The sequence below is a fragment of the Delphinapterus leucas genome, unplaced genomic scaffold (genome assembly GCF_059928025.1).
Source record: "Delphinapterus leucas isolate spDelLeu-1000000601 "Yukka" unplaced genomic scaffold, BTC_Dleu_Yukka2 spDelLeu_asBTCV2_sq31, whole genome shotgun sequence".
In the NCBI taxonomy this organism is placed as follows: domain Eukaryota; kingdom Metazoa; phylum Chordata; class Mammalia; order Artiodactyla; family Monodontidae; genus Delphinapterus; species Delphinapterus leucas.
This window is the reverse complement of record NW_028322240.1, coordinates 7690253-7762341: the sequence shown is the minus strand read 5'-3', so window position 1 is coordinate 7762341 and position 72089 is coordinate 7690253.

Sequence of the window (72089 nt, the reverse complement as noted above, 5' to 3'; positions counted from 1 at the left end):
GAAATTCTGCCCCGCTTTCAAGTCCTCTTTGAAGACTTCTCAGATTCATTTTTGGACGATAGCTGTCATTCATAACTCTGCAGGTTTGTGAATTACAGTGCCCCTGAGCTCCTTTCTTCAACTCGCTTTCTTGTGAGCTGGCCGCAAAACCGCAGGATTGCTTCAGGCCCTAATCTGTTTCCGGCCGGGCACGCTGAGCCTTTGGTTAATTCCTCTTCCTGGTGGGAGATGAGCGTTCCATTTGCCCGTGCAGACACCTACAGCTAGTCTCTCATTGCTTCTCCCTATGCCTGTTCATCTTGCGCAGAAATTGCCAAGTGTGCCAAACAGGAGGTTAAATGCACTGACTCTCCAAGTGGGGAGAGTGTTAGTAAAGCGTCTGGAATGGTGAACCCCAGTACCAGGGGACGAAAACTGAGATGCATTTGAAAACGTTTCCCAATCACATGGTGGACCATACTATGGGTTTCCCATGCATGTTTTAGCTGAAGGAAGAATCCCTTAAACCTGGAAATTTGGAACCCATGGAATGGGTGCCCTTTAGTATGCCATACAATTTTTCAAAGGGTCTGCGTTTGCTCACCGAACCTCACCAATGCTATCAGCCCGAAGTGTCCATCCTTATGTCTCACCCAGCTCTGGGTGTAGATGTGGGAAATCCAGGTTGCATCACAAGCCCTGAATGAATTATTTAAGAATTGCTCTCTATTTCACTGGCATTGTGTTTTGTTTTGAAATTTATTTTGATAATGGGATTTATCGGATTTTCACTGCTGCGTTTAGGCCGCTGTACACACGCTTGATTTCCTTATGGAGACATATAAATCCATGGGTTTTAAGATTCTTTCTTGTTAGGTATCTTGCCAGGCGTTGAATATGGCGTGTTGAGTCCATTTCGTTGAGCAAGGAGTAGGGCTTGTCTATTATATATTTGTCTTATGGATAGGTATCTGTGCTAATTTCAAACTCTGGTTTCATGCAGCACCCCAACTCACCCTTCCCCTTAAGCAAGCATAAGTTGGTTTTCTAAATTTGAGACCCTGTTCTGTTTTGGAATTCAGTTTATGTGTAGCCAGAGTTTACATTCCGTGTATTACTGATATATTATGATGTTTCTTTTTCTGTGTGACTTATTTCTCGTAGAATCATCGTACCTGAATCCACTCATTATGCCGCTACGGGCCTGAAGACGTAGATTTCATTGCTGAATGATATTCCATTGTACGTGCTTACCAGATATTCTTTATCTATTTTTTCCTTTCTCGGATATTTAATTTGTACCGTAGAAAAGGTTCTTGTAAACCGAGCCATCCCAAACTTTGGGGTGGCTGTGTGTTTGTGATTTTAATTACCCTAAGCTATAGGACCATAGTGGAAGTGACATAGGCTGTGTTGCTTTGTTTCCTACGTGTTTCAGGATACACCATACATTTCTCCAGAGTGGCTGTTGGCAATTTACATCCTGCCCATCAGCATAACAAAGCTCCCTGTTCTCCAAGACCTGTCCTGCCTTCTTGGATTTTACACTTTTCAGATGGCCCTTTTGACCGGGGGGCAGTGAGACTTCATTGTAGTGCAGATTTCCTTTACACGCTTGCTTCGTTGGCCAAAAAGGGCGTATGCGTTTTATCCTGAATATATTCAGGAAAAATCGCATTCATTGTCGATAGTCTGTCCTCTTTTCCTATGCTTTAAGTGCAATTCCAGTCTACCCCCTGAAATCGTTTTCCTGAAATTCTGCCCCGCTTTCAAGTCCTCTTTGAAGACTTACTTCAGTACATTTTTGGACGATAACTCTGCATGTTTGTGAATTACAGTGCCCCTGAGCTCCTTTCTCAACTCCTTTTCTTGTGAGCTGGCCGCAAAACCGCAGGATTGCTTCAGGCCCTAATATGTTTCCGGCAGGGCACGCTGAGCCTTTGGTTAATTCCTCTTCCTGGTGGGAAATGAGCGTTCAATTTGCCCGTGCAGACACCAACAGCTAGTCTCTCATTGGTTCTCCCTATGCCTGTTCATCTTGCGCAGAAATTGCAAACTGTACGAAACAGGAGGTTAAAGGCACTGACTCTCCACGTGGGGAGAGTGTTAGTAAAGCGTCTGGAATGGTGAACCCGAGTACCAGAGGACGAAAACTGAGATGCATTTGAAAACGTTTCCCAATCACACGAGGAACGATGGTCTCGGGTCTCCCATTCATGTTTTAGCTGAAGGAAGAATCCCTTAAACCTGGAGAGTTGGGACCCATGGAATGGGTACCATGCAGTATGGTTTCAAAAGGTATGTATTTGCTCACCGAACCTCACCAATGCTATCAGCCTGAAGTGTCCAGCCTTATGTCTCACCCAGCTCTGGGTGTAGATGTGGTAAATCCAGGTTGCATCACAAGCCCTGAATGAATTATTTAAGAATTGCTCTCTATTTCACTGTCATTGTGTTTTGTTTTTTGAAATTTATTTTGATAATGGGATTTATCGGATTTTCACTGCTGCGTTTAGGCCGCTGTACACACGCTTGATTTCCTTATGGAGACATATAAATCCATGGGTTTTAAGATTCTTACTTGTCAGGTATCTTGCCAGGCGTTGAATATGGGGTGTTGAGTCCATTTCGTTGAGCAAGGAGTAGGGCTTGTCTATTATATATATTTGGCTTATGGAATGGTATCTGTGCTAATTTCAATCTCTGGTTTTATGCAGCACCCCAACTCACCTTTCCCCATAAGCAAGCATAAGTTGGTTTTCTAAATTTGAGACCCTGTTCTGTTTTGTATTTCAGTTCATGTGTAGCCAACTTTACATTCCGTGTATTAGTGATATCTTATGATGTTTCTTTTTCTGTGTGACTTAATTCTCGTAGAATCATCGTACCTGAATCCACTCATTATGCTGCTACGGGCCTGATGACGTAGATTTCATAAAAAGTGAAATCCCACTGTACGTGCATACCACAACTTCTTTATCCATTTTTTGCTTTCTGGGATATTTTACTTGTACCGTAGACGAGGTTCTTGTAAACAGAGCCGTCCCAAACTCTGGGGTGGCTGTGTCTTTTCAATTTAATTTCCCTAAGCTATAGGACCATAAGTGGAAGTGCCATAGGCAGTGTTGCTTTGTTTCCTACGTGTTTCTGGAAAAACCATACACTTCTCCAGAGTGGTTGTTGGCAATTTACATCCCGCCCATCAGCATGACAAGGCTCCCTGTTGTCCATGACCTGTCCTGTCTTTCTGGATTTTACACATTTTTCAGATGGCCCTTTTGACCAGGGGGCAGTGAGACTTCATTGTAGTGCAGTTTCCTTACACGCTTGCTTGGTTGGCCAAAAAGTGCGTATGCGTTTTTCCCTGAATATATCTAGGGGAGAAGAACAGTCAGCCCTTTTGGCCAAGTGCATCATTGTTGTCATTTAGCCTGCCTCTTTCCTACGCTTTAAGTGCAATTCCAGTCTACCCCCTGAAATCGTTTTCCTGAAATTCTGCCCCGCTTTCAAGTCCTCTTTGAAGACTTACTTCAGTACATTTTTGGACGATAGCTGTCATTCATAACTCTGCAGGTTTGTGAATTACAGTGCCCCTGAGCTCATTTCTTCAACTTCGTTTATTTGTCTCATAGCAGCAAAACAGGAGGATTGCTTCAGGCCCTAATATGTTTCCGGCCGGGCACGCTGAGCCTTTGGTTAATTCCTCTTCCTGGTGGGAAATGAGCGTTTGGATTTTCCCGTGCAGACACCAACAGCTAGTCTCTCATTGCTTCTCCTTCCATATTCTTGTTCATCTTTCGCAGAAATTGCAAACTGTGCCAAACAGGAGGTTAATGGCACTGACTCTCCAAGTGGGGAGAGTGTTAGTAAAGCGTTCAAATGTTGAACCCGAGTACCAGGGGACGAAAACTGATTACATTGAAAACGTTTCCCAATCACATGTTGGACCATACTCTGGGTTTCCCATGCATGTTTTAGCTGAAGGAAGAATCCCTTAAACCTGGACAGTTGGGACCCATGGAATGGGTACCATGCAGTATGACTTCAAAGGGTCTGCGTTTGCTCACCGAACCTCACCAATGCTATCAGCCCGAAGTGTCCAGCCTTATGTCTCATCCAGCTCTGGGTGTAGATGTGGTAAATACAGGTTGCATCACAAGCCCTGAATGAATTATTTAAGAATTGCTCTCTATTTCACTGTCATTGTGTTTTGTTTTGAAATTCATTTTGATAATGGGATTTATCGGATTTTTACTGCTGCTTTTAGGCCACTGTACACACGCTTGATTTCCTTATGGAGACATATAAATCCATGGGTTTTAAGATTCTTACTTGTCAGGTATCTTCCCAGGCGTTGAATATAGGGTGTTGAGTCCATTTCGTTGAGCATGGAGTAGGTTTTGTCTATTATATATTTGGCTTATGGAACGGTATCTGTGCTAATTTCAATCTCTGGTTTTATGCAGCATCCCAACTGACCTTTCCCCATAAGCAAGCATAACTCAATTTTGTAAACTTGAGACCCTGTTCTGTTTTGTAATTCAGTTCATGGGTAGCCAAGTTTACATTCCGTGTATTAGTGATAACTTATGATGTTTCTTTTTCTGTCTGACTTATTTCTCATAGAATCATCGTACCTGAATCCACTCATCTGACTGCAGTCCTGATGATGTAGATTTCATTGCTGAGAGATATTCCATTGTACGTGCGTACCACAACTTCTTTATCCATTTTATGCTTTCTGGGATATTTAACTGCTACCATAGATGAGGTTTTTGTAAACAGAGCCATCCCAAACTTTGGGGTGGCTGTGTGTTTTTGATTTTAATTTCCCTAAGCTATAGGACCATAAGTGGAAGTGCCATAGGCTGTGTTGCTTTGTTCCTACGTGTTTCAGGAAACACCATACACTTTTCCCAGAGTGGCTGTTGGCAATTTAAATCCGCCCATCAGCATAACAAGGCTCCCTGTTCTCCATGACCTGTCCTGCCTTTCTGGATTTTACACTTTTTTCAGATGGCCCTTTTGACCGGGGGGCAGTAGATTTCATTTTAGTGCAGATTTCCTTTACACGCTTGCTTGGTTGGCCAAAAAGGGCGTATGCGTTTTTTCCTGAATATATTCAGGAAAAAACGCATACGTCCTTTATGGCCAAGTGCATCATTGTCAACATTCTGCCTCTTTTCCTATGCTTTAAGTGCAATTCCAGTCTACCCCCTGAAATCGTTTTCCTGAAATTCTGCCCCGCTTTCAAGTCCTCTTCGAAGACTTACTTCTATACATTTTTGGACGATAGGTGTCATTCATAACTCTGCAGATTTGTGAATTACAGTGCCCCTGAGATCCTTTCTTCAACTAGCTTTCTTGTGAGCTGGCCGCAAAACCGCAAGATTGCTTCAGGCCCTGAAATTTCCGGCAGGGCACGCTGAGCCTTTGGTTAATTCCTCTTCCTGGTGGGAAATAAGCAGTTCCATTTGCCCGTGCAGACACCTACAGCTAGTCTCATTTGTTCTCCCTATGCCTGTTCATCTTGCGCAGAAATTGCCAAGTGTGCCAAACAGGAGTTTAAATGCACTGACTCTCCAAGTGGGGAGAGTGTTAGTAAAGCGTCTGGAATGGTGAACCCGAGTACCAGGGGACGAAAACTTAGATGAATTTGAAAACGTTTCCCAATCACACGGTGGACCACACTATGTGTTTCCCATGCATGTTTTAGCTGAAGGAAGAATCCCTTAAACCTGGAAATTTGGGACGCATGGAATGGGTACCATGCAGTATGACTTCAAAGGGTCTGCGTTTGCTCACCGAACCTCACCAATGCTATCAGCCCGAAGTGTCCAGCCTTATGTCTCACCCAGCTCTGGGTGTAGATGTGGGAAATCCAGGTTGCATCACAAGCCCTGAATGAATTATTTAAGAATTGCTCTCTATTTCACTGTCATTTTGTTTTGTTTTTGAAATTTATTTTGATAATGGGATTTATCGGATGTTCACTGCTGCGTTTAGGCCGCTGTACACACGCTTGATTTCCTTATGGAGACATATAAATCCATGGGTTTTAAGATTCTTACTTGTCAGGTATCTTGCCAGGCGTTGAATATGGGGTGTTGAGTCCATGTCGTTGAGCAAGGAGTAGGTCTTGTCTATTATATATTTGGCTTATGGAACGGTATCTGTGCTAATTTCAATCTCTGGTTTTATGCAGCACACCCAACTCACCTTTCCCCATAAGCAAGCATAAGTTGGTTTTCTAAATTTGAGACCCTGTTCTGTTTTGTAATTCAGTTCATGTGTAGTCAAGTTTACATTCCGTGTATTAGTGATATCTTATGATGTTTCTTTTTCTGTGTGACTTCTTCGTAGAATCATCGTACCTGAATCCACTCAGTTATGCCGCTACGGGACTGATGACGTAGATTTCATTGCTGAGTGATATTCCATTGTACGTGCGTACCACAACTTCTTTATCCATTTTTTACTTTCTGGGATATTTTACTTGTAACGTAGACGAGGTTCTTGTAAACAAGGACCGTCCCAAACTCTGGGGTGGCTGTGTGTTTGATTCTAATTTCCCTAAGCTATAGGACCATAAGTGGAAGTGCCATAGGCTGTGTTGCTTTGTTTCCTACGTGTTTCTGGAAACACCATACACTTCTCCAGAGTGGTTGTTGGCTATTTACATCCCGCCCATCAGGATGACAAGGCTCCCTGTTCTCCATGACCTGTCCTGTCTTTCTGGATTTTACACTTTTTCAGATGGCCCTTTTGACCGGGGGGGCAGTGAGACTTCCTTGTAGTGCAGAGTTCCTTTACACGCTTGCTTGGTTGGCCAAAAAGGGCGTATGCGTTTTTTCCTGAATATATTCAGGAAAAAACGCATACGCCCTTTTTGGCCAAGTGCATCGTTGTCGACATTCTGCCTCTTTTCCTATGCTTTAAGTGCAATTCCAGTCTACCCCCTGAAATCGTTTTCCTGAAATTCTGCCCCGCTTTCAAGTCCTCTTCGAAGACTTACTTCAATACATTTTTGGACGATGACTGTCATTCATAACTCTGCAGGTTTGTGAATTACAGTGCCCCTGAGCTCATGTCTTCAACTCGCTTTCTTGTGAGCTGGCCAGAAAACCGCAGGATTGCTTCAGGCCAAAGTCTCTTTCCAGCAGGGCACGCTGAGCCTTTGTTTAATTCCTCTTCCTGGTCGGAAATGAGCGTTCCATTTGCCCGTGCAGACACCTACAGCTAGTCTCTCATTGCTTCTCCCTATTCCTGTTCATCTTGCACAGAAATTGCAAACTGTGCCAAACAGGAGGTTAAATGCACTGACTCTCCAAGTGGGGAGAGTGTTAGTAAAGCGTCTGGAATGGTGAAACCCGGTGTACCAGGGGCGAAAACTGAGATGCATTTGAAAACGTTTCCCAATCACACGGTGGACCATACTATGGGTTTCCCATGCATGTTTTAGCTGAAGGAAGAATCCCTTAAACCTGGAAATTTGGAGCCCATGGAATGGGTACCATGCAGTATGACTTCAAAGGGTCTGCGTTTGCTCACCGAACCTCACCAATGCTATCAGCCCGAAGTGTCCAGCCTTATGTCTCACCCAGCTCTGGGTGTAGATGTGGTAAATCCAGGTTGCATCACAAGCCCTGAATGAATTATTTAAGAATTGCTCTCTATTTCACTGTCATTGTGTTTTGTTTTTGAAATTTATTTTGATAATGGGATTTATCGGATTTTCACTTCTGCCTTTAGGCCGCTGTACACACGCTTGATTTCCTTATGGAGACATATAAATCCATGGGTTTTAAGATTCTTACTTGTGAGGTATCTTGCCAGGCGTTGAATATGTGGTGTTGAGTCGATTTCGTTGAGCAAGGAGTAGGTCTTGTCTATTATATATTTGGCTTATGGAACGGTATCTGTGCTAATTTCAATCTCTGGTTTTATGCAGCACCCCAACTCACTTTTCCCCATAAGCAAACATAAGTTGGTTTTCTAAATTTGAGACCTGTTCTGTTTTGTAATTCAGTTTATGTGTAGCCAAGTTTATATTCCGTGTATTACTGATATATTATGATGTTTCTTTTTTCTGTGTGACTTATTTCTCGTAGAATCATCGTACCTGAATCCACTCATTATGCCGCTATGGGCCTGAAGACGTAGATTTCATTGCTGAATGATATTCCATTGTACGTGAACGTACGGGAACTTCTTTATCCAATTTTTTCTTTCTCGGATATTTAACTTGTACCGTAGACAAGGTTCTTGTAAACAGAGCCATCCCAAACTTTGGGGTGAGTTGTATTTTGATTTTAATTTCCCTAAGCTATAGGACCATAAGTGGAAGTGACATAGGCTGTGTTGCTTTGTTTCCTACGTGTATCAGGATACACCATACATTCTTCTAGAGTGGCTGTTGGCAATTTACATCCCGCCCATCAGCATAACAAGGCTCCCTGTTCTCCATGACCTGTCCTGTCTTTCTGGATTTTACTCTTTTTTCAGATGGCCCTTTTGACCGGGGGGCAGTGAGACTTCATTGTAGTGCAGATTTCCTTTACACGCTTGCTTGGTTGGCCAAAAAGTGCGTATGCGTTTTTCCTGAATATATTCAGCAAATAACGCATACGCACTTTTTTGGCCAAGTGCATCATTGTCGACATTCTGCCTCTTTTCCTATGCTTTAAGTGCAATTCCAGTCTACCCCCTGAAATCGTTTTCCTGAAATTCTGCCCCGCTTTCAAGTCCTCTTTGAAGACTTACTTCAGTACATTTTTGGACGATAGCTGTCATTCATAACTCTGCAGGCTTGTGAATTTCAGTGGCCCTGAGCTTCTTTCTTCAACTCACTTTCTTGTGAGCTGGCTGCAAAACCGCAGGATGGCTTCAGGCCCTAATCTGTTTCCGGCAGGGCACGCTGAGCCTTTGGTTAATTCCTCTTCCTGGTGGGAAATGAGCGTTCCATTTGCCCGTGCAGACACCTACAGCTAGTCTCTCATTGGTTCTCCCTATTCCTGTTCATCTTGCGCAGAAATTGCAAACTGTGCCAAACAGGAGGTTAAAGGCAATAATTATCCAAGTGGGGAGAATGTTAGTAAAGCCTCTGGAATGGTGAACCCGAGTACCAGGGTTCGAAAACTGAGATGTATTTGAAAACGTTTCCCAATCACACGGTGGACCATACTCTGGGTTTCCCATGCATGATTTAGTTGAAGGAAGAATCCCTTAAACCTGGATATTTGGGACCCATGGAATGCGTACCAGGCAGTATGACTTCAAAGGGTCTGCGTTTGCTCAACGAACCTCACCAATGCTATCAGCCTGAAGTGTCCAGCCTTATGTCTCACACAGCTCTGGGTGTAGATGTGGTAAATCCAGGTTGCATCACAAGCCCTGAATGAATTATTTAAGAATTGCTCTCTATTTCACTCTCATTGTGTTTTGTTTTCGAAATTTATCTTGATAATGGGATTTATCTGATTTTCACTGCTGCGTTTAGGCCGATGTACAGACATTTGATTTCCTTATGGAGACATATAAATCCATGGGTTTTAAGATTCTTCTTGTTAGGTGTGTTCCAGGCGTTGAATATGAGCTGTTGAGTCCATTTCGCTGAGCAAGGAGTAGGTTTTGTCTATTATATATTTGTCTTATGGAATGGTATCTGTGCTAATTTCAATCTCTGGTTTTATACAGCACCCAAATTCACCTTTCCCCATAAGCAAGCATAAGTTGGTTTGCTCATAAATTTGAGACCCTGTTCTGTTTTGTAATTCAGTTCATGTGTAGTCAAGTTTACATTCCGTGTATTAGTGATATCTTATGATGTTTCTTATTCTGTGTGACTTATTTCCCGTAGAATCATCGTACTTGGATCCACTCATTATGCCGCTACGGGCCTGATGACGGAGATTTCATTGCTGAGTGATATTCCATTGTACGTGCGTACCACAACTTCTTTATCCATTTTTTGCTTTCTCGGATATTTAACTTGTACCGTAGATGAGGTTCTTGTAAACAGAGCCGTCCCAAACTTTGGGGTGGCTGTGTGTTTTTGATTTTAATTTCCCTAAGCTATAGGACCATAAGTGGAAGTGCAATAGGCTGTGTTGCTTTGTTTCCTACGTGTTTCAGGAAACACCATACACTTTCTCCAGAGTGGCTGTTGGCAATTTACATCCTGCCCAGCAGCATAACAAGGCTCCCTGTTCTCCCATGACCTGTCCTGCCTTTCTGGATTTTACACTTTTTTCAGATGGCCCTTTTGACCGGGGGGCAGTGAGACTCCATTGTTGTGCAGATTTCCTTTACACGCATGCTTGGTTGACCAAAAAGTGCCTATGCGTTTTTTCCTGAATATATTCAGGAAAAAACACATACGCCTTTTTGGCCAAGTGCATCATTGTCGACATTCTGCCTCTTTTTCCTATGCTTTAAGTGCAATTCCAGTCTACCGCCTGAAATCGTTTTCCTGAAATTCTGCCCCGCATTCAAGTCCTCTTTGAAGAATTACTTCAATACATTTTTGGACGATTGCTGTCATTCATAACTCTGCAGGTTTGTGAATTACAGTGCCCCAGAACTCCTTTCCTCAACTCGCTTTCATGTGAACTGGCCGCAAACCGCAGGATTGTTTCAGGCCCTAATCTGTTTCCGGCATGGCACGCTGAGCCTTTGGTTAATTCCTCTTCCTGGTGGGAAATGAGCATTCCATTTGCCCGTCCAGACACCTACAGGTAGTATCTCATTGGTTCTCCCTATGCCTGTTCATCTTGCGCAGAAATTGCAAACTGTGTCAAACAGGAGGTTAAATGCACTGACTCTCCAAGTGGGGAGAGTTTTAGTAAAGCGTCTGGAATGGTGAACCACGGACCAGGGGTTCGAAAACTGAGATGCATTTGGAAACGTTTCCAATCACACGGTGGACCATACTCTGGGTTTCCCATGCATGTTTTAGCTGAAGGAAGAATCCTTTAACCTGGAGAGCTCAGTTCATGGAATGTGTACCATGCAGTATGACTTCAAAGGGTCTGCGTTTGCTCACCGAACCTCACCAATGCTATCAGCCCGAAGTGCCCAGCCTTATGTCTCATCCAGCTCTGGGTGTAGATGTGAGAAGTCCAGGTTTCATCAGTAGACCTCTTATAAATAGACCTTGAATATGATTTTTATTTCACTGTCATTGTGTTTTGTTTTGAAATTTATCTTGATAATGGGATTTATTGGATTTTCACTGCTGCGTTTGGGCCGATATACAGACATTTGATTTCCTTATGGAGACATATAAATCCATGGGTTTTAAGATTCTTACTTGTCAGGCATATTCCCAGGACTTAAATATGGGGTGTTGAGTCTATTTCGCTGAGCAAGGGGTAGGTCTTGTCTATTATATATTTGGCTTATGGAACGGTATCAGTGGTAATTTCAATCTCTGTTTTTATGCAGCACCCCAACTCACCTTTCCCCATAAGCAAGCATAAGTTGGTTGTCTCAATTTGAGACCCTTTTCTGTTTTGTAATTCAGTTCATGTGTAGCCAAGTTTACATTCCGTGTATTAGTCATATCTTATGATGTTTCTTTTTCTGTGTGACTTATTTCTCGTAGAATCATCGTACCTGAATCCACTCATTATGGTGCTACGGGCCTGATGACGTAGATTTCATTGCTGTGTGATATTCCATTGTACGTACGTAGCACTATTTCTTTATCCATTTTTTTCTTTCTCGGATATTTAACTCTTACCGTAGACGAGGTTCCTGTAAACGGAGCCGTCCCAAACTTTGGGGTGGCTGTGTGTTTTTGATTTTAATTTCCCTAAGCTATAGATCCATAAGTGGAAGTGCCATAGGCTGTGTTGTTTTGTTTCCTACGTGTTTAGGAAACACCATTCACTTCTCCAGAGTGGCTGTTGGCAATTTACATCCTGCCAATCAGCATAACAAGGCTCCCTGTTCTCCATGACCTGTCCTGCCTTTCTTGGATTTTACACTTTTTTCAGATGGCCCTTTTGACCGGGGGGCAGTGAGACTTCATTGTAGTGCAGATTTCCTTTACACGCTTGCTTGGTTGACCAAAAAGGGCGTATGCGTTTTTCCTGAATATATTCAGGAAAAAGAGCATACGCCCTTTTTGGCCAAGTGCATCATTGTCGAAATTCTCCCTCATTTCCTATGCTTTAAGTGCAATTCCAGTCTACCCCCTGAAATCATTCTCCAGAAATTCTGCCCCGATTTCAAGTCCTCTTCGAAGACTTACTTCAATACATTTCGACGAATGCTGTCATTTATAACTCTGCAGGTTTGTGAATTTCAGTGGCCCTGAGCTCCTTTCTTCAACTCACTTTCTTGTGAGCTGGCTGCAAAACCGCAGGATTGCTCAGGCCCTCATCTGGTTCCGGCATGGCATGCTGAGCCTTTGGTTAATTCCTCTTCCTGGTGGGAAATGAGCGTTCCATTTGCCCGTGCAGACACCTACATCTAGACTCTCATTGGTTCTCCCTATTCCTGTTCAACTTGCGCAGAAATTGCAAACTGTGCCAAACAGGAGGTTAAAGGCACTGACTCTCCAAGTGGGGAGAATGGTAGTAAAGCGTCTGGAATGGTGAACCCGAGTAACAGGGGCCAAAACTGAGATGCATTTGAAAACGTTTCCCAATCACACGGTGGCCCATACTCTGGGTTTCCCATGCATGTTTTAGCTGAAGGAAGAAAGGGTGCTTCCCTTAAACCTGGAAAAACCTGTATATAAAACACATATATAAAACATGGGTACAGTGCAAAATAACCTTAAAAGGTATGCAAAAAATTCATTATCACCAATGCTATTAACCAGAAGTGTGGGCCCCCTTTATTGTCTCACCCAGCTCTGAGTGTAGATGTGGTAAATCCAGGTTGCATCACAAGACCTGAATGAATTATTTAAGAATTGCTCTCTATTTCACTGTCATTGTGTTTTGTTTTTGAAATTTATTTTGATAATGGGATTTATCGGATTTTCACTGCTATGTTTAGGCCGCTGTACACACGCTTGATTTCCTTAAGGAGACATATAAATCCATGGGTTTTAAGATTCTTACTTGTAGGTATCTTCCCAGGCGTTGAATATGGGGTGTTGAGTCCATTTCGTTGAGCAAGGAGTAGGTCTATTATGTATTTGGCTTATGAGACGGTTCCCTGTTGCTAATTTCAATCTCTGGTTTTATGCAGCACCCCAACTCACCTTTCCCCATAAGCAAGCATAAGTTGGTTTTCTAAATTTGAGACCCTGTTCTGTTTTGTAATTCAGTTTATGTGTAGCCAAGTTTACATTCCGTGTATTACTGATATATTATGATGTTTCTTTTTCTGTGTGACTTATTTCTCGTAGAATCATCGTACCTGAATCCACTCATTATACCGCTATGGGCCTGAAGACGTAGATTTAATTGCTGAATGATATTCCATTGTACGTGCGTACCAGAACTTCTTTCATTTTTTCCTTTCTCGGATATTTAACTTGTACCGTAGACAAGGTTCTTGTAAACAGAGCCATCCCAAATTTTGGGGTGGCTGTGTGTTTTTGATTTTAATTTCCCTAAGCTTATGGACCATAAGTGGAATTGACATAGGCTGTGTTGCTTTGTTTCCTACGTGTTTCAGATACACCATACATTTCTCCAGAGTGGCTGTTGGCAATTTACATCCCGCCCATCAGCATAACAAGGCTCCCTGTTCTCCAAGACCTGTCCTGCCTTTCTGGATTTTACACATTTTTCAGATGGCCCTTTTGACCGGGGGGCAGTGAGACTTCATTGTAGTGCAGATTTCCTTTATACGCTTGCTTGGTTGTCCAAAAAGGGCGTATGCGTTTTTTCCTGAATATATACAGGAAAAAACGCATACGCCCTTTTTGGCCAAGTGCATCATTGTCGACATTCTGCCTCTTTTCGTATGCTTTAAGTGGTATTCCAGTTTACCCCCTGAAATCGTTTTCCTGAAATTCTGCCCCGCTTTCAAGTCCTCGAAGACTACTTCAATACATTTTTGGACGATAGCTGTCATTCATAACTCTGCAGGTTTGTGAATTGCAGTGCCCCTGAGCTCCTTTCTTCAACTCTCTTTCTTGTGGGGCTGGCCGCAAAACCGCAGGATTGCTTCAGGCCATAATCTCTTTCCGGGGGGGAACGCTGAGCCTTTGTTTAATTCCTCTTCCTGGTCGGAAATGAGCGTTCCTTTGCCCGTGCAGTCACCTACAGCTAGTCTCTCATTGGTTCTCCCTATTCCTGTATATCTTGCGCAGAAATTGCAAACTGTGCCCAACAGGAGGTTAATGGCAGTGACTCTCCAAGTGGGGAGAGTGTTAGTAAAGAGTCTGGAATGATGAACCCAGGTACCCAGGGGACGAAAACTGAGATGCATTTGAAAACGTTTCCCGGTCACACGTGCACAGTACTGTGGGTTTCCCATGCATGTTTTAGCTGAAGGAAGAATCCCTTAAACCTGGAGAGTTGGGACCCATGGAATGGGTACCATGCAGTATGACTTCAAAGGGTCTGCGTTTGCTCACCGAACCTCACCAATGCTATCTAGGCGAATGTCCAGCCTTATGTCTCACCCAGCTCTGGATGTAGATGTGGTAAATCCAGGTTACATCACATGCCCTGAATGAATTATTTAAGAATTGCTCTCTATTTCACTGTCATTGTGTTTTGTTTTTGTAATTCATTTTGATAATGGGATTTATTGAATTATGTATACGTTGTGTGGGTGCAGGTATACACACGCTTGATTGTCTTAAGGAGACATATAAATCCATGGGTTTGAGAAGATCTTTACTAGTCAGGTGTATTCCTAGGCGTTGAATATGAGGTGTTTAGTCAGTTCATTAGAGCAAGGGGTAGGTCTTGACTCTAGATATTTGGCTTATGGAAAGGTATCTGTGCTAATTTCTATCTCTGCTTTTATGCAGCACCCCAACTCATTTTTCCCCTTAAGCAAGCATAAGTTGGTTTTCTAAATTTGAGACCCTGTTCTGTTTTGTAATTCAGTTCATGTGTCATCATGAAGTTTACATTCCGTGTATTAGTGATATCTTATGATGTTTCATTTTATGTGTGACTTATTTCACTTAGAATCATCGTACCTGAATCCACTCATTATGCCGCGACTGGCCTGATGAAATAGATTTCATTGGTGAGTGAGTGTTCTTTTGTAGTTATTTATCATACATTTTTTTTTGACTTTTATCATTTCTGAGATGTACTGACCTTGTTCCAATCAGTTGTTTGTGTGTGTGAACACAAGCAATCCAGACACTATTTGGGTGGCTGTCTGTGTTTGATTTTAATTTCAGTGATCTATAAGACCATAAGTGGAAGTGCCGTAGGCTCCGTTGCTTTGTTTCTTAGGTGTTTCAGGAAACACCATACACTTACTCCAGAGTGGCTGTTGGCATTTACATCCCGCCCATGAGCATAACAAGGCTCCCTGTTCTCCATGGCCTGTCCTGTGTTTCTGGTTTTTACACTTTTTTCAGATGGCCCTTTTGACCAATGGGAAATGAGACTTCATTGTAGTGCGGATTTCCATTGCTCGAGTGCTTGGTTGGCCAAAAAGGGGAGAAGTCTCCCCTTTGAATACCTCCAGCAGAAAATATAACACCCTCAGTCTCCAAGTTCATCAGTGAAAGATTTCTCCAATTTTACATGCTTTAAATGCAATTCCAATCTACCTCCTGAAATATGATTCCTGCAATTCTGCCTCGTTTTCAAGTCCTCTTTGCAGACTTGCTTCCATATATTTTTGCCAATAGCTGTCATTTATAACTCTGCAGGTTTGTGAATTACAGTGCCCGTGATTTCCTTTCTTAACTCGTTTCCTGGAAAACTGGCCACAGAACCGCAGGTTTGCTTCAGGCCGTAATCAGGGTCCGGCACGGCACTCTGAGACTTTGGTTCATTCCACTTCCTGGTGGGAAATTAGATTTAAATGTGCCCCTCCAGACACCTGCCTCACTCCTAGCCCCTTGGTGATGTGTGTCCTCTGGTTTGAAGCCACATGTGCTGGGTTCCTCACCTTTGGCTGATGTGGCCCCACTGGTGTGAGGACACTCCTGCCTGGTTCCACCATCCCCTTGGTGATGTGGGCCCTCCGGTGAGAGTCTGATCCTGGTTGGGTTCCTCACACTTCTGTGAGGTGGGCCCTCTTCTCTGAGGTCACTCCTGCCTGGCTGGCACACCCCGCCTTGGCGACGTCGGCCCTCTGGTGGGATTTGGTGCCTACTGGGTGTCTCCTCCCCTCGGTAATGAGGGCCCTCTGGCGTCAGGCCCTAACTCCTGGGCTCCCAATATTTTCTGATATGCGCCCTGTGGTTCGAGTACACTCCTGCCAGGTTCCCAACCCCATGGGAATGTGGGCCTTCTGCTCTGAGGTCCCAACTGTGGGTTACTGGGTTCATCTGATGAGGGCCCTCTGCTGCGAGTTCTCTCCGGCCTGGATACCATAGCCTCGCTGCTCTTGGCCACCTGCTGGGAGGTTACAACTGCGGGATTCCTCACCTTTTTCTTCTATGGGCCCTCTGTTTTGAGACTCCTCCTGCCTGCCTCACTCCCAGCCCCTTGGTGATGTGTGTCCTCTGGTTTGAGGCCACGTATGCTGGGTCCCTCGCCTTTCGCTGATGTGGCCCCACTGATGTGAGGACACTCCTGCCTGGTTCCTATCCCCTTGATGATGTGGGCCCTCTGGTGAGAGTCTGATCCTGGCTGGGTTCCTCACCCTTCTGTGAGGGGGGCCCTCTGCTGTGAGGTCACTCCTGCCTGGCTGGCACACCCCACCTGGGCAACATCGGCCCTCTTGTGCAGTTGGAGCCTGCTGGGAACCTCCCCTCGGTGATGGGGGCCCTCTTGCCTCAGGCCCTAACTGCTTGGGTACCCACATTTTCTGATATGTGCTAAGTGGTGCGAGGACACTCCTGTGAGGTTCCCATCCCCATGGGCATGTGGGCCTTCTGCTCTAAGGTCCCAACACCTGTGTTGTTTACCGTTTCATGAAGTTGGCTCTCTGGTGTTAGTTCACCCAGGCCTAGATATCCCATAGACTCTGTGCTCTGAGCGGCCTGCTGGGAGGTTCCTACTGCTGGATTCCTTACCTCTTTTATTCTTTGGGTCCTGTGTTTTCATGCTCCTACTTCCTGACTCACTTCCAGCCCATTTGTGATGTAGGTCCTCTGGTTTAAAGCCACATGTACCGGTTTCCTCACCTTTATTGATGTGGCCCCACTGGTGTGAGGACACTCCTGCCTGGTTCCCATCCCCTTGGTGATGGGGGCCCTCTGGTGAGAGTCTGATCCTGTCTGGATTCCTCACACTTCTGGGAGGTGGGCCCTCTGCTGTGAGGTCACTCCTGCCTGGCTGGCACACGTCACCTTGGCGATGTGGGCCCTCAGTTGGGAGTTGGTGGCTGCTGGGAGTCTCCTCCCCTGGGCAATGAGGGCCCTCTGGCTCAGGCCCTAACTCATGGGCTCCCAAAATTTTCTGATGTGCGCCCTGTCGTGCGAGTACACTCCAGCCAGGATCCCATCCCCATGGGGATGTGGGCTTTCTGCTCTGAGGTCCCAAAGGCTGGGTTGCTCACAGTGTCAGAATGTGGGCCCTCTGCTGTGAGTTCACTCTGGCATGGATCCCATAGCCTCGGTGCTCTGGGCCACCTGCTTGGAGCTTCCAACTGCGGGGTTCCTCACCTTTTTTATTCTATGGGCGCTCTGTTGTGAGTTTCCTCCTGCATGCCTCACTCCCAGCCCTTTCGTGGTGTGTGTCCCCTTGTTTGAGGCCACATGTGCTGTGTTCCTCACCTTTCGCTGATGTGGCCCCACTGGTGTGAGGACACTCCTGCCTGAGTTCCATCCCATTGGTGATGTGGGCGCTCTGGTCAGAGTCTGACCCTGTTTGGGCTCCTCACACTTCTGTGAGTTGGGCCCTCTGCTGTGAGGTAACTCCTGCCTGGCTTGCTCCCATTGCCTTGGTGACCTGAGCCCTGGTGGCATTTGGAGCCTGCTGGTAGCCTCCTCTCTCCTCAGTGATGAGGGCCCTCTGGCGTCAGGCCATAACTGCTGGGTTCCCACATTTTCTGATACGTGCTAAGTTGTGCGAGGACACTCCTGCGAGGTTCCCATCCCCATGGGATCTGGGCCTTCTGCTCTGAGGTCCCACTGGCTGGGTTGCTCACAGGTCTCATGATGTGGGCCCTCTGCTGTGAGTTCACTGTGGCCTGGATCCCATAGACTCCATGCTCTGGGCCACCTGCTGGGAGGTTCAAACTGCTGGATTCCTCTCACATTTTTTATTCTGTGGGCCCTGTGTTGTTAGGCTACTCCTGCCTGCCTCACTCGGAGCACCTTGGAAATGTGGGTCCTCTGGTTTAGGCCACATGTGCTGGGTTCCTCACCTTTCTATAATGTGGCCCCACTGGTGTGAGGACACTCCTGCCTTGTTCCGATCCCCTTGGTGATGTGGGCCCTCTGGTGAGAGTCTTATCCTGGCTGGGCTCCTCACCCTTCTGTGAGGTAGGCCCTCTGCTGTGAGGTCACTCCTGCCTGGCTGGCACACGTCAACTTGGCGACGTGGGCCCTCAGTTGGGAGTTGGTGCCTGCTGGGAGTCTCCTCCCTCGGTAATGAGGGCCCTCTGGGTTCAGACCCTAACTCCTGGGCTCCCAAAATTTTCTGATGTGCGCCCTGTGGTGCGAGTACACTCCTGCCAGGATCCCAACCCCATGGGAATGTGGGTCTTCTGCTCTGAGGTCCCAATGGTACGTTGCTCAGTTTCATGATGAGGGCCCTCTGGTGTGAGTTCACTCCGGCATGGACCCCATAGCCTCGCTGCTCCTGGCCTCCTGCGGGGAGGTTCCAACTGCGGGATTCCTCACCTTTTTCCTTCTATGGGCCCTCTGTTTTGAGACTCCTCCTGCCTGCCTCACTCCCAGTCCCTTGGTGATGTGTGTCCTCTGGTTTGAGGCCACGTGTGCTGGGTCCCTCACCTTTCGATGATGTGGCCCCACTGGTGTGAGGACACTCCTGCCTGATTCCTATCCCCTTGGTGATGTGGGCCCTCTGGTGAGAGTCTGATCCTGGCTGGGTTCCTCCCACTTCTGTGAGGTGGGCCCTCTGCTGTGAGGTCACTCCTGCCTGGCTGGCACACCCCGCCTTGGCAATGTCGGCCCTCTTGTGGCAGTTGGAGCCTGCTCGGAGCCTTCCTCCCCTCGGTGATGAGGGTCCTCTGGTGTCAGGCCCTAACTCCTGGGTACCCACATTTTCTGATACGTGCCAAGTGGTGCGAGGACACTGGTGCCATGTTCCGAACCCCATGGGGATGTGGGCCTTCTGCTGGAGGAGTACCAACAGCTTGGGCTGCTCACAGTTTCATGATGTGGGCCCTCTGCTATGAATTAACTGCGGCCTGGATCGCATAGACTCGGTGCTCTGGGCCGCCTGCTAGGAGGTTCCCACTGCACGATTCCTAGCTTTTTTATTCTATTGGCCCTGTGTTGTGAGTCTACTCCTGCCTGCCTCACTCCGAGCCCCTTGGAGATCTGGATCCTCTGGTTTAGGCCACATGTGCTGGGTTCCTCACCTTTCTATGATGTGGCCACCCTGGTGTGAAGACAGTCCTGCCTGGTTCTGATGCCCTTGGTGATGTGGGCCCTCTGGTGAGAGTCTTACCCTGGCTGGGTTCCTCACCATTCTGTGAGGTAGGCCCTCATCTGTGAGGTCACTCCTGCCTGTCTGTTGCACGTCACCTTGGCGACATGGGCCCTCAGTTGGGAGTTGGTGCCTGCTTGGGGTCTCCTCCCCTCAGTAATGAGGGCCCTCTAGCATCAGGCCCTCATTTCTGGGCTCCCAAAATTCTCTGATGTGCGCCCTGTGGTGCGAGTACACTTCTGCCAGGTTCCCAACCACATGGGAATGTGGGCCTTCTGCTCTAAGGTCCCAACGCCTGGGTTGCTCACAGTTTCATGATGAGGCCCCTTTGTTTTGAGTTCAGTCAGGCCTGGATCCCATAGCCTCGCTGCTCCTGGCCACCTGCTGGGAGGTTCCAACTGCGGGATTCTTCACCTTTTTACGTTATGGGCCCTATGTTTTGGAGGCTCCTCCTGCCTGCCTCACTCCCAGCCCCTTGGTGATGTGTGTCCTGTAGTTTGAGGCCACGTGTGCTGGGTCCGTCACATTTCGGTGATGTGGCCACACTGGTGTGAGGACACTCCTGCCTGGTTTCCATTCCCTTGGTGACGTGGGCCCTCCGGTGAGAGTCTGATCCTCTTTGGGTTCCTCACACTTTTGTGTGGTTGGCCCTCTGCTCTGAGGTCACTCCTGCCTGGCTGGCACACCCCGCATTGGCGACGTCGGCCTTCTGGTAGCAGTTGGAGCTTGCTGGGAGACTCCTCTCCTCAGTGATGAGGGCCCTCTGGCGTCCGGCCCTAACTGCTGGGCTCCCCACCTTTTCTGATGTGTGCCCACTGGTGCGATGACTCTCCTGCTTGGTTCCCTTCCCCATGGGGATGTGGGCCTTGTGCTCTGAGGTTACAACGGCTGGGTTGCTTACAGTATCATGATGAGGGCCCTCTGTTGTGAGTTCATCACTGCCTGGATCCCATAGCCTCGGTGCTCTGGGCCGCCTGCTGGCGGTTCCAACTGCTGGATTCCTCACCTTTTTTATACAATGGGCCATGTGTTTTGAGGTTAATCCTGCCTGCCTCGCTCCAAGACCCATGGTGATGTGGGTCCTCTGGTTTGAGGCCACATGTGCTGGGTACCTCAACTTTCGATGATGTGGCCCCACGGGTGTGAGGACACTCCTGCCTGGTTCCCAGCCCCTTGCTTATGTGGGCACTCTGGTGAGAGTCTGATCCTGCCTGGGTTCCTTACCCTTCTGTGAGGTGGGCCCTCTGATGTGAGGTCACTCCTGCTTGGATGTCTCATGTCACCTTGGCGACGTAGGCCCTCTGTTGGCCACTGAAGCATGCTAGGAGCCTCCTACCCTATTTAATAAGGGCCCTGGAAGAAACGCATATGCCCTTTTTGACCAAGTGCATCATTGTCGAGGTTCTGCCTCTTCTCTCCTATACTTTCAGAGGACTTCCCGTCTACCTCCTGAAATCGTATTCCTGGAATTCTGCCCCGCGTTCAATTCCTCTTTGCAGCCTTACTTCAATATATTTTTGGACGATAGCTGTCATTTATAACTCTGCAGGTTTGTGAATTACAGTGCCCCTGAGCTCCTTTCTTCAACTCGCTTTCTTGTGAGCTGGCCGCAAAACCGCAGGATTGCTTCAGGCCCTAATCTGGTTCCAGCACGGCATGCTGAGCCTTTGGCTAATTCCTCTTCCTGGTGGGAAATGAGCATTCCATTTGCCCGTGCAACACCTACAGCTAGTCTCTCATTGGTTCTCCCTATTCCTGTTCATCTTGCGCAGAATTTGCAAACTGTGCCAAACAGGAGGTTAAAGTCCCTGACTCTCCAAGTGGGGAGAGTGTTTGTAAAGCGTCTGGAATGGTGAACCCGAGTACCAGGGTTCGAAAACTGAGATGCATTTGAAAACGTTTCCCAATCACACGGTGGACCATACTCTGGGTTTCCCATGCATGTTTTAGCTGAAGGAAGAATCCCTTAAACCTGGAGATTGGGACCCATGGAATGGGTACCATGCATTATGACCTCAAAGGGTCTGCGTTTGCTCACCGAACCTCACCAATGCTATCAGCCCGAAGTGTTCAGCCTTATGTCTCACCCAGCTCTGGGTGTAGATGTGGTAAATCCAGGTTGCATCACAAGCCCTGAATGAATTATTTAAGAATTGCTCTCTATTTCACTGTCATTGTGTGTTGTTTTTGAAATTAATTTTGATAATGGGATTTATCGGATTTTCACTGCTGCGTTTAAGCCGCTGTACACACGCTTGATTTCCTTATGGAGACATATAAATCCATGGGTTTTAAAATTCTTACTTGTCAGGTATCTTCCCAGGCGTTGAATATGGGGTGTTGAGTCCATTTCGTTGAGCAAGGAGTAGGTATTGTCTATTATATATTTGGCTTATGGAACGGTATCTGTGCTAATTTCAATCTCTGGTTTTATGCAGCACTCCAACTCACCTTTCATCTTAAGGAAGCATAAGTTGGTTTTCTCAATTTGAGACCCTGTTCTGTTTTGTAATTCAGTTTATGTGTAGCCAAGTTTACATTCCGTGTATTACTGATATATTATGATGTTTCTTTTTCTGTGTGACTTATTTCTCGTAGAATCATCGTACCTGAATCCACTCATTATGCTGCTATGGGCCTGATGACGTAGATTTCATTGCTGAGTGATATTCCACTTTACGTGCATACCACAATTTCTTTATCCATTTTTTGCTTTCTCGGATATTTAACTTGTACCGTAGATGAGGTTCTTTGTAAACAGACCCGTCCCAAATTTTGGGGTGGCTGTGTCTTTTTGATTTTAATTTCCCTAAGCTATAGGAGCATATGTGGAAGTGCCATAGGCTGTGTTGTTTTGTTTCCTACGTGTCTCTGGAAACACCATACACTTCTCCAGAGTGTCTGTTGGCAATTTACATCCCGCGCATCAGCATAACAAGGCTCCCTGTTCTCCATGACCTGTCCTGCCTTTCTGGATTTTACACTTTTTTCAGATGGCCCTTTTGACCGGGGGCAGTGAGACTTCATTGTAGTGCAGATTTCCTTTACACGCTTGCTTGGTTGGCCAAAAAGGGCGTATGTGTTTTTTCCTGAATATATTCAGGAAAAACGCATACGCCCTTTTTGGCCAAGTGCATCATTGTCAACATTCTGCCTCTTTTCCTATGCTTTAAGTGCAATTCCAGTCTACCCACTGAAATCGTGTTCCTGAAATTCTGCCCTGCTTTCAAGTCCTCTTCGAAGACTTACTTCAATACATTTTTGGACGATAGCTGTCATTCATAACTCTGCAGGTTTCTGAATTACACTGACCCTGAGCTCCTTTCTTCAACTCGCTTTCTTGTGAGCTGGCCGTAAAACCACAGGATTGCTTCACGCCATAATCTCTTTCTGGCAGGGCACACTGAGCCTTTGCTTAATTCCTCTTCCTGGTGGGAAATGAGCGTTCCAATTGCCCGTGCAGACAACTAGAGCTAGTCTCTCATTGGTTCTCCCTATTCCTGTTCATCTTGCGCAGAAATTGCAAACTGTGCCAAACAGGAGGTTAAAGGCACTGACTCTCCAAGTGGGGATAGTGTTAGTAAAGCGTCTGGAATGGTGAACCCGAGTACCAGGGGACGAAAACTGAGATGCATTTGAAAACGTTTCCCAATCACACGGTGGACCATACTCTGGGTTTCCCACGCATGTTTTACCTGAAGGAAGAATCCCTTAAACATGGAGATTTGGGACCCATGGAATGGATACCATGCAGGGTGACTTCAAAGGGTCTGCGTTTGCTCACCGAACCTCACCAATGCTATCAGCCCGAAGTGTCCAGCCTTATGTCTCACCCAGCTCTGGGTGTAGATGTGGTAAATCCAGGTTGCATCACAAGCCCTGAATGAATTATTTAAGAATTGCTCTCTATTTCACTGTCATTGTGTTTTGTTTTTGAAATTTATTTTGATAATGGGATTTATCGGATTTTCACTGCTGCGTTTAGGCCGCTGTACACTCGCTTGATTCCCTTATGGAGACATATAAATCCATGGCTTTTAAGATTCTTACTTGTCAGGTATCTTGCAAGGCGTTGAATATGGGGTGTTGAGTCCATTTCGTTGAGCAAGGAGTAGGTCTTGTCTATTATATATTTGGCTTATGGAACGGTATCTGTGCTAATTTCAATCTCTGGTTTTATGCAGCACCCCAACTCACCTTTCCCCATAAGTAAGCATAAGTTGGTTTTCTCAATTTGAGGCCCTGTTCTGTTTTGTAATTCAGTTCATGTGTAGCCAAGTTTACATTCCGTGTATTAGTGATATCTTATGATGTTTCTTTTTCTGTGTGACTTATTTCTCGTAGAATCATCGTACCTGAATCCACTCATTATGCTGCTACGGGCCTGATGACGTAGATTTCATTGCTGAGTGATATTCCATTGTACGTGCGTACCACAACTGCTTTATACAGTTTTTGCTTTCTCGGATATTTAACTTGTACCGTAGACGAGGTTCTTGTAAACAGAGCCGTCCCAAACTTTGGGGTGGCTGTGTTTTTGATTTTAATTTCCCTAAGCTATAGGACCATAAGTGGAAGTGCCATAGGCTGTGTTGCTTTGTTTCCTACGTGTTTCAGGAAACACCATACACTTCTCCAGAGTGGCTGTTGGCAATTTACATCACGCCCATCAGCATAACAAGGCTCCCTGTTCTCCATGACCTGTCGTGCCTTTCTGGATTTTACACATTTTTCAGATGGCCCTTTTGACCGGGGGGCAGTGAGACTTCATTGTAGTGCAGATTTCCTTTACACGCTTGCTTGGTTGGCCAAAAAGGGCGTATGCGTTTTTTCCTGAATATATTCAGGAAAAAACGCATACGCCCTTTTTGGCCAAGTGCATCATTGTCGACATTCTGCCTCTTTTCCTATGCTTTAAGTGCAATTCCAGTCTACCCCGTGAAATCGTTTTCCTGAAATTCTGCCCCGCTTTCAAGTCCTCTTCAAAGACTTACTTCAATACATTTTTGGACGATAGCTGTCATTCATAACTCTGCAGGTTTCTGAATTACACTGCCCCTGAGCTCCATTCTTCAACTCGCTTTCTTGTGAGGTGGCCGCAAAACGGCAGGATTGCTTCAGGCCATAATCTCTTTCTGGCAGGGAACGCTGAGCTTTTGGTTAATTCCTCTTCCTGGTGGGAAATGAGCGTTCCATTTGTCCGTGCAGACACCTACAGCTAGTCTCTCATTGGTTCTCCCTATTCCTGTTCATCTTGCGCAGAAATTGCAAACTGTGCCAAACAGGAGGTTAAAGGCAGTGACTCTCCAAGTGGGGAGAGTGTTAGTAAAGCGTCTGGAATAGTGAACCCGAATGCCAGGGGACGAAAACTGAGATGCACTTGAAAACGTTTCCCAATCACACGGTGGACCATACTCTGGGTTTCCCATGCATGTTTAGCTGAAGGAAGAATCCCTTAAACCTGGAGAGTTGCGACCCATGGAATGGTTACCATGCAGTATGACTTCAAAGGGTCTGCGTTTGCTCACCGAACCTCACCAATGCTATCAGCCCGAAGTGTCCAGCCTTATGTCTCACCCAGCTCTGGGTGTAGATGTGGTAAATCCAGGTTGCATCACAAGCCCTGAATGAATTATTTAAGAATTGCTCTCTATTTCACTGTCATTGTGTTTTGTTTTTGAAATTTATTTTGATAATGGGATTTATCGGATTTTCACTGCTGCGTTTAGGCCGCTGTACACACGCTTGATTTCCTTATGGAGACATATAAATCCATGGGTTTTAAGATTCTTACTTGTCAGGTATTTTGCCAGGCGTTGAATATGGGGTGTTGAGTCCATTTCGTTGAGCAAGGAGTAGGGCTTGTCTATTATATATTTGGCTTATGGAACGGTATCTGTGCTAATTTCAATCTCTGGTTTTATGCAGCACCCCAACTCACCTTTCCCCATAAGCAAGCATAAGTTGGTTTTCTAAATTTGAGACCCTGTTCTGTTTTGTAATTCAGTTCATGTGTAGCCAAGTTTACATTCCGTGTATTAGTGATATCTTATGATGTTTCTTTTTCTGTGTGACTTATTTCTCGTAGAATCATCGTACCTGAATCCACTCATTATGCCGCTACGGGCCTGATGACGTAGATTTCATTGCTGAGTGATATTCCATTGTACGTGCGTACCACAACTTCTTTATCCATTTTTTACTTTCTGGGATATTTTACTTGTACCGTAGACGAGGTTCTTGTAAACAGAGCCATCCCAAACTTTGGGGTGGCTGTGTGTTTTTTATTTTAATTTCCCTAAGCTATAGGACCATAAGTGGAAGTGACATAGGCTGTGTTGCTTTGTTTCCTACGTGTTTCAGGATACACCATACATTTCTCCAGAGTGGCTGTTGGCACTTTACATCCCACCCATCAGCATAACAAGGCTCCCTGTTCTCCAAGACCTGTCCTGCCTTTCTGGATTTTACACTTTTTTCAGATGGCCCTTTTGACCGGGGGGCAGTGAGACTTCATTGTAGTGCAGATTTCCTTTACACGCTTGCTTGGTTGGCCAAAAAGGGCGTATGCGTTTTTTCCTGAATATATTCAGGAAAAAACGCATACGCCCTTTTTGGCCAAGTGCATCATTGTCGACATTCTGCCTCTTTTCCTATGCTTCAAGTGCAATTCCAGTCTACCCCGTGAAATCGTTTTCCTGAAATTCTGCCCCGCTTTCAAGTCCTCTTTGAAGACTTACTTCAGTATATTTTTGGACGATAGCTGTCATTCATAACTCTGCAGGTTTGTGAATTAGAGTGCCCCTGAGCTCCTTTCTTCAACTCCTTTTCTTGTGAGTTGGCCGCAAAACCGCAGGATTGCTTCAGGCCGTAATATGTTTCCGGCCGGGCACGCTGAGCCTTTGGTTAATTCCTCTTCCTGGTGGGAAATGATCGTTCAATTTGCCCGTGCAGACACCAACAGCTAGTCTCTCATTGGTTCTCCCTATGCCTGTTCATCTTGCGCAGTAATTGCAAATTGTGCCAAACAGGAGGTTAAAGGCACTGACTCTCCAAGTGGGGAGAGTGTTAGTAAAGCGTCTGGAATGTTGAACCCGAGTACCAGGGTTCGAAACTGAGATGCAGTGAAAACGTTTCCCAGTCACACGGCCGACGATAGTCTGGGTTTCCCATGCATGTTTTAGCTGAAGGAAGAATTCCTTAAACCTGAAGAGTTGGGACCCATGGAATGGGTACCATGCAGTATGACTTCAAAGGGTCTGCGTTTGCTCACCGAACCTCAGCAATGCTATCAGCCCGAAGTGTCCAGCCTTATGTCTCACCCAGCTCTGGGTGTAGATGTGGTAAATCCAGGTTGCATCACAAGCCCTGAATGAATTATTTAAGAATTGCTCTCTATTTCACTGTCAGTGTGTTTTGTTTTTGAAATTTATTTTGATAATGGGATTTATCGGATTTTCACTGCTGCATTTAGGCCGCTGTACACACGCTTGATTTCCTTATGGAGACATATAAATCCATGGGTTTTAAGATTCTTACTTGTGAGGTATCTTGCCAGGCGTTGAATATGTGGTGTTGAGTCGATTTCGTTGAGCAAGGAGTAGGTCTTGTCTATTATATATTTGGCTTATGGAACGGTATCTGTGCTAATTTCAATCTCTGGTTTTATGCAGCACCCCAACTCACCTTTCTCCATAAGCAAGCATAAGTTGGTTTTCTAAATTTGAGACCCTGTTCTGTTTTGTAATTCAGTTTATGCATAGCCAAGTTTACATTCCATGTATTACTGATATATTATGATGTTTCTTTTTCTGTGTGACTTATTTCCCGTAGAATCATCGTACCTGAATCCACTCATTATGCCGCTATGGGCCTGAAGACGTACATTTCATTGCTGAATGATATTCCATTGTACGTGCGTACCAGGACTTCTTTATCCATTTTTTCCTTTCTCGGATATTTAACTTGTACCGTAGACGAGGTTCTTGTAAACAGAGCCGTCCCAAATTTTGGGGTGGCTGTGTCTTTTTGATTTTAATTTCCCTAAGCTATAGGACCATAAGTGGAAGTGCCATAGGCTGTGTTGCTTTGTTTCCTTCATCATTCAGGATACACCATACACTTCTCCAGAGTGGCTGTTGGCAATTTATATCCCGCCCATCAGCATAACAAGGCTCCCTGTTCTCCATGACCTGTCCTGCCTTTCTGGATCTTGCACTTTTTTCAGATGGCCCATTTGACCGTGGGGCAGTGAGACTTCATTGTAGTGCAGATTTCCTTTACACGCTTGCTTGGTTGGCCAAAAAGTGCGTATCCGTTTTTTCCTGAATATATTCAGGAAAAAACGCATACGCCCTTTTTGGCCAAGTGCATCATTGTCGACATTCTGCCTCCTTCCTATGCTTTAAGTGCAATTCCAGTCTACCCCATGAAATCGTTTTCCTGAAATTCTGCCCCGCTTTCAAGTCCTCTTCGAAGACTTACTTCAATACATTTTTGGACGATAGCTGTCATTCATAACTCTGCAGGTTTGTGAATTGCAGTGCCCCTGAGCTCCTTTCTTCAACTCGCTTTCTTGTGAGGTGGCCGCAAACCCGCAGGATTGCTTCAGGCCATAATCTCTTTCCGGCAGGGCACGCTGAGCCTTTGGTTAATTCCTCTTCCTCGTCGGAAATGAGCGTTCCATTTGCCCGTGCAGACACCTACATCTAGTCTCTCATTGGTTCTCCCTATTCCTGTTCATCTTGCGCAGAAATTGCAAACTGTGCCAAACAGGAGGTTAATGGCACTGACTCTCCAAGTGGGCAGAGTGTTAGTAAAGCGTCTGGAATGGTGAACCCGAGTACCAGGGGACGAAAACTGAGATGCATTTGAAAACGTTTCCCAGTCACACAGTGCACTGTACTGTGGGTTTCCCATGCATGTTTTAGCTGAAGGAAGAATCCCTTAAACCTGGAGAGTTGGGACCCATGGAATGGGTACCATGCAATATGACTTCAAAGGGTTTGCGTTTGCTCATCATACCTCACCAATGCTATCAGCCCGAAGTGGCCAGCCTTATGTCTCACCCTGCTCTGGGTGTAGATGTGGTAAATCCAGGTTGCATCACAAGCCCTGAATGAGTTATTTAAGAATTGCTCTCTATTTCACTGTCATTGTGTTTTGTTTTTGAAATTTATTTTGATAATGGGATTTATCGGATTTTCACTGCTGCGTTTAGGCCGCTGTACACACGCTTGATTTCCTTATGGACACATATAAATCCATGGGTTTTAAGATTCTTACTTGTCAGGTATATTCCCAGGCGTTGAATATGGGGTGTTGAGTCCATTTCGATGAGCAAGGAGTAGGTCTTGTCTATTATATATTTGGCTTATGGTACGGTATCTGTGCTAATTTCAATCTCTGGTTTTATGCAGCACCCCAACTCACCTTTCCCCATAAGCAAGCATAAGTTGGTTTTCTAAATTTGAGACCCTGTTCTGTTTTGTAATTCAGTTCATGTGTAGCCAACTATACATTCCGTGTATTATTGATATCTTATGATGTTTCATTTTCTGCGTGACTTAATTCTTGTAGAATCATCGTACGTGAATCCACTCATTATGCCGCTGCAGGCCTGATGACGTAGATTTCATTGCTGAGTTATATTCCATTGTACGTGCGTACCAGAACTTCTTTATCCATTTTTTGCATTCTCAGATATTTAACTAGTATCGTAGATGACGTTCCTGCAAACAGAGCCGTCCGAAATTTTGGGGTGGCTGTGTCTTTTTGATTTTAATTTCCCTAAGCTATAGGACCATAAGTGGAAGTGCCATAGGCTATGTTGTTTTGTTTCCTACGCGTTTCAGGAAACACCATACACTTCTCCAGAGTGGCTGTTGGCAATTTACATCCCGCCCATCAGCATAACAAGGCTCCCTGTTCTCCATGACCTGTCCTGCCTTTCTGGATTTTACACTTTTTTCAGATGGCACTTTTAACCGGGGGGCAGTGAGACTTCATTGTATTGCAGATTTCCTTTGCACGCTTGCTTGGTTGGCCAAAAAGGGCGTATGCTTTTTTTCCTGAATATATTCAGGAAAAAACGCATACGCCCTTTTTGGCCAAGTGCATCATTGTCGACATTCTGCCTCTTTTCCTATGCTTTAAGTGCAATTCCAGTCTACCCCCTGAAATCGTGTTCCTGAAATTCTGCCCCGCTTTCAAGTCCTCTTCGAATACTTAATTCAGTACATTTTTTGACGATAGGTGTCATTCATAACTCTGCAGGTTTGTGAATTACAGTGCCCCTGAGCTCCTTTCTTCAACTCGCTTTCTTGTGAGCTGGCCGCAAAACCGCAGGATTGCTTCACGCCATAATCTCTTTCCAGGTGGGGAACGGTGAGCCTTTGGTTAATTCCTCTTCCTGGTGGGAAATGAGCGTTCCATTTGCCCGTGCAGACACCTACAGCTAGTCTCTCATTGATTCTCCCTATTCCTGTTCATCTTGCACAGAAATTGCAAACTGTGCCAAACAGGAGGTTAAAGGCACTGACTCTCCAAGTGGGGAGAGTGTTTGTAAAGCGCCTGGAATGGTGAACCCGAGTATCAGGGGCGAAAACTGAGATGCATTTGAAAACGTTTCCCAATCACACGGTGGACCATACTCTGGGTTTCCCATGCATGTTTTAGCTGAAGGAAGAATCCCTTAAACCTAGAGAGTTGGGACCCATGGAATGGGTACCATGCAGTATGACTTCAAAGGGTCTGCGTTTGCTCACCGAACCTCACCAATGCTATCAGCCCGAAGTGTCCAGCCTTATGTCTCACCCAGCTCTGGGTGTAGATGTGGTAAATCCAGGTTGCATCACAAGCCCTGAATGAATTATTTAAGAATTGCTCTCTATTTCACTGTCATTGTGTTTTGTTTTTGAAATTCATTTTGATAATGGGATTTATCGGATATTCACTGCTGCGTTTAGGCCGTTGTACACACGCTTGATTTCCTTATGGAGACATATAAATCCATGGGTTTTAAGATTCTTACTTGTCAGGTATCTTCCCAGGCGTGGAATATGGGGTGTTGAGTCCATTTCGTTGAGCAAGGAGTAGGTCTTGTCTATTATATATTTGCCTTATGAAACGGTATCTGTGCTAATTTCAATCTCTGGTTTTATGCAGCACCCCAACTCACCTTTCCCCATAAGCAAGCATAAGTTGGTTTTCTAAATTTGAGACCCTGTTCTGTTTTGTATTTCAGTTCATGTGTAGCCAAGGTTATATTCCGTGTATTAGTGATATCTTATGATGTTTCTTTATCTGTGTGACTTCTTTCTCGTAGAATCATCGTACCTGAATCCACTAATTATGCCGCTACGGGCCTGATGACGTAGATTTCATTGCTGAGTGATATTCCATTGTACGTGCGTACCACAACTTCTTTATCCATTTGTTGCTTTCTTGGATATTTAACTTGTACCGTAGACGAGGTTCTTGTAAACAGAGCCGTCCGAAAATTTGGGGTGGCTGTGTGTTTTTGATTTTAATTTCCCTAAGCTATAGGACCATAAGTGGAAGTGCCATAGGCTGTGTTGCTTTGTTTCCTACCTGTTTCAGGAAACACCATACACTTCTCTAGAGTGGCTGTTGGCAATTTTCATCCGCCCATCAGCATAACAAGGCTTCCTGTTCTCCATGACCTGTCCTGCCTTTCTGGATTTTACACTTTTTTCAGGTGGCCCTTTTGACCGGGGTACAGTGAGACTTCATTGTACTGCAGATTTCCTTTACATGCTTGCTTGGTTGGCCAAAAAGGGCGTATGCTTTTTTTCCTGAATATATTCAGGAAAAAACGCATACGCCCTTTTTGGCCAAGTGTATCATTGTCGACATTCTGCCTCTTTTCCTATGCTTTAAGTGCAATTCCAGTCTACCCCCTAAAATCGTTTTCCTGAAATTCTGCCCCGCATTCAACTCCTCTTCGAAGACTTACTTCAGTACATTTTTGGACGATAGCTGTCATTCATAACACTGCAGGTTTGTGAATTACAGTGCCCTTGAGCTCCTTTCTTCTACTCGCTTTCTTGTGAGCTGGCTGCAAAACCGCTGGATTCCTTCAGGCCCTAATCTGTTTCTGGCAGGGCACGGTGAGCCTTTGGTTTATTCCTCTTCCTGGTGGGAAATGAGCGTTCCATTTGCCCGTGCAGACACCTACAGCTAGTCTCTCATTGGTTCTCCCTATTCCTGTTCATCTTGCGCAGAAATTGCAAACTGTGCCAAACAGGAGGTGAAAGGCACTGACTCTCCAAGTGGGGAGAGTGTTAGTAAAGCGTCTGGAATGGTGAACCCGAGTACCAGGGGACGAAAACTGAGATGCATTTGAAAACGTTTCCCAATCACACAGTTGACCATACTCTGGGTTTCCCATGCATGTTTTACCTGAAGAAGAATCCCTTAAACCTGGAGAGTTGGGACCCATGGAATGGGTACCATGCAGTGTGACTTCAAAGTGTCTGCGTTTGCTCAGTGAACCTCACCAATGCTATCAGCCCGAAGTGTCCAGCCTTATGTCTCACCCAGCTCTGGGTGTAGATGTGGTAAATCCAGGTTGCATCACAAGCCCTGAATGAATTATTTAAGAATTGTTCTCTATTTCACTGTTATTGTGTTTTGTTTTTGAAATTTATTTTGATAATGGGATTTATCGGATTTTCATTGCTGCGTTTAGGCCACTGTACACACTCTTGATTTCCTTATGGAAACATATAAATCCATGGGTTTTAAGATTTTACTTGTCAGGTATCTTCCCAGGCGTTGAATATGGGGTGTTGAGTCCATTTCGTTGAGCAAGGAGTAGGTCTTGTCTACTATATATTTGGTTTATGGAACGGTATCTGTGCTAATTTCAATCTCTGGTTTTATGCAGCACCCCAACTCACCTTTCCCCATAAGCAAGCATAAGTTGGTTTTCTCAATTTGAGACCCTGTTCTGTTTTGTAATTCAGTTCATGTGTAGCCAAGTTTACATTCCGTGTATTAGTAATATATTATGATGTTTCTTTTTCTGTGTGACTTATTTCTCGTAGAATCATCGTACCTGAATCCACTCATTATGCCGCTACGGGCCTGATGACGTAGATTTCATTGCTGAGTGATATTCCACTGTACGTGCGTACCACAACTTCTTTATCCATTTTTTGCTTTCTCGGATATTTAACTTGTACCGTAGTGGACGTTCTTGTAAACAGAGACGTCCCAAATTTTGGGGTGGCTGTGTCTTTTTGATTTTAATTTCCCTAAGCTATAGGACCATAAGTGGAAGTGCCATAGGCTGTGTTGTTTTGTTTCCTACGTGTCTCTGGAAACACCATACACTTCTCCAGAGTGGTTGTTGGCAATTTACATCCCGCGCATCAGCATAACAAGGCTCCCTGTTCTCCATGACCTGTCATGCCTTTCTGGATTTTACACTTTTTTCAGATGGCCCTTTTGACCGGGGGGCAGTGAGACTTCATTGTAGTGCAGATTTCCTTTACACGCTTGCTTGGTTGGCCAAAAAGGGCGTATGTGTTTTTTCCTGAATATATTCAGGAAAAAACGCATACGCCCTTTTTGGCCAAGTGCATCATTGTCGACATTCTGCTTCTTTTCCTACGCTTTAAGTGCAATTCCAGTCTACCCCCTGAAATCGTGTTCCTGAAATTCTGCCCCGCTTTCAAGTCCTCTTCGAAGACTTACTTCAATACATTTTTGGACGATAGCTGTCATTCATAACTCTGCAGGTTTCTGAGTTACACTGCCCCTGAGTTCCTTTCTTCAACTCGCTTTCTTGTGAGCTGGCCGCAAAACCACAGGATTGCTTCACGCCATAATCTCTTTCTGGCAGGGCACGATGAGCCTTTGGTTAATTCCTCTTCCTGGTGGGAAATGAGCGTTCCATTTGCCCGTGCAGACACCTACATCTAGTCTCTCATTGGTTCTCCCTATTCCTGTTCATCTTGCGCAGAAATTGCAAACTGTGCCAAACAGGAGGTTAAAGGCACTGACTCTCCAATTGGGGAGAGTGTTAGTAAAGCGTCTGGAATGGTGAACCCGAGTACCAGGGGCGAAAACTGAGATGCATTTGAAAACGTTTCCCAGTCACACGGTGGACCATACTCTGGGTTTCCCATGCATGTTTTAGCTGAAGGAAGAGTCCCTTAAACCTGGAGAGTTGGGACTCATGGAATGGGTACCATGCAGTATTACTTCAAAGGGTCTGCGTTTGCTCACCGAACCTCACCAATGCTATCAGCCCGAAGTGTCCAGCCTTATGTCTCACCCAGCTCTGGGTGTAGAAGTGGTAAATCCAGGTTGCATCACAAGACCTTAATGAATTATTTAAGAATTGCTCTCTATTTCACTGTCATTGTGTTTTGTTTTTGAAATTTATTTTGATAATGGGATGTATCGGATTTTCACTGCTGCATTTCGGCCGCTGTACACACTCTTGATTTCCTTATGGAGACATATAAATCCATGGGTTTTAAGATTCTTACTTGTCAGGTATCTTCCCAGGCTTTGAATATGGGGTGTTGAGTCCATTTCGTTGAGCAAGGAGTAGGTCTTGAGTATTATATATTTGGCTTATGGAACGGTATGTGTGCTAATTTCAATCTCTGGTTTTATGCAGCACCCCAACTCACCTTTCCCCGTAAGCAAGCATAAGATGGTTTTCTCAATTTGTGACCCTGTTCTGTTTTGTAATTCAGTTCATGTGTAGCCAAGTTTACATTCCGTGTATTAGGGATATCTAATGATGTTTCTTTTTCTGTGTGACTTTTTTCTCGTAGAATCATGGTACCTGAATCCACTCATTATGCCGCTAGGGACCTGATGACGTAGATTTCATTGCTGAGTGATATTCCATTGTACGTGCGTACCACAACTTCTTTATCCATTTGTTGCTTTCTTGGATATTTAACTTGTACCGTAGACGAGGTTCTTGTAAACAGAGCCGTCCGAAAATTTGGGGTGGCTGTGTGTTTTTGATTTTAATTTCCCTAAGCTATAGGACCATAAGTGGAAGTGCCATAGGCTGTGTTGCTTTGTTTCCTACCTGTTTCAGGAAACACCATACACTTCTCTAGAGTGGCTGTTGGCAATTTTCATCCGCCCATCAGCATAACAAGGCTTCCTGTTCTCCATGACCTGTCCTGCCTTTCTGGATTTTACACTTTTTTCAGGTGGCCCTTTTGACCGGGGTACAGTGAGACTTCATTGTACTGCAGATTTCCTTTACATGCTTGCTTGGTTGGCCAAAAAGGGCGTATGCGTTTTTTCCTGAATATATTCAGGAAAAAACGCATACGCCCTTTTTGGCCAAGTGTATCATTGTCGACATTCTGCCTCTTTTCCTATGCTTTAAGTGCAATTCCAGTCTACCCCCTGAAATCGTTTTCCTGAAATTCTGCCCCGCTTTCAACTCCTCTTCGAAGACTTACTTCAGTACATTTTTGGACGATAGCTGTCATTCATAACACTGCAGGTTTGTGAATTACAGTGCCCTTGAGCTCCTTTCTTCAACTCGCTTTCTTGTGAGCTGGCTGCAAAACCGCTGGATTCCTTCAGGCCCTAATCTGTTTCTGGCAGGGCACGGTGAGCCTTTGGTTTATTCCTCTTCCTGGTGGGAAATGAGCGTTCCATTTGCCCGTGCAGACACCTACAGCTAGTCTCTCATTGGTTCTCCCTATTCCTGTTCATCTTGCGCAGAAATTGCAAACTGTGCCAAACAGGAGGTGAAAGGCACTGACTCTCCAAGTGGGGAGAGTGTTAGTAAAGCGTCTGGAATGGTGAACCCGAGTACCAGGGGACGAAAACTGAGATGCATTTGAAAACGTTTCCCAATCACACGGTTGACCATACTCTGGGTTTCCCATGCATGTTTTACCTGAAGAAGAATCCCTTAAACCTGGAGAGTTGGGACCCATGGAATGGGTACCATGCAGTGTGACTTCAAAGGGTCTGCGTTTGCTCAGTGAACCTCACCAATGCTATCAGCCCGAAGTGTCCAGCCTTATGTCTCACCCAGCTCTGGGTGTAGATGTGGTAAATCCAGGTTGCATCACAAGCCCTGAATGAATTATTTAAGAATTGTTCTCTATTTCACTGTTATTGTGTTTTGTTTTTGAAATTTATTTTGATAATGCGATTTATCGGATTTTCATTGCTGTGTTTAGGCCACTGTACACACTCTTGATTTCCTTATGGAAACATATAAATCCATGGGTTTTAAGATTTTACTTGTCAGGTATCTTCCCAGGCGTTGAATATGGGGTGTTGAGTCCATTTCGTTGAGCAAGGAGTAGGTCTTGTCTACTATATATTTGGTTTATGGAACGGTATCTGTGCTAATTTCAATCTCTGGTTTTATGCAGCATCCCAACTGACCTTTCCCCATAAGCAAGCATAAGTAGGTTTTCTAAATTTGAGACCCTGTTCTGTTTTGTAATTCAGTTTATGTGTAGCCAAATTTACATTCCGTGTATTAGTGATATCTTATGATGTTTCTTTCTCTGTGTGACTTATTTCTCGTAGAATCATCGTACCTGAATCCACTCATTATGCCGCTACGGGCCTGATGACTTAGATTTCATTGCTGAGTGATATTCCATTGTACGTGCGTACCAGAACTTCTTTATCCATTTTTTGCTTTCTCGCATATTTAACTTGAACCATAGACGTGGTTCTTGTTAACAGAGCCGTCCTAAACGTTCGGGTGGCTGTGTGTTTTTGATTTTTATTTCCCTAAGCTATAGGACCATAAGTGGAAGTTCCATAGGCTGTGTTGCTTTGTTTCCTACGTGTTTCAGGATACACCATACACTTCTCCAGAGAGGCTGTTGGCAATTTACATCCCGCCCATCAGAATAACAAGGCTCCCTGTTCTCCATGACCTGTCCTGCCTTTCTGGATTTTACACTTTTTTCAGATGGCCCTTTTGACCGGGGGGCAGTGAGACTTCATTGTAGTGCAGATTTCTTTACACGCTTGCTTGGTTGGCCAAAAAGTGCGTATGCGTTTTATCCTGAATATATTCAAGAAAAATCGCATATGCCCTATTTGGCCAAGTGCATCATTGTCGACATTCTTCCTCTTTTCCTATGCTTTAAGTGCAATTCCAGTCTACCCCCTGAAATATTTTTCCTGAAATTTTGCCCCGCTTTCAAGTCCTCTTCGAAGACTTACTTCAATACATTTTTGGAAGACAGTCTGTCATTCATAACTCTGCATGTTTATGAATTACAGTGCCCCTGAGCTCCTTTCTTCAACTCGCTTTCTTGTGAGCTGGCCGCAAAACCGCAGGATTGCTTCAGGCCCTAATATGTTTCCGGCAGGGCATGCTGAGCCTTTGTTTAATTCCTCTTCCTGGTCGGAAATGAGCGTTCCTTTTGCCCGTGCAGGCACCTACAGCTAGTCTCTCATTGGTTCTCCCTATTCCTCTTCATCTTGCGCAGAATTTGCAAACTGTGCCAAACAGGAGGTTAAAGGCACTGACTCTCCAAGTGGGGAGAGTGTTAGTAAAGCTTCTGGAATGGTGAACCCGAGTACCAGGGTTCGAAAACAGAGATGCATTTGAAAACGTTTCCCAATCACACGGCGGACGATAGTCTGGGTTTCCCATGCATGTTTTAGCTGAAGGAAGAATCCCTTAAACCTGGAGAGTTGGGAACCATGGAATGGGTACCATGCAGTATGACTTCAAAGGGTCTGCGTTTGCTCACCGAACCTCACCAATGCTATCAGCCCGAAGTGTCCAGCCTTATGTCTCACCCAGCTCTGGGTGTAGATGTGGTAAATCCAGGTTGCATCACAAGCCCTGAATGAATTATTTAAGAATTGCTCTCTATTTCACTGTCATTGTGTTTTCTTTTTGAAATTTATTTTGATAATGGGATTTATTGGATGTTCACTGCTGCGTTTAGGCCGCTATACACATGCTTGATTTCCTTATGGAGACATATAAATCCATGGGTTTTAAGATTCTTACTTGTCAAGTATCTTGCCAGGCGTTGAATATGCGGTGTTAAGTCCATTTCGTTGAGCAAGGAGTAGGTCTTGTCTATTATATATTTGGCTTATGGAATGGTATCTGTGCTAATTTCAATCTCTGGTTTTATGCAGCACCCCAACTCACCTTTCCCCATAAGCAAGCATAAGTTGGTTTTCTAAATTTGAGTCCCTGTTCTGTTTTGTAATTCAGTTCATGTGTAGCCAAGTTTACATTCCGTGTGTTAGTGATATCTTATGATGTTTCTTTTTCTGTGTGACTTATTTCTCGTAGAATCATCGTACCTGAATCCACTCATTATGCCGCTACGGGCCTGATGACGTAGATTTCATTGCTGAGTGATATTCCATTTTACGTGCGTACCACAACTTCTTTATCCATTTTTCACATTCTGGGATATATAACTTGTACCGTAGACGAGGTTCTTGTAAACAGAGCCGTCCCAAACTTTGGGGTGGCTGTGTCTTTTTGATTTTAATTTCCCTAAACTATAGGACCATAAGTGGAAGTGCCATAGGCTGTGTTGCTTTGTTTCCTACGTGTTTCAGGATACACCATACACTTCTCCAGAGTGGCTGTTGGCAATTTACATCCCGCCCATCAGCATAACAAGGCTCCCTGTTCTCCATGACCTGTCCTGCCTTTCTGGATTTTGCACTTTTTTCAGATGGGCCTTTTGACCGGGGGGCAGTGAGACTTCATTGTAGTGCAGATTTCCTTTACACGCTTGCTTGGTTGGGCAAAAAGTGCGTATGCGTTTTTTCCTGAAAAAACGCATACGCCCTTTTTGGCCAAGTGCATCATTGTCGACATTCTGCCTCTTTTCCTATGCTTTAAGTGCAATTCCAGTCTACCCCCTGAAATCGTTTTCCTGAAATTCTGCCCCGCTTTCAAGTCCTCTTCGAATCCTTACTTCAGTACATTTTTGGACGATAGCTGTCATTCATAACTCTGCAGGTTTGTGAATTACAGTGCCCCTGAGCTCCTTTTCTCAACTCGCTTTCTTGTGAGCTGGCCGCAAAACCGCAGGATTGCTTCAGACCCTAATCTGTTTCCGGCAGGGCACGCTGAGCCTTTGGTTAATTCCTCTTCCTGGTGGGAAATGAGCGTTCCATTTGCCCGTGCACACACCTACAGCTAGTCTCTCATTGGTTCTCCCTATTCCTGTTCATCTTACGCAGAAATTGCAAACTGTGCCAAACAGGAGGTTAATGGCACTGACTCTCCAAGTGGGGAGAGTGTTAGTAAAGCGTTGAAATGGTGAACCCGAGTACCAGGGGAAGAAAACTGAGATGCATTTGAAAACGTTTCCCAATCACACGGTGGACCATACTCTGGGTTTCCCATGCACGTATTAGCTGAAGGAAGAATCCCTTAAACCTGGAGAGTTGGGCCCCATGGAATGGGTACCATGCAGTGTGACTACAAAGGGTCTGCGTTTGCTCACCGAACCTCACCAATGCTATCAGCCCGAAGTGTCCAGCCTTATGTCTCATCCAGCTCTGGGTGTAGATGTGGTAAATCCAGGTTGCATCACAAGCCCTGAATGAATTATTTAAGAATTGCTCTCTATTTCACTGTCATTGTGTTTTGTTTATGAAATTCATTTTGATAATGGGATTTATCGGATTTTCACTGCTGCATTTAGGCCACTGTACACACGCTTGATTTCCTTATGGAGACATATAAATCCATGGGTTTTAAGAGTCTTACTTGTCAGGTATCTTCCCAGGCAATGAATATAGGGTGTTGAGTCCATTTCGCTGAGCAAGGAGTAGGTCTTGTCTATTATATATTTGGTTTATGGAACGGTATCTGTGCTAATTTCAATCTCTGGTTTTATGCAGCATCCCAACTGACCTTTCCCCATAAGCAAGCATAAGATGTTTTTCTAAATTTGAGACCCTGTTCTGTTTTGTAATTCAGTTCATGTGTAGCCAAGGTTACATTCCGTGTATTACTGATATATTATGATGTTTCTTTTTCTGTGTGACTTATTTCTCATAGAATCATCGTACCTGAATCCACTCATTATGCCGCTAGGGACCTGATGACGTAGATTTCATTGCTGAGTGATATTCCATTGTACGTGCGTACCACAACGTCTTTATCCATTTTTTCCTTTCTCGGATATTTAACTTGTACCGTAGACGAGGTTCTTGTAAACAGAGCCGTCCCAAACTTTGGGGTGGCTGTGTCTTTTTGATTTTAATTTCCCTAAGCTATAGGACCATAAGTGGATGTGCCATAGGCTGTGTTGCTTTGTTTCCTACGTGTTTCTGGAAACACCATACACTTCTCCAGAGTGGTTGTTGGCAATTTACATCCCGCCCATCAGCATAACAAGGCTCCCTGTTCTCCATGACCTGTCCTGCCTTTCTGGATTTTACACTTTTTTCAGATGGCCCTTTTGACCCGGGGGCAGTGAGACTTCATTGTAGTGCAGATTTCCTTTACACGCTTGCTTGGTTGGCCAAAAAGGGCGTATGCGTTTTTTCCTGAATATATTCAGGAAAAAACGCATACGCCCTTTTTGGCCAAGTGCATCATTGTCGACATTCTGCCTCTTTTCCTATGCTTTAAGTGCAATTCCAGTCTACCCCCTGAAATCGTGTTCCTGAAATTCTGCCCCGCTTTCAAGTCCTCTTCGAAGACTTACTTCAATACATTCTTGGACGATAGGTGTCATTCATAACTCTGCAGGTTTCTGAATTACACTGCCCCTGAGCTCCTTTCCTCAACTCGCTTTCTTGTGAGGTGGCCGCAAAACGGCAGGATTGCTTCAGGCCATAATCTCTTTCTGGCAGGGAACGCTGAGCTTTTGGTTAATTCCTCTTCCTGGTGGGAAATGAGCGTTCCATTTGTCCGTGCAGACACCTAGAGCTAGTCTCTCATTGGTTCTCCCTATTCCTGTTCATCTTGCGCAGAAATTGCAAACTGTGCCAAACAGGAGGTTAAAGGCAGTGCCTCTCCAAGTGGGGAGAGTGTTAGTAAAGCGTCTGGAATAGTGAACCCGAGTGCCAGGGGACGAAAACTGAGATGCACTTGAAAACGTTTCCCAATCACACGGTGGACCATACTCTGGGTTTCCCATGCATGTTTAGCTGAAGGAAGAATCCCTTAAACCTGGAGAGTTGCGACCCATGGAATGGTTACCATGCAGTATGACTTCAAAGGGTCTGCGTTTGCTCACCGAACCTCACCAATGCTATCAGCCCGAAGTGTCCAGCCTTATGTCTCACCCAGCTCTGGTTGTAGATGTGGTAAATCCAGGTTGCATCACAAGCCCTGAATGAATTATTTAAGAATTGCTCTCTATTTCACTGTCATTGTGTTTTGTTTTTGAAATTTATTTTGATAATGGGATTTATCGGATTTTCACTGTTGCGTTTAGGCCGCTGTACACACGCTTGATTTCCTTATGGAGACATATAAATCCATGGGTTTTAAGATTCTTACTTGTGAGGTATCTTGCCAGGCGTTGAATATGGGGTGTTGAGTCGATTTCGTTGAGCAAGGAGTAGGTCTTGTCTATTATATATTTGGCTTATGGAACGGTATCTGTGCTAATTTCAATCTCTGGTTTTATGCAGCACCCCAACTCACCTTTCCCCATAAGCAAGCATAAGTTGGTTTTCTAAATTTGAGACCCTGTTCTGTTTTGTAATTCAGTTCATGTGTAGCCAAGTTTACGTTCCGTGTATTAGTGATATCTTATGATGTTTCTTTTTCTGTGTGACTTATTTCTCGTAGAATCATCGTACCTGAATCCACTCATTATGCCGCTACGGGCCTGATGACGTAGATTTCATTGCTGAGTGATATTCCATTGTACGTGCGTACCACAACTTCTTTATCCATTTTTTACTTTCTGGGATATTTTACTTGTACCGTAGACGAGGTTCTTGTAAACAGAGCCATCCCAAACTTTGGGGTGGCTGTGTGTTTTTTATTTTAATTTCCCTAAGCTATAGGACCATAAGTGGAAGTGACATAGGCTGTGTTGCTTTGTTTCCTACGTGTTTCAGGATACACCATACATTTCTCCAGAGTGGCTGTTGGCACTTTACATCCCACCCATCAGCATAACAAGGCTCCCTGTTCTCCAAGACCTGTCCTGCCTTTCTGGATTTTACACTTTTTTCAGATGGCCCTTTTGACCGGGGGGCAGTGAGACTTCATTGTAGTGCAGATTTCCTTTACACGCTTGCTTGGTTGGCCAAAAAGTGCGTATGCGTTTTATCCTGAATATATTCAGGAAAAAACGCATACGCCCTTTTTGGCCAAGTGCATCATTGTCGACATTCTGCCTCTTTTCCTATGCTTCAAGTGCAATTCCAGTCTACCCCCTGAAATCGTTTTCCTGAAATTCTGCCCCGCTTTCAAGTCCTCTTTGAAGACTTACTTCAGTATATTTTTGGACGATAGCTGTCATTCATAACTCTGCAGGTTTGTGAATTAGAGTGCCCCTGAGCTCCTTTCTTCAACTCCTTTTCTTGTGAGTTGGCCGCAAAACCGCAGGATTGCTTCAGGCCCTAATATGTTTCCGGCCGGGCACGCTGAGCCTTTGGTTAATTCCTCTTCCTGGTGGGAAATGATCGTTCAATTTGCCCGTGCAGACACCAACAGCTAGTCTCTCATTGGTTCTCCCTATGCCTGTTCATCTTGCGCAGAAATTGCAAATTGTGCCAAACAGGAGGTTAAAGGCACTGACTCTCCAAGTGGGGAGAGTGTTAGTAAAGCGTCTGGAATGTTGAACCCGAGTACCAGGGTTCGAAAACTGAGATGCAGTGAAAACGTTTCCCAGTCACATGGCCGACGACAGTCTGGGTTTCCCATGCATGTTTTAGCTGAAGGAAGAATTCCTTAAACCTGAAGAGTTGGGACCCATGGAATGGGTACCATGCAGTATGACTTCAAAGGGTCTGCGTTTGCTCACCGAACCTCAGCAATGCTATCAGCCCGAAGTGTCCAGCCTTATGTCTCACCCAGCTCTGGGTGTAGATGTGGTAAATCCAGGTTGCATCACAAGCCCTGAATGAATTATTTAAGAATTGCTCTCTATTTCACTGTCAGTGTGTTTTGTTTTTGAAATTTATTTTGATAATGGGATTTATCGGATTTTCACTGCTGCGTTTAGGCCGCTGTACACACGCTTGATTTCCTTATGGAGACATATAAATCCATGGGTTTTAAGATTCTTACTTGTCAGGTATCTTGCCAGGCGTTGAATATGGGGTGTTGAGTCAATTTCGTTGAGCAAGGAGTAGGTCTTGTCTATTATATATTTGGCTTATGGAACGGTATCTGTGCTAATTTCAATCTCTGGTTTTATGCAGCACCCCAACTCACCTTTCTCCATAAGCAAGCATAAGTTTGTTTTCTAAATTTGAGACCCTGTTCTGTTTTGTAATTCAGTTTATGCATAGCCAAGTTTACATTCCATGTATTACTGATATATTATGATGTTTCTTTTTCTGTGTGACTTATTTCCCGTAGAATCATCGTACCTGAATCCACTCATTATGCCGCTATGGGCCTGAAGACGTAGATTTCATTGCTGAGTGATATTCCATTGTACGTGCGTACCAGGACTTCTTTATCCATTTTTTCCTTTCTCGGATATTTAACTTGTACCGTGGACGAGGTTCTTGTAAACAGAGCCGTCCCAAATTTTGGGGTGGCTGTGTCTTTTTGATTTTAATTTCCCTAAGCTATAGGACCATAAGTGGAAGTGCCATAGGCTGTGTTGCTTTGTTTCCTTCATCATTCAGGATACACCATACACTTCTCCAGAGTGGCTGTTGGCAAATTATATCCCGCCCATCAGCATAACAAGGCTCCCTGTTCTCCATGACCTGTCCTGCCTTTCTGGATCTTGCACTTTTTTCAGATGGCCCATTTGACCGTGGGGCAGTGAGACTTCATTGTAGTGCAGATTTCCTTTACACGCTTGCTTGGTTGGCCAAAAAGTGCGTATCCGTTTTTTCCTGAATATATTCAGGAAAAAACGCATACGCCCTTTTTGGCCAAGTGCATCATTGTCGACATTCTGCCTCCTTCCTATGCTTTAAGTGCAATTCCAGTCTACCCCATGAAATCGTTTTCCTGAAATTCTGCCCCGCTTTCAAGTCCTCTTCGAAGACTTACTTCAATACATTTTTGGACGATAGCTGTCATTCATAACTCTGCAGGTTTGTGAATTGCAGTGCCCCTGAGCTCCTTTCTTCAACTCGCTTTCTTGTGAGGTGGCCGCAAACCCGCAGGATTGCTTCAGGCCATAATCTCTTTCCGGCAGGGCACGCTGAGCCTTTGGTTAATTCCTCTTCCTCGTCGGAAATGAGCGTTCCATTTGCCCGTGCAGACACCTAGAGCTAGTCTCTCATTGGTTCTCCCTATTCCTGTTCATCTTGCGCAGAAATTGCAAACTGTGCCAAACAGGAGGTTAATGGCACTGACTCTCCAAGTGGGCAGAGTGTTAGTAAAGCGTCTGGAATGGTGAACCCGAGTACCAGGGGACGAAAACTGAGATGCATTTGAAAACGTTTCCCAGTCACACAGTGCACTGTACTGTGGGTTTCCCATGCATGTTTTAGCTGAAGGAAGAATCCCTTAAACCTGGAGAGTTGGGACCCATGGAATGGGTACCATGCAATATGACTTCAAAGGGTTTGCGTTTGCTCATCATACCTCACCAATGCTATCAGCCCGAAGTGGCCAGCCTTATGTCTCACCCTGCTCTGGGTGTAGATGTGGTAAATCCAGGTTGCATCACAAGCCCTGAATGAGTTATTTAAGAATTGCTCTCTATTTCACTGTCATTGTGTTTTGTTTTTGAAATTTATTTTGATAATGGGATTTATCGGATTTTCACTGCTGCGTTTAGGCCGCTGTACACACGCTTGATTTCCTTATGGACACATATAAATCCATGGGTTTTAAGATTCTTACTTGTCAGGTATATTCCCAGGCGTTGAATATGGGGTGTTGAGTCCATTTCGATGAGCAAGGAGTAGGTCTTGTCTATTATATATTTGGCTTATGGTACGGTATGTGTGCTAATTTCAATCTCTGGTTTTATGCAGCACCCCAACTCACCTTTCCCCATAAGCAAGCATAAGTTGGTTTTCTAAATTTGAGACCCTGTTCTGTTTTGTAATTCAGTTCATGTGTAGCCAACTATACATTCCGTGTATTATTGATATCTTATGATGTTTCATTTTCTGCGTGACTTAATTCTTGTAGAATCATCGTACGTGAATCCACTCATTATGCCGCTGCAGGCCTGATGACGTAGATTTCATTGCTGAGTGATATTCCATTGTACGTGCGTACCAGAACTTCTTTATCCATTTTTTGTATTCTCAGATATTTAACTAGTATCGTAGATGACGTTCCTGTAAACAGAGCCGTCCGAAATTTTGGGGTGGCTGTGTCTTTTTGATTTTAATTTCCCTAAGCTATAGGACCATAAGTGGAAGTGCCATAGGCTATGTTGCTTTGTTTCCTACGCGTTTCAGGAAACACCATACACTTCTCCAGAGTGGCTGTTGGCAATTTACATCCCGCCCATCAGCATAACAAGGCTCCGTGTTCTCCATGACCTGTCCTGCCTTTCTGGATTTTACACTTTTTTCAGATGGCACTTTTAACCGGGGGGCAGTGAGACTTCATTGTATTGCAGATTTCCTTTGCACGCTTGCTTGGTTGGCCAAAAAGGGCGTATGCTTTTTTTCCTGAATATATTCAGGAAAAAACGCATACGCCCTTTTTGGCCAAGTGCATCATTGTCGACATTCTGCTTCTTTTCCTACGCTTTAAGTGCAATTCCAGTCTACCCCCTGAAATCGTGTTCCTGAAATTCTGCCCCGCTTTCAAGTCCTCTTCGAAGACTTACTTCAATACATTTTTGGACGATAGCTGTCATTCATAACTCTGCAGGTTTCTGAGTTACACTGCCCCTGAGTTCCTTTCTTCAACTCGCTTTCTTGTGAGCTGGCCGCAAAACCACAGGATTGCTTCACGCCATAATCTCTTTCTGGCAGGGCACGATGAGCCTTTGGTTAATTCCTCTTCCTGGTGGGAAATGAGCGTTCCATTTGCCCGTGCAGACACCTACATCTAGTCTCTCATTGGTTCTCCCTATTCCTGTTCATCTTGCGCAGAAATTGCAAACTGTGCCAAACAGGAGGTTAAAGGCACTGACTCTCCAATTGGGGAGAGTGTTAGTAAAGCGTCTGGAATGGTGAACCCGAGTACCAGGGGCGAAAACTGAGATGCATTTGAAAACGTTTCCCAGTCACACGGTGGACCATACTCTGGGTTTCCCATGCATGTTTTAGCTGAAGGAAGAGTCCCTTAAACCTGGAGAGTTGGGACTCATGGAATGGGTACCATGCAGTATTACTTCAAAGGGTCTGCGTTTGCTCACCGAACCTCACCAATGCTATCAGCCCGAAGTGTCCAGCCTTATGTCTCACCCAGCTCTGGGTGTAGAAGTGGTAAATCCAGGTTGCATCACAAGACCTTAATGAATTATTTAAGAATTGCTCTCTATTTCACTGTCATTGTGTTTTGTTTTTGAAATTTATTTTGATAATGGGATGTATCGGATTTTCACTGCTGCATTTCGGCCGCTGTACACACTCTTGATTTCCTTATGGAGACATATAAATCCATGGGTTTTAAGATTCTTACTTGTCAGGTATCTTCCCAGGCTTTGAATATGGGGTGTTGAGTCCATTTCGTTGAGCAAGGAGTAGGTCTTGAGTATTATATATTTGGCTTATGGAACGGTATGTGTGCTAATTTCAATCTCTGGTTTTATGCAGCACCCCAACTCACCTTTCCCCGTAAGCAAGCATAAGATGGTTTTCTCAATTTGTGACCCTGTTCTGTTTTGTAATTCAGTTCATGTGTAGCCAAGTTTACATTCCGTGTATTAGGGATATCTAATGATGTTTCTTTTTCTGTGTGACTTTTTTCTCGTAGAATCATGGTACCTGAATCCACTCATTATGCCGCTAGGGACCTGATGACGTAGATTTCATTGCTGAGTGATATTCCATTGTACGTGCGTACCACAACTTCTTTATCCATTTGTTGCTTTCTTGGATATTTAACTTGTACCGTAGACGAGGTTCTTGTAAACAGAGCCGTCCGAAAATTTGGGGTGGCTGTGTGTTTTTGATTTTAATTTCCCTAAGCTATAGGACCATAAGTGGAAGTGCCATAGGCTGTGTTGCTTTGTTTCCTACCTGTTTCAGGAAACACCATACACTTCTCTAGAGTGGCTGTTGGCAATTTTCATCCGCCCATCAGCATAACAAGGCTTCCTGTTCTCCATGACCTGTCCTGCCTTTCTGGATTTTACACTTTTTTCAGGTGGCCCTTTTGACCGGGGTACAGTGAGACTTCATTGTACTGCAGATTTCCTTTACATGCTTGCTTGGTTGGCCAAAAAGGGCGTATGCGTTTTTTCCTGAATATATTCAGGAAAAAACGCATACGCCCTTTTTGGCCAAGTGTATCATTGTCGACATTCTGCCTCTTTTCCTATGCTTTAAGTGCAATTCCAGTCTACCCCCTGAAATCGTTTTCCTGAAATTCTGCCCCGCTTTCAACTCCTCTTCGAAGACTTACTTCAGTACATTTTTGGACGATAGCTGTCATTCATAACACTGCAGGTTTGTGAATTACAGTGCCCTTGAGCTCCTTTCTTCAACTCGCTTTCTTGTGAGCTGGCTGCAAAACCGCTGGATTCCTTCAGGCCCTAATCTGTTTCTGGCAGGGCACGGTGAGCCTTTGGTTTATTCCTCTTCCTGGTGGGAAATGAGCGTTCCATTTGCCCGTGCAGACACCTACAGCTAGTCTCTCATTGGTTCTCCCTATTCCTGTTCATCTTGCGCAGAAATTGCAAACTGTGCCAAACAGGAGGTGAAAGGCACTGACTCTCCAAGTGGGGAGAGTGTTAGTAAAGCGTCTGGAATGGTGAACCCGAGTACCAGGGGACGAAAACTGAGATGCATTTGAAAACGTTTCCCAATCACACGGTTGACCATACTCTGGGTTTCCCATGCATGTTTTACCTGAAGAAGAATCCCTTAAACCTGGAGAGTTGGGACCCATGGAATGGGTACCATGCAGTGTGACTTCTAAGTGTCTGCGTTTGCTCAGTGAACCTCACCAATGCTATCAGCCCGAAGTGTCCAGCCTTATGTCTCACCCAGCTCTGGGTGTAGATGTGGTAAATCCAGGTTGCATCACAAGCCCTGAATGAATTATTTAAGAATTGTTCTCTATTTCACTGTTATTGTGTTTTGTTTTTGAAATTTATTTTGATAATGCGATTTATCGGATTTTCATTGCTGCGTTTAGGCCACTGTACACACTCTTGATTTCCTTATGGAAACATATAAATCCATGGGTTTTAAGATTTTACTTGTCAGGTATCTTCCCAGGCGTTGAATATGGGGTGTTGAGTCCATTTCGTTGAGCAAGGAGTAGGTCTTGTCTACTATATATTTGGTTTATGGAACGGTATCTGTGCTAATTTCAATCTCTGGTTTTATGCAGCATCCCAACTGACCTTTCCCCATAAGCAAGCATAAGTAGGTTTTCTAAATTTGAGACCCTGTTCTGTTTTGTAATTCAGTTTATGTGTAGCCAAATTTACATTCCGTGTATTAGTGATATCTTATGATGTTTCTTTCTCTGTGTGACTTATTTCTCGTAGAATCATCGTACCTGAATCCACTCATTATGCCGCTACGGGCCTGATGACTTAGATTTCATTGCTGAGTGATATTCCATTGTACGTGCGTACCAGAACTTCTTTATCCATTTTTTGCTTTCTCGCATATTTAACTTGAACCATAGACGTGGTTCTTGTTAACAGAGCCGTCCTAAACGTTCGGGTGGCTGTGTGTTTTTGATTTTTATTTCCCTAAGCTATAGGACCATAAGTGGAAGTTCCATAGGCTGTGTTGCTTTGTTTCCTACGTGTTTCAGGATACACCATACACTTCTCCAGAGAGGCTGTTGGCAATTTACATCCCGCCCATCAGAATAACAAGGCTCCCTGTTCTCCATGACCTGTCCTGCCTTTCTGGATTTTACACTTTTTTCAGATGGCCCTTTTGACCGGGGGGCAGTGAGACTTCATTGTAGTGCAGATTTCTTTACACGCTTGCTTGGTTGGCCAAAAAGTGCGTATGCGTTTTATCCTGAATATATTCAAGAAAAATCGCATATGCCCTATTTGGCCAAGTGCATCATTGTCGACATTCTTCCTCTTTTCCTATGCTTTAAGTGCAATTCCAGTCTACCCCCTGAAATATTTTTCCTGAAATTTTGCCCCGCTTTCAAGTCCTCTTCGAAGACTTACTTCAATACATTTTTGGAAGACAGTCTGTCATTCATAACTCTGCATGTTTATGAATTACAGTGCCCCTGAGCTCCTTTCTTCAACTCGCTTTCTTGTGAGCTGGCCGCAAAACCGCAGGATTGCTTCAGGCCCTAATATGTTTCCGGCAGGGCATGCTGAGCCTTTGTTTAATTCCTCTTCCTGGTCGGAAATGAGCGTTCCTTTTGCCCGTGCAGGCACCTACAGCTAGTCTCTCATTGGTTCTCCCTATTCCTGTTCATCTTGCGCAGAATTTGCAAACTGTGCCAAACAGGAGGTTAAAGGCACTGACTCTCCAAGTGTGGAGAGTGTTAGTAAAGCTTCTGGAATGGTGAACCCGAGTACCAGGGTTCGAAAACAGAGATGCATTTGAAAACGTTTCCCAATCACACGGCGGACGATAGTCTGGGTTTCCCATGCATGTTTTAGCTGAAGGAAGAATCCCTTAAACCTGGAGAGTTGGGAACCATGGAATGGGTACCATGCAGTATGACTTCAAAGGGTCTGCGTTTGCTCACCGAACCTCACCAATGCTATCAGCCCGAAGTGTCCAGCCTTATGTCTCACCCAGCTCTGGGTGTAGATGTGGTAAATCCAGGTTGCATCACAAGCCCTGAATGAATTATTTAAGAATTACTCTCTATTTCACTGTCATTGTGTTTTCTTTTTGAAATTTATTTTGATAATGGGATTTATTGGATGTTCACTGCTGCGTTTAGGCCGCTATACACATGCTTGATTTCCTTATGGAGACATATAAATCCATGGGTTTTAAGATTCTTACTTGTCAAGTATCTTGCCAGGTGTTGAATATGCGGTGTTAAGTCCATTTCGTTGAGCAAGGAGTAGGTCTTGTCTATTATATATTTGGCTTATGGAATGGTATCTGTGCTAATTTCAATCTCTGGTTTTATGCAGCACCCCAACTCACCTTTCCCCATAAGCAAGCATAAGTTGGTTTTCTAAATTTGAGTCCCTGTTCTGTTTTGTAATTCAGTTCATGTGTAGCCAAGTTTACATTCCGTGTATTAGTGATATCTTATGATGTTTCTTTTTCTGTGTGACTTATTTCTCGTAGAATCATCGTACCTGAATCCACTCATTATGCCGCTACGGGCCTGATGACGTAGATTTCATTGCTGAGTGATATTCCATTTTACGTGCGTACCACAAATTCTTTATCCATTTTTCACATTCTGGGATATATAACTTGTACCGTAGACGAGGTTCTTGTAAACAGAGCCGTCCCAAACTTTGGGGTGGCTGTGTCTTTTTGATTTTAATTTCCCTAAACTATAGGACCATAAGTGGAAGTGCCATAGGCTGTGTTGCTTTGTTTCCTACGTGTTTCAGGATACACCATACACTTCTCCAGAGTGGCTGTTGGCAATTTACATCCCGCCCATCAGCATAACAAGGCTCCCTGTTCTCCATGACCTGTCCTGCCTTTCTGGATTTTGCACTTTTTTCAGATGGGCCTTTTGACCGGGGGGCAGTGAGACTTCATTGTAGTGCAGATTTCCTTTACACGCTTGCTTGGTTGGGCAAAAAGGGCATATGCGTTTTTTCCTGAAAAAACGCATACGCCCTTTTTGGCCAAGTGCATCATTGTCGACATTCTGCCTCTTTTCCTATGCTTTAAGTGCAATTCCAGTCTACCCCCTGAAATCGTTTTCCTGAAATTCTGCCCCACTTTCAAGTCCTCTTCGAATCCTTACTTCAGTACATTTTTGGACGATAGCTGTCATTCATAACTCTGCAGGTTTGTGAATTACAGTGCCCCTGAGCTCCTTTTCTCAACTCGCTTTCTTGTGAGCTGGCCGCAAAACCGCAGGATTGCTTCAGACCCTAATCTGTTTCCGGCAGGGCACGCTGAGCCTTTGGTTAATTCCTCTTCCTGGTGGGAAATGAGCGTTCCATTTGCCCGTGCACACACCTACAGCTAGTCTCTCATTGGTTCTCCCTATTCCTGTTCATCTTACGCAGAAATTGCAAACTGTGCCAAACAGGAGGTTAATGGCACTGACTCTCCAAGTGGGGAGAGTGTTAGTAAAGCGTTGAAATGGTGAACCCGAGTACCAGGGGAAGAAAACTGAGATGCATTTGAAAACGTTTCCCAATCACACGGTGGACCATACTCTGGGTTTCCCATGCACGTATTAGCTGAAGGAAGAATCCCTTAAACCTGGAGAGTTGGGCCCCATGGAATGGGTACCATGCAGTGTGACTTCAAAGGGTCTGCGTTTGCTCACCGAACCTCACCAATGCTATCAGCCCGAAGTGTCCAGCCTTATGTCTCATCCAGCTCAGGGTGTAGATGTGGTAAATACAGGTTGCATCACAAGCCCTGAATGAATTATTTAAGAATTGCTCTCTATTTCACTGTCATTGTGTTTTGTTTATGAAATTCATTTTGATAATGGGATTTATCGGATTTTCACTGCTGCATTTAGGCCACTGTACACACGCTTGATTTCCTTATGGAGACATATAAATCCATGGGTTTTAAGAGTCTTACTTGTCAGGTATCTTCCCAGGCAATGAATATAGGGTGTTGAGTCCATTTCGTTGAGCAAGGAGTAGGTCTTGTCTATTATATATTTGGTTTATGGAACGGTATCTGTGCTAATTTCAATCTCTGGTTTTATGCAGCATCCCAACTGACCTTTCCCCATAAGCAAGCATAAGTTGTTTTTCTAAATTTGAGACCCTGTTCTGTTTTGTAATTCAGTTCATGTGTAGCCAAGGTTACATTCCGTGTATTACTGATATATTATGATGTTTCTTTTTCTGTGTGACTTATTTCTCATAGAATCATCGTACCTGAATCCACTCATTATGCCGCTAGGGACCTGATGACGTAGATTTCATTGCTGAGTGATATTCCATTGTACGTGCGTACCACAACGTCTTTATCCATTTTTTCCTTTCTCGGATATTTAACTTGTACCGTAGACGAGGTTCTTGTAAACAGAGCCGTCCCAAACTTTGGGGTGGCTGTGTCTTTTTGATTTTAATTTCCCTAAGCTATAGGACCATAAGTGGATGTGCCATAGGCTGTGTTGCTTTGTTTCCTACGTGTTTCTGGAAACACCATACACTTCTCCAGAGTGGTTGTTGGCAATTTACATCCCGCCCATCAGCATAACAAGGCTCCCTGTTCTCCATGACCTGTCCTGCCTTTCTGGATTTTACACTTTTTTCAGATGGCCCTTTTGACCCGGGGGCAGTGAGACTTCATTGTAGTGCAGATTTCATTTACACGCTTGTTTGGTTGGCCAAAAAGGGCGTATGCGTTTTTTCCTGAATATATTCAGGAAAAAACGCATACGCCCTTTTTGGCCAAGTGCATCATTGTCGACATTCTGCCTCTTTTCCTATGCTTTAAGTGCAATTCCAGTCTACCCCCTGAAATCGTGTTCCTGAAATTCTGCCCCGATTTCAAGTCCTCTTCGAAGACTTACTTCAATACATTCTTGGACGATAGGTGTCATTCATAACTCTGCAGGTTTCTGAATTACACTGCCCCTGAGCTCCTTTCTTCAACTCGCTTTCTTGTGAGCTGGCCGCAAAACCGCAGGATTGCTTCACGTCATAATCTCTTTCTGGCAGGGCACGCTGAGCCTTTGGTTAATTCCTCTTCCTGGTGGGAAATGAGCGTTCCATTTGTCCGTGCAGACACCTACATCTAGTCTCTCATTGGTTCTCCCTATTCCTGTTCATCTTGCGCAGAAATTGCAAACTGTGCCAAACAGGAGGTTAAAGGCACTGACTATCCAAGTGGGGAGAATGGTAGTAAAGCGTCTGGAATGGTGAACCCGAGTAACAGGGGCCAAAACTGAGATGCATTTGAAAACGTTTCCCAATCACACGGTGGCCCATACTCTGGGTTTCCCATGCATGTTTTAGCTGAAGGAAGAATCCCTTAAACCTGGAGAGTTGGGACCCATAGAATGGGTACCATGCAGTATGACTTCAAAGGGTCTGCGTTGCTCACCGAACCTCACCAATGCTATCAGCCCGAAGTGTCCAGCCTTATGTCTCACCCAGCTCTGAGTGTAGATGTGGTAAATCCAGGTTGCATCACAAGACCTGAATGAATTATTTAAGAATTGCTCTCTATTTCACTGTCATTGTGTTTTGTTTTTGAAATTTATTTTGATAATGGGATTTATCGGATTTTCACTGCTATGTTTAGGCCGCTGTACACACGCTTGATTTCCTTAAGGAGACATATAAATCCATGGGTTTTAAGATTCTTACTTGTCAGGTATCTTCCCAGGCGTTGAATATGGGGTGTTGAGTCCATTTCGTTGAGCAAGGAGTAGGTCTTGTCTATTATGTATTTGGCTTATGGAACGGTACCTGTGCTAATTTCAATCTCTGGTTTTATGCAGCACCCCAACTCACCTTTCCCCATAAGCAAGCATAAGTTGGTTTTCTAAATTTGAGACCCTGTTCTGTTTTGTAATTCAGTTTATCTGTAGCCAAGTTTACATTCCGTGTATTACTGATATATTATGAAGTTTCTTTTTCTGTGTGACTTATTTCTCGTAGAATCATCGTACCTGAATCCACTCATTATACCGCTACGGGCCTGAAGACGTAGATTTAATTGCTGAATGATATTCCATTGTACGTGCGTACCAGAACTTCTTTATCCATTTTTTCCTTTCTCGGATATTTAACTTGTACCGTAGACAAGGTTCTTGTAAACAGAGCAATCCCAAACTTTGGGGTGGCTGTGTGTTTTTGATTTTAATTTCCCTAAGCTATAGGACCATAAGTAGAAGTGACATAGGCTGTGTTGCTTTGTTTCCTATGTGTTTCAGGATACACCATACATTTCTCCCGAGTGGCTGTTGGCAATTTACATCCCGCCCATCAGCATAACAAGGCTCCCTGTTCTCCAAGACCTGTCCTGCCTTTCTGGATTTTACACATTTTTCAGATGGCCCTTTTGACCGGGGGGCAGTGAGACTTCATTGTAGTGCAGATTTCCTTTATACGCTTGCTTGGTTGTCCAAAAAGGGCGTATGCGTTTTTTCCTGAATATATACAGGAAAAAACGCATACGCCCTTTTTGGCCAAGTGCATCATTGTCGACATTCTGCCTCTTTTCGTATGCTTTAAGTGGTATTCCAGTTTACCCCCTGAAATCGTTTTCCTGAAATTCTGCCCCGCTTTCAAGTCCTCTTCTAAGACTTACTTCAATACATTTTTGGACGATAGCTGTCATTCATAACTCTGCAGGTTTGTGAATTGCAGTGCCCCTGAGCTCCTTTCTTCAACTCTCTTTCTTGTGAGCTGGCCGCAAAACCGCAGGATTGCTTCAGGCCATAATCTCTTTCCGGGGGGGAACGCTGAGCCTTTGTTTAATTCCTCTTCCTGGTCGGAAATGAGCGTTCCATTTGCCCGTGCAGGCACCTACAGCTAGTCTCTCATTGGTTCTCCCTATTCCTGTACATCTTGCGCAGAAATTGCAAACTGTGCCCAACAGGAGGTTAATGGCAGTGACTCTCCAAGTGGGGAGAGTGTTAGTAAAGAGTCTGGAATGATGAACCCGAGTACCAGGGGACGAAAACTGAGATGCATTTGAAAACGTTTCCCGGTCACACAGTGCACAGTACTGTGGGTTTCCCATGCATGTTTTAGCTGAAGGAAGAATCCCTTAAACCTGGAGAGTTGGGACCCATGGAATGGGTACCATGCAGTATGACTTCAAAGGGTCTGCGTTTGCTCACCGACCCTCACCAATGCTATCAGCCCGAAGTGTCCAGCCTTATGTCTCACCCAGCTCTGGATGTAGATGTGGTAAATCCAGGTTACATCACATGCCCTGAATGAATTATTTAAGAATTGCTCTCTATTTCACTGTCATTGTGTTTTGTTTTTGTAATTCATTTTGATAATGGGATTTATTGGATTTTCTCTGCTGCGTTCATGCAGCTGTACACACGCTTGATTGTCTTAAGGAGACATATAAATCCATGGGTTTGAAGATTCTTACTAGTCAGGTGTATTCCTAGGCGTTGAATATGAGGTGTTTAGTCCATTTCGTTGAGCAAGGGGTAGGTCTTGACTATTACATATTTGGCTTATGGAAAGGTATCTGTGCTAATTTCTATCTCTGCTTTTATGCAGCACCCCAACTCACTTTTCCCCTTAAGCAAGCATAAGTTGGTTTTCTAAATTTGAGACCCTGTTCTGTTTTGTAATTCAGTTCATGTGTAGTCAAGTTTACATTCCGTGTATTAGGGATATCTTATGATGTTTCATTTTATGTGTGACTTATTTCACTTAGAATCATCGTACCTGAATCCACTCATTATGCCGCGACTGGCCTGATGAAATAGATTTCATTGGTGAGTGATATTCCTTTGTACGTACGTACCACACTTCTTTATCCATTTTTCGCTTTCTGGGATATTTAACTTGTTCCGTAGACGAGGTTCTTGTAAACAGAGCCGTCCGACACTTTGCGGTGGCTGTCTGTGTTTGATTTTAATTTCCGTGATCTATAAGACCATAAGTGGAAGTGCCGTAGGCTCCGTTGCTTTGTTTCTTAGGTGTTTCAGGAAACACCATACACTTCTCCAGAGTGGCCTTTGGCATTTACATCCCGCCCATCAGCATAACAAGGCTCCCTGTTCTCCATGGCCTGTCCTGTGTTTCTGGTTTTTACACTTTTTTCAGATGGCCCTGTTGACGAATGGGAAATGAGACTTCATTGTAGTGCGGATTTCCATTGCTTGAGTGCTTGGTTGGCCAAAAAGGGCATATGTGTTTTTTCCTGAATATATTCAGGAAAAAATGTTTACGCACTTTGGTCCAAGTGCATCACTGTCAAAGATCTGCCGCTTTTCACATGCTTTAAATGCAATTCCAATCTACCTCCTGAAATATGATTCCTGCAATTCTGCCTCGTTTTCAAGTCCTCTTTGCAGACTTGCTTCCATATATTTTTGCCAATAGCTGTCATTTATAACTCTGCAGGTTTGTGAATTACAGTGCCCGTGATTTCCTTTCTTAACTCGTTTCCTGGAAAACTGGCCACAGAACCGCAGGTTTGCTTCAGGCCGTAATCAGGGTCCGGCACGGCACTCTGAGACTTTGGTTCATTCCACTTCCTGGTGGGAAATTAGAGTTAAATGTGCCCCTCCAGACACCTGCCTCACTCCTAGCCCCTTGGTGATGTGTGTCCTCTGGTTTGAAGCCACATGTGCTGGGTTCCTCACCTTTGGCTGATGTGGCCCCACTGGTGTGAGGACACTCCTGCCTGGTTCCCATCCCCTTGGTGATGTGGGCCCTCCGGTGAGAGTCTGATCCTGGTTGGGTTCCTCACACTTCTGTGAGGTGGGCCCTCTTCTCTGAGGTCACTCCTGCCTGGCTGGCACACCCCGCCTTGGCGACGTCGGCCCTCTGGTGGGATTTGGTGCCTGCTGGGTGTCTCCTCCCCTCGGTAATGAGGGCCCTCTGGCGTCAGGCCCTAACTCCTGGGCTCCCAATATTTTCTGATATACGCCCTGTGGTTCGAGTACACTCCTGCCAGGTTCCCAACCCCATGGGAATGTGGGCCTTCTGCTCTGAGGTCCCAACCGTGGGTTACTCAGTTTCATGATGAGGGCCCTCTGCTGCGAGTTCTCTCCGGCCTGGATCCCATAGCCTCGCTGCTCTTGGCCACCTGCTGGGAGGTTACAACTGCGGGATTCCTCACCTTTTTCTTCTATGGGCCCTCTGTTTTGAGACTCCTCCTGCCTGCCTCACTCCCAGCCCCTTGGTGATGTGTGTCCTCTGGTTTGAGGCCACGTATGCTGGGTCCCTCGCCTTTCGATGATGTGGCCCCACTGATGTGAGGACACTCCTGCCTGGTTCCTATCCCCTTGATGATGTGGGCCCTCTGGTGAGAGTCTGATCCTGGCTGGGTTCCTCACCCTTCTGTGAGGGGGGCCCTCTGCTGTGAGGTCACTCCTGCCTGGCTGGCACACCCCACCTGGGCAACATCGGCCCTCTTGTGGCAGTTGGAGCCTGCTGGGAACCTCCCCTCGGTGATGGGGGCCCTCTTGCCTCAGGCCCTAACTGCTGGGTACCCACATTTTCTGATATGTGCTAAGTGGTGCGAGGACACTCCTGTGAGGTTCCCATCCCCATGGGCATGTGGGCCTTCTGCTCTAAGGTCCCAACACCTGTGTTGTTCACCGTTTCATGAAGTTGGCTCTCTGGTGTTAGTTCACCCAGGCCTAGATCCCATAGACTCTGTGCTCTGAGCGGCCTGCTGGGAGGTTCCTACTGCTGGATTCCTTACCTCTTTTATTCTTTGGGTCCTGTGTTTTCATGCTCCTACTTCCTGACTCACTTCCAGCCCATTTGTGATGTAGGTCCTCTGGTTTAAAGCCACATGTACCGGTTTCCTCACCTTTATTGATGTGGCCCCACTGGTGTGAGGACACTCCTGCCTGGTTCCCATCCCCTTGGTGATGGGGGCCCTCTGGTGAGAGTCTGATCCTGTCTGGATTCCTCACACTTCTGGGAGGTGGGCCCTCTGCTGTGAGGTCACTCCTGCCTGGCTGGCACACGTCACCTTGGCGATGTGGGCCCTCAGTTGGGAGTTGGTGGCTGCTGGGAGTCTCCTCCCCTCGGCAATGAGGGCCCTCTGGCGTCAGGCCCTAACTCATGGGCTCCCAAAATTTTCTGATGTGCGCCCTGTCGTGCGAGTACACTCCAGCCAGGATCCCATCCCCATGGGGATGTGGGCTTTCTGCTCTGAGGTCCCAAAGGCTGGGTTGCTCACAGTGTCAGAATGTGGGCCCTCTGCTGTGAGTTCACTCTGGCATGGATCCCATAGCCTCGGTGCTCTGGGCCACCTGCTTGGAGCTTCCAACTGCGGGGTTCCTCACCTTTTTTATTCTATGGGCGCTCTGTTGTGAGTTTCCTCCTGCATGCCTCACTCCCAGCCCTTTCGTGATGTGTGTCCCCTTGTTTGAGGCCAAATGTGCTGTGTTCCTCACCTTTCGCTGATGTGGCCCCACTGGTGTGAGGACACTCCTGCCTGGTTTCCATCCCATTGGTGACGTGGGCGCTCTGGTTAGAGTCTGATCCTGTTTGGGCTCCTCACACTTCTGTGAGGTGGGCCCTCTGCTGTGAGGTAACTCCTGCCTGGCTTGCTCCCATTGCCTTGGTGACGTCGGCTCTCTGGTGGCATTTGGAGCCTGCTGGTAGCCTCGTCTCCTCAGTGATGAGGGCCCTCTGGCGTCAGGCCATAACTGCTGTGTTCCCACATTTTCTGATACGTGCTAAGTTGTGCGAGGACACTCCTGCGAGGTTCCCATCCCCATGGGGTTGTGGGCCTTCTGCTCTGAGGTCCCACTGGCTGGGTTGCTCACAGTTTCATGATGTGCGCCCTCTGCTGTGAGTTCACTGTGGCCTGGTTCCCATAGACTCCATGCTCTGGGCCACCTGCTGGGAGGTTCAAACTGCTGGATTCCTCACATTTTTTATTCTGTGGGCCCTGTGTTGTTAGGCTACTCCTGCCTGCCTCACTCGGAGCACCTTGGAAATGTGGGTCCTCTGGTTTAGGCCACATGTGCTGGGTTCCTCACCTTTCTATAATGTGGCCACACTGGTGTGAGGACTCTCCTGCCTTGTTCCGATCCCCTTGGTGATGTGGGCCCTCTGGTGAGAGTCTTATCCTGGCTGGGTTCCTCACCCTTCTGTGAGGTAGGCCCTCTGCTGTGAGGTCAATCCTGCCTGGCTGGCACACGTCAACTTGGTGACGTGGGACCTCAGTTGGGAGTTGTTGCCTGCTGGGAGTCTCCTCCCCTCGGTAATGAGGGCCCTCTGGCGTCAGACCCTAACTCCTGGGCTCCCAAAATTTTCTGATGTGCGCCCTGTGGTGCGAGTACACTCGTGCCAGGATCCCAACCCCATGGGAATGTGGGTCTTCTGCTCTGAGGTCCCAATGGTACGTTGCTCAGTTTCATGATGAGGGCCCTCTGGTGTGAGTTCACTCCGGCATGGACCCCATAGCCTCGCTGCTCCTGGCCTCCTGCGGGGAGGTTCCAACTGCGGGATTCCTCACCTTTTTCCTTCTATGGGCCCTCTGTTTTGAGACTCCTCCTGCCTGCCTCACTCCCAGCCCCTTGGTGATGTGTGTCCTCTGGTTTGAGGCCACGTGTGCTGGGTCCCTCACCTTTCGATGATGTGGCCCCACTGGTGTGAGGACACTCCTGCCTGATTCCTATCCCCTTGGTGATGTGGGCCCTCTGGTGAGAGTCTGATCCTGGCTGGGTTCCTCCCACTTCTGTGAGGTGGGCGCTCTGCTGTGAGGTCACTCCTGCCTGGCTGGCACACCCCGCCTTGGCAATGTCGGCCCTCTTGTGGCAGTTGGAGCCTGCTCGGAGCCTCCTCCCCTCGGTGATGACGGCCCTCTGGCGTCAGGCCCTAACTGCTGGGTACCCACATTTTCTGATACGTGGTAAGTGGTGCGAGGACACTCGTGCCATGTTCCCAACCCCATGGTGATGTGGGCGTTCTGCTCTGAGGTCCCAACGGCTGGGTTGCTCACAGTTTCATGATGTGGGCCCTCTGCTGTGAGTTCACTGCGGCCTGGATGGCATAGACTCGGTGCTCTGGGCCGCCTGCTGGGAGGTTCCCACTGCACGATTCCTCAGCTTTTTTATTCTATTGGCCCTGTGTTGTGAGTCTACTCCTGCCTGCCTCACTCCGAGCTCCTTGGAGATCTGGATCCTCTGGTTTAGGCCACATGTGCTGGGTTCCTCACCTTTCTATGATGTGGCCACCCTGGTGTGAAGACAGTCCTGCCTGGTTCTGATGCCCTTGGTGATGTGGGCCCTCTGGTGAGAGTCTTACCCTGGCTGGGTTCCTCACCATTCTGTGAGGTAGGCCCTCAGCTGTGAGGTCACTCCTGCCTGGCTGTTGCACGTCACCTTGGCGACATGGGCCCTCAGTTGGGAGTTGGTGCCTGCTTGGGGTCTCCTCCCCTTGGTAATGAGGGCCCTCTGGCGTCAGGCCCTAACTTCTGGGCTCCCAAAATTCTCTGATGTGCGCCCTGTGGTGCGAGTACACTTCTGCCAGGGCCCCAACCACATGGGAATGTGGGCCTTCTGCTCTAAGGTCCCAACGGCTGGGTTGCTCACAGTTTCATGATGAGGCCCCTCTGTTTTGAGTTCAGTCAGGCCTGGATCCCATAACCTCGCTGCTCCTGGCCACCTGCTGGGAGGTTCCAACTGCGGGATTCCTCACCTTATTTACGCTATGGGCCCTCAGTTTGGAGGCTCCTCCTGCCTGCCTCACTCCCAGCCCCTTGGTGATGTGTGTCCTGTAGTTTGAGGCCACGTGTGCTGGGTCCGTCACATTTCGGTGATGTGGCCACACTGGTGTGAGGACACTCCTGCCTGGTTTCCATTCCCTTGGTGATGTGGGCCCTCCGGTGACAGTCTGATCCTCTTTGGGTTCCTCACACTTTTGTGTGATTGGCCCTCTGCTCTGAGGTCACTCCTGCCTGGCTGGCACACCCCGCATTGGCGACGTCGGCCTTCTGGTAGCAGTTGGAGCTTGCTGGGAGCCTCCTCTCCTCAGTGATGAGGGCCCTCTGGCGTCCGGCCCTAACTGCTGGGCTCCCCACCTTTTCTGATGTGTGCCCACTGGTGAGATGACACTCCTGCTTGGTTCCCTTCCCCATGGGGATGTGGGTCTTGTGCTCTGAGGTTACAACGGCTGGGTTGCTTACAGTATCACGATGAGGGCCCTCTGTTGTGAGTTCATCACTGCCTGGATCCCATAGCCTCGGTGCTCTGGGCCGCATGCTGGGATGTTCCAACTGCTGGATTCCTCACCTTTTTTATACAATGGGCCATGTGTTTTGAGGTTAATCCTGCCTGCCTCGCTCCGAGACCCATGGTGATGTGGGTCCTCTGGTTTGAGGCCACATGTGCTGGGTACCTCAACTTTCGATGATGTGGCCCCACGGGTGTGAGGACACTCCTGCCTGGTTCCCAGCCCCTTGCTTATGTGGGCACTCTGGTGAGAGTCTGATCTTGACTGGGTTCCTTACCCTTCTGTGAGGTGGGCCCTCTGATGTGAGGTCACTCCTGCCTGGATGGCTCATGTCGCCTTGGCGACGTAGGCCCTCTGTTGGCCACTGAAGCATGCTGGGAGCCTCCTACCCTCTTTAATGAGGGCCCTGGAAGAAACGCATATGCCCTTTTTGACCAAGTGCATCATTGTCGAGGTTCTGCCTCTTCTCCTATACTTTCAGAGGACTTCCCGTCTACCTCCTGAAATCGTATTCCTGGAATTCTGCCCCGCGTTCAAGTCCTCTTTGCAGCCTTACTTCAATATATTTTTGGACGATAGCTGTCATTTATAACTCTGCAGGTTTGTGAATTACAGTGCCCCTGAGCTCCTTTCCTCAACTCGCTATCTTGTGAGCTGGCCACAAAACCGCAGGATTGCTTCAGGCCCTAATCTGTTTCCGGCAGGGCACGCTGACCATTTGGTTAATTCCTCTTCCTGGTGGGAAATGAGCGTTCCTTTTGCCCGTGCAGACACCTATAGCTAGTCTCTCATTGGTTCTCCCTATTCCTGTTCATCTTACGCAGAAATTGCAAACTGTGCCAAACAGGAGGTTAAAGGCACTGACTCTCCAAGTGGGGAGAATGTTAGTAAAGCGTCTGGAATGGTGAACCCGAGTACCAGGGTTCGAAAACTGAGATGCATTTGAAAACGTTTCCCAATTACACGGTGGCCCATACTCTGGGTTTCCCATGCATGTTTTAGCTGAAGGAAGAATCCTTTAAACCTGTAGAGTTGGGACCCATGGAATGGGTACCATGCAGTATGACTTCAAAGGGTCTGTGTTTGCTCAACGAACCTCACCAATGCTATCAGCCCGAAGTGCCCAGGCTTATGTCTCACCCAGCTCTGGGTGTAGATGTGGTAAATCCAGGTTGCATCACAAGGCCTGAATCAATTATTTAAGAATTGCTCTCTATTTCACTGTCATTGTGTTTTGTTTTTGAAATTTATTTTGATAATGGGATTTATCGGATTTCCACTGCTGCATTTATGCCAATGTACACACGCTTGATTTCCTTATGGAGACATATAAATCCATGGGTTTTAAGATTCTTACTTGTCAGGTATCTTCCCACTCGTTGAGTCCGTTTCGTTGATCAAGGAATAGGTCTTGTCTATTATATATTTGGCTTATGGAACGGTATCTGTGCTAATTTCAATCTCTGGTTTGATGCAGCACCTCAACTCACCTTTCCCCATAAGCAAGCATAAGTTGGTTTTCTAAATTTGAGACCATTTTCTGTTTTGTAATTCAGTTCATGTGTAGCCATGTTTACATTCCGTGTATTAGTCATATCTTATGATGTTTCTTTTTCTGTGTGACTTATTTCTCGTAGAATCATCGTACCTGAATCCACTCATTATGCCGCCACGGGCCTGATGACTTAGATTTCATTGCTGAGTGATATTTCATTGTACGTGCGTACCACAACTTCTTTATCCATTTTTTGCTTCCTCGGATATTTAACTTGTACTGTAGACGAGGTTCGTGTAAACAGAGCCGTCCCAAACTTTGGGGTGGCTGTGTGTTTTTGATTTTAATTTCCCTAAGCTATAGGACCATAAGTGGAAGTGCCATAGGCTGTGTTGCTTTGTTTCCTACGTGTTTCAGGAAACACCATACACTTCTCCAGAGTGGCTGTTGGCAATTTACATCCCGCCCATCAGCATAACAAGGCTCCCTGTTCTCCATGACCTGTCCTGCCTTTCTGGATTTTACACTTTTTTCAGATGGCCCTTTTGACCTGGGGGCAGAGAGACTTCATTGTAGTGCAGATTTCCATTACATGCCGGCTTGGTTGGCCAAAAAGTGCGTATGCGTTTTTTCCTGAATATATTCAGGAAAAAACGCATACACCCTTTTTGGCCAAGTTCATCATTGTCGACATTCTGCCTCTTTTCCTATGCTTTAAGTGCAATTCCAGTCTACCCCCTGAAATCGTTTTCCTGTAATTCTGCCCCGCTTTCAAATCCTCTTCGAAGACTTACTTCAATACATTTTTGGATGATAGCTGTCATTCATAACTCTGCAGGTTTGTGAATTACAGTGCCCCTGAGCTCCTTTCTTCCATTCGCTTTCTTGTGAGCTGGCCGCAAAACCGCAGGACTGCTTAAGGCGCTAACCTGTTTATGGCAGGGCACGCTGAGCCTTTGGTTAATTCCTCTTCCTGGTGGGAAATGAGCGTTCGATTTGCCCGTGCAGACACCTACAGCTAGTCTCTCATTGGTTCTCCCTATTCCTGTTCACCTTGCGCAGAAATTGCAAACTGTGCCAAACAGGAGTTTAAAGGCTCTGACTCTCCAAGTGGGGTGGGTGTTAGTAAAGTGTCTGGAATGGTGAACCCGAGTACCAGGGTTCGAAAACTGAGATGCATTTGAAAACGTTTCCCAATCACACGGTGGACCATGCTCTGGGTTTCCCATGCATGTTTTAGCTGAAGGAAGAATCCCTTAAACCTGGAGAGTTGGGAGCCATGGAATGGGTACCATGCAGTATGACTTCAAAGGGTCTGCGTTTGCTCACCGAACCTCACCAATGCTATCAGCCCGAAGTGTCCAGCCTTATATCTCACCCAGCTCTGGGTGTAGATGTGGTAAATCCAGGTTGCATCACAAGCCCTGAATGAATTATTTAAGAATTGCTCTCTATTTCACTGGTATTGTGTTTTGTTTTTGAAATTTATTTTGATAATGGGATTTATCAGATTTTCACAGCTGCGTTTAGGCCGCTGTACACACACTTGATTTCCTTATGGAGACATATAAATCCATGGGTTTTAAGATTCTTACTTGTCAGGTATCTTGCCAGGCGTTGAATATGGGGTGTTGAGTCCATTTCGTTGAGCAAGGAGTAGGGCTTGTCTATTATATATTTGGCTTATGGAACGGTATCTGTGCTAATTTCAATCTCTGGTTTTATGCAGCACCCCAACTCACCTTTCCCCATAAGCAAGCATAAGTTGGTTTTGTAAATTTGAGACCCTGTTCTGTTTTGTAATTCAGTTTATGTGTAGCCAAGTTTACATTCCGTGTATTAGTGATATCTTATGATGTTTCTTTTTCTGTGTGACTTATTTCTCGTAGAATCATCGTACCTGAATCCACTCATTATGCCGCTATGGGCCTGAAGACGAAGATTTCATTGCTGAGTGATATTCCATTGTACGTGCGTACCAGAACTTCTTTATCCATTTTTTCCTTTCTCGGATATTTAACTGCTACCGTAGATGAGGCTCTTGTAAACAGAGCCATCCCAAACTTTGGGGTGGCTGTGTGTTTTTGATTTTAATTTCCCTAAGCTATAGGACCATAAGTGGAAGTGCCATAGGCTGTGTTGCTTTGTTTCCTACGTGTTTCAGGAAACACCATACACTTTTCCAGAGTGTCTGTTGGCAATTTAAATCCGCCCATCAGCATAACAAGGCTCCCTGTTCTCCATGACCTGTCCTGCCTTTCTGGATTTTACACTTTTTTCAGATGGCCCTTTTGACCGGGGGGCAGTGAGACTTCATTTTTGTGCAGATTTCCTTTACACGCTTGCTTGGTTTTCCAAAAAGGGCGTATGCGTTTTTTCCTGAATATATTCAGGAAAAAACGCATACGCCCTTTTTGGCCAAGTGCATCATTGTTGACATTCTGCCTCTTTTTCTACGCTTTAAGTGCAATTCCAGTCTACCCCCTGAAATCGTTTTCCTGAAATTCTGCCCCGCTTTCAAGTCCTCTTTGAAGACTTACTTCAGTACATTTTTGGACGATAGCTGTCATTCATAACTCTGCAGGTTTGTGAATTACAGTGCCCCTGAGCTCCTTTCTTCAACTCGTTTTCTTGTGAGCTGGCCGCAAAACCGCAGGATTGCTTCAGGCCCTAATATGTTTCCCGCCGGGCACGCTGAGCCTTTGGTTAATTCCTCTTCCTGGTGGGAAATGAGCGTTCCATTTGCCCGTGCAGACACCTACAGCTATTCTCTCATTGCTTCTCCCTATGCCTGTTCATCTTGCGCAGAAATTGCAAAGTGTGCCAAACAGGAGGTTAAATGCACTGACTCTCCAAGTGGGGAGAGTGTTAGTAAAGCATCTGGAATGGTGAACCCGAGTACCAGGGGACGAAAACTGAGATGCATTTGAAAACGTTTCCCAATCACACGGTGGACCATACTATGGGTTTCCCATGCATGTTTTAGCTGAAGGAAGAATCCCTTAAACCTGGAAATTTGGGACGCATGGAATGGTTACCATGCAGTATGACTTCAAAGGGTCTGCGTTTGCTCACTGAACCTCACCAATGCTATCAGCCCGAAGTGTCCAGCCTTATGTCTCACCCAGCTCTGGGTGTAGATGTGGTAAATCCAGGTTGCATCACAAGCCCTGAATGAATTATTTAAGAATTGCTCTCTATTTCACTGTCATTTTGTTTTGTTTTTGAAATTTATTTTGATAATGGGATTTATCGGATTTTCACTGCTGCGTTTAGGCCGCTGTACACACGCTTGATTTCCTTATGGAGACATATAAATCCATGGGTTTTAAGATTCTTACTTGTCAGGTATGTTCCCAGGCGTTGAATATGGGGTGTTGAGTCCATTTCGTTGAGCAAGGAGTAGGTCTTGTCTATTATATATTTGGCTTATGGAAAGGTATCTGTGCTAATTTCAATCTCTGGTTTTATGCAGCACCCCAACTCACCTTTCCCCATAAGCAAGCATAAGTTGGTTTTCTAAATTTGAGACCCTGTTCTGTTTTGTAATTCAGTTCATGGGTAGCCAAGTTTACATTCCGTGTATTAGTGATATCTTATGATGTTTCTTTTTCTGTGTGACTTATTTCTCGTAGAATCATCATACCTGAATCCACTCATTATGCCGCTACGGGCCTGATGACGTAGATTTCATTGCTGAGTGATATTCCATTGTACGTGCGTACCACATCTTTTTATCCGTTTCTTCCTTTCTGGGATATTTTACTTGTACCGTAGACGAGGTTCTTGTAAACAGAGCCGTCCCAAACTCTGGGGTGGCTGTGTGTTTTTGATTTTAATTTCCCTAACTATAGGACCATAAGTGGAAGTGCCATAGGCTGTGTTGCTTTGTTTCCTACGTGTTTCTGGAAACACCATACACTTCTCCAGAGTGGTTGTTGGCAATTTACATCGGGCCCATCAGCATGACAAGGCTCCCTGTTCTCCATGACCTGTCCTGCCTTTCTGGATTTTACACTTTTTTCAGATGGCCCTTTTGACCGGGGGGGCAGTGAGACTTCATTGTAGTGCAGATTTCCTTTACACGCTTGCTTGGTTGGCCAAAAAGGGCGTATGCGTTTTTTCCTGAATATATTCAGGAAAAAACGCATACGCCCTTTTTGGCCAAGTGCATCGTTGTCGACATTCTGCCTCTTTTCCTATGCTTTTAGTACAATTCCAGTCTACCCCCTGAAATCGTTTTCCTGAAATTCTGCCCCGCTTACAAGTCCTCTTGGAAGACTTACTTCAATACATTTTTGGACGATAGCTGTCATTCATAACTCTGCAGGTTTGTGAATTACAGTGCCCTGAGCTCATGTCTTCAACACGCTTTCTTGTGAGCTGGCCGCAAAACCGCAGGATTGCTTCAGGCCAAAGTCTCTTTCCGGCAGGGCATGCTGAGCCTTTGTTTAATTCCTCTTCCTGGTGGGAAATGAGCGTTCCTTTTCCCCGTGCAGGCACCTACAGCTAGTCTCTCATTGGTTCTCCCTATTCCTGTACATCTTGCGCAGAAATTGCAAAGTGTGCCAAACAGGAGGTTAATGGCACTGACTCTCCAAGTGGGGAGAGTGTTAGTAAAGCGTCTGGAATGGTGAACCCGAGTACCAGGGGACGAAAACTGAGATGCATTTGAAAACGTTTCCCAATCACACGGTGGACGATAGTCTGGGTTTCCCATGCATGTTTTAGCTGAAGGAAGAATCCCTTAAACCTGGAGAGTTGGGACCCATGGAATGGGTACCATGCAGTATGACTTCAAAGGGTCTGCGTTTGCTCACCGAACCTCACCAATGCTATCAGCCCGAAGTGTCCAGCCTTATGTCTCACCCAGCTCTGGGTGTAGATGTGGGAAATCCAGGTTGCATCACAAGCCCTGAATGAATTATTTAAGAATTGCTCTCTATTTCACTGTCATTGTGTTTTGTTTTTGAAATTTATTTTGATAATGGGATTTATCGGATTTTCACTGCTGCCTTTAGGCCGCTGTACACACGCTTGATTTCCTTATGGAGACATATAAATCATTGGATTTTAAGATTCTTACTTGTCAGGTATCTTGCCAGGCGTTGAATATGGGGTGTTGAGTCCATTTCGTTCAGCAAGGAGTAGGTCTTGTCTATTATATATTTGGCTTATGGAACGGTACCTGTGCTAATTTCAATCTCTGGTTTTATGCAGCACCCCAACTCACCTTTCCCCATAAGCAAGCATAAGTTGGTTTTCTAAATTTGAGACCCTGTTCTGTTTTGTAATTCAGTTTATGTGTAGCCAAGTTTATATTCCGTGTATTACTGATATATTATGATGTTTCTTTTTCTGTGTGACTTATTTCTCGTAGAATCATCATACCTGAATCCACTCATTATGCCGCTATGGGCCTGAAGACGTAGATTTCATTGCTGAGTGATATTCCATTGTACGTGCGTACCAGAACTTCTTTATCCATTTTTTCCTTTCTCGGATATTTAACTTGTACCGTAGACAAGGTTCTTGTAAACAGAGCCATCCCAAACTTTGGGGTGGCTGTGTGTTTTTGATTTTAATTTCCCTAAGCTATAGGACCATAAGTGGAAGTGACATAGGCTGTGTTGCTTTGTTTCCTACGTGTTTCAGGATACACCATACATTTCTCCAGAGTGGCTGTTGGCAATTTACATCCCGCCCATCAGCATAACAAGGCTCCCTGTTCTCCATGACCTGTCCTGTCTTTCTGGATTTTACTCTTTTTTCAGATGGCCCTTTTGACTGGGGGCAGTGAGACTTCATTGTAGTGCAGATTTCCTTTACACGCTTGCTTGGTTGGCCAAAAAGGGCGTATGCGTTTTTTCCTGAATATATTCAGGAAAAAACGCATACGCCCTTTTTGGCCAAGTGCATCATTGTCGACATTCTGCCTCTTTTCCTATGCTGTTAGTACAATTCCAGTCTACCTCCTGATATCGTTTTCCTGAAATTCTGCCCCGCTTTCAAGTCCTCTTCGAAGACTTACTTCAATACATTTTTGGACGATAGCTGTCATTCATAACTCTGCAGGTTTGTGAATTACAGTGCCCCTGAGCTCATTTCTTCAACTCGCTTTCTTGTGAGCTGGTCGCAAAACCGCAGGATTGCTTCAGGCCCTAATCTGTTTCCGGCAGGCCACGCTGAGCCTTTGGTTAATTCCTCTTCCTGGTAGGAAATGAGCGTTCCATTTGCCCGTGCAGACACCTACAGCTAGTCTCTCATTGCTTCTCCCTATTCCTGTTCATCTTGCACAGAAATTGCAAACTGTGCCAAACAGGAGGTTAATGGCACTGACTCTCCAAGTGGGGAGAGTGTTAGTAAAGCTTCTGGAATGGTGAACCCGAGTACCAGGGGACGAAAACTGAGATGCATTTGAAAACGTTTCCCAATCACATGGTGGACCATACTCTGGGTTTTCCATGCATGTTTTAGCTGAAGGAAGAATCCCTTAAACCTGGAGAGTTGGGACCCATGGAATGGGTACCATGCAGTATGACTTCAAAGGGTCTGCGTTTGCTCACCGAACCTCACCAATGCTATCAGCCCGAAGGGTCCAGCCTTATGTCTCATCCAGCTCTGGGTGTAGATGTGGTAAATACAGGTTGCATCACAAGCCCTGAATGAATTATTTAAGAATTGCTCTCTATTTCACTGTCATTGTGTTTTGTTTTTGAAATTCATTTTGATAATGGGATTTATCGGATTTTCACTGCTGCTTTTAGGCCACTGTACACACGCTTGATTTCCTTATAGAGACATATAAATCCATGGATTTTAAGATTCTTACTTGTCAGGTATCTTCCCAGGCATTGAATATAGGGTGTTGAGTCCATTTCGTTGAGCAAGGAGTATGTTTTGTCTATTATATATTTGGCTTATGGAACGGTATCTGTGCTAATTTCAATCTCTGGTTTTATGCAGCATCCCAACTGACCTTTCCCCATAAGCAAGCATAAGTTGGTTTGCTAAATTTGAGACCCTGTTCTGTTTTGTAATTCAGTTCATGGGTAGCCAAGTTTACATTCCGTGTATTAGTGATAACTTATGATGTTTCTTTTTCTGTCTGATTTATTTCTCATAGAATCATCGTACCTGAATCCACTCATTATGCCGCTACGGTCCTGATGACGTAGATTTCATTGCTGAGTGATATTCCATTGTACGTGCGTACCACAACATCTTTATCCATTTTATGCTTTCTCGGATATTTAACTTCTACCGTAGATGAGGTTCTTGTAAACAGAGCCATCCCAAACTTTGGGGTGGCTGTGTGTTTTTGATTTTAATTTCCCTAAGCTATAGGACCATAAGTGGAAGTGACATAGGCTGTGTTGCTTTGTTTCCTACGTGTTTCCGGAAACACCATACAGTTTTCCAGAGTGGCTATTGGCAATTTAAATCCGCCCATCAGCATAACAAGGTTCCCTGTTCTCCAAGACCTGTCCTTCCTTTCTGGATTTTACACTATTTTCAGATGGCCCTTTTGACTGGGGGGCAGTGAGACTTCATTGTAGTGCGGATTTCCTTTACACGCTTGCTTCGTTGGCCAAAAAGGGCGTATGCATTTTTTCCTGAATATATTCAGGAAAAAACGCATTCGCCCTTTTTGGCCCAGTGCATCATTGTCGACATTCTGCCTCTTTTACTATGCTTTAAGTGCAAATCCAGTCTACCCCCTGAAATCGTTTTCCTGAAATTCGGCCCCGCTTTCAAGTCCTCTCCGAAGACTTACTTCAATACATTTTTGGACGATAGCTGTCATTCATAACTCTGCAGGTTTGTGAATTACAGTGCCCCTGAGCTCCTTTCTTCATCTCGCTTTCTTGTGAGCCTGCCGCAAAACCGCAAGATTGCTTCAGGCCCTAATCTGTTTCCGGCAGGGCACGCTGAGCCTTTGGTTAATTCCTCTTCCTGGTGGGAAATGATCGTTCCATTTGCCCGTGCAGACACCAACAGCTAGTCTCTCATTAGTTCTCCCTATGCCTGTTCATCTTGCGCAGAAATTGCAAACTGTGCCAAACAGGAGGTTAAAGGCACTGACTCTCCAAGTGGGGAGAGTGTTAGTAAAGCGTCTGGAATGGTGAACCCGAGTACCAGGGGACGAAAACTGAGATGCATTTGAAAACGTTTCCCAATCACACGGCGGACGATAGTCTGGGTTGCCCATGCATGTTTTAGCTGAAGGAAGAATCCCTTAAACCTGGAGAGTTGGGACCCATGGAATGGGTACCATGCAGTATGACTTCAAAGGGTCTGCGTTTGCTCACCGAACCTCACCAATGCTATCAGCCCGAAGTGTCCAGCCTTATGTCTCACCCAGCTCTGGGTGTAGATGTGGTAAATCCAGGTTGCATCACAAGCCCTGAATGAATTATTTAAGAATTGCTCTCTATTTCACTGTCATTGTGTTTTGTTTTTGAAATTTATTTTGATAATGGGATTTATTGGATTTCCACTGCTGCGTTTAGGCCGCTGTAAACACGCTTGATTTCCTTATGGAGACATATAAATCCATGGGTTTTAAGATTCTTACTTGTCAGGTATCTTGCCAGGCGTTGAATATGGGGTGTTGAGTCCATTTCGTTGAGCAAGGAGTAGGGCTTGTCTATTATATATTTGGCTTATGGAACGGTATCTGTGCTAATTTCAATCTCTGGTTTTATGCAGCACCCCAACTCACCTTTCCCCATAAGCAAGCATAAGTTGGTTTTCTAAATTTGAGACCCTGTTCTGTTTTGTAATTCAGTTCATGGGTAGCCAACTTTACATTCCGTGTATTAGTGATATCTTATGATGTTTCTTTTTCTGTGTGACTTATTTCTCGTAGAATCATCGTACCTGAATCCACTCATTATGCCGCTACGGGCCTGATGACCTAGATTTCATTGCTGAGTGATATTCCATTGTACGTGCGTACCACAAATTCTTTATCCATTTTTTACTTTCTGGGATATTTTACTTGTACCGTAGACGAGGTTCTTGTAAACAGAGCCATCCCAAACTTTGGGGTGGCTGTGTGTTTTTGATTTTAATTTCCCTAAGCTATAGGACCATAAGTGGAAGTGACATAGGCTGTGTTGCTTTGTTTCCTACGTGTTTCAGGATACACCATACATTTCTCCAGAGTGGCTGTTGGCAATTTACATCCCGCCCATCAGCATAACAAGGCTCCCTGTTCTCCATGACCTGTCCTGTCTTTCTGGATTTTACTCTTTTTTCAGATGGCCCTTTTGACCGGGGGGCAGTGAGACTTCATTGTAGTGCAGATTTCCTTTACACGCTTGCTTCGTTGGCCAAAAAGGGCGTATGCGTTTTTTCCTGAATATATTCAGGAAAAAACGCATACGCCCTTTTTGGCCAAGTGCATCATTGTCGACATTCTGCCTCTTTTCCTATGCTTTAAGTGCAATTCCAGTCTACCCCCTGAAATCGTTTTCCTGGAATTCTGCCCCGCTTTCAAGTCCTCTTTGAAGACTTACTTCAGTACATTTTTGGACGATAGCTGTCATTCATAACTCTGCAGGTTTGTGAATTACAGTGCCCCTGAACTCCTTTCTTCAACTCGTTTTCTTGTGAGCTGGCCGCAAAACCGCAGGATTGCTTCAGGCCCTAATATGTTTCCGGCCGGGCACGCTGAGCCTTTGGTTAATTCCTCTTCCTGGTGGG